The sequence below is a fragment of the Pan paniscus genome, chromosome 5 (assembly GCF_029289425.2).
Source record: "Pan paniscus chromosome 5, NHGRI_mPanPan1-v2.0_pri, whole genome shotgun sequence".
NCBI lineage: Eukaryota > Metazoa > Chordata > Mammalia > Primates > Hominidae > Pan > Pan paniscus.
Window position 1 is genome coordinate 170363461 of NC_073254.2, and position 60948 is coordinate 170424408.

The window sequence follows — 60948 nt, forward strand, 5'->3', positions numbered from 1 at the left end:
AGAGCAACAATGTGCTTTACCTGAAATTCACCTATGAAAACTGTCATTTTAGAGTGTGAGCAATGAGAGGCTGTTACAGAGTCTGAATTTGGGGTGTTGTGATTACTTTTTTTTTTTTGAGACAGAGTTTCACTCTTGTTGCCCAGGCTGGAGTGCAGTGGTGCGATCTTGGCTCACTGCAGCCTCCGCCTCCTGTGTTCAAGTGATTCTCCGGCCTCAGCCTCCCGAGTGGCTGGGATTACAGGCACGCGCCACCACGCCCGGCTCATTTTGTATTTTTAGTAGAGATGGGGTTTCTCCATGTTGATCAGGCTGGTCTTGAACTCCTGACCTCAGGTGATCCGCCTGCCTCGGCCTCCCGAAGTGCTGGGATTATAGGCATGAGCCACCGTGCCCGGCCCTGTTGTGGTTACTTTGAACTTGATGTCACCCATTGAAGCCACCTCTGCATTTCCTTCAGTAGACTTCTGCCGGTGTTCCTAACTCTACAAACTGACTTTTTTTCTTTGGTAATGACATTTCAGCCTTCTGAATGCTGAATATTGCCTTGATTTCTATGGTAACATCCCAGAAGGGAGATCAAACGAATAGGTTCACATCATATCACATAAGCTCCGTGTCAAATCCATGAGAGGAAATGGGTTTGGGCAAGACCAGCACCATCATCAACTTCCTGGCATCCCTGGCACTCCACCTCTCCTCAGCAACGCCCTCCTCCTCTCCTGGGACAACTTTGCTTTTCACATCGCTCAGCTCTTCCTTGCTTTACAGCAGAGTGGTGGTAATTGATGTGAATGTTCTACTAAACAGACAGAAGCGTGAGCCGGAGTCCTCTTAGTTAATAGACAGTTCAGTTCTATCAAGCTTGTTGAAATACTTTGCATTCTGATATACTTTTTAATTTTTTAATTCATTTTATTTATTTTTGAGACAAGATCTCAGCTCTGTCACCCAGGCTGAAGTGCAGTGGTGTGATTTCCACTCACTGCAGTCTCTACCTCCCAGGCTCAAGCAATCCTCCCACCTTAGCCTCCCGTGCGGCTGGGACCACAGGCATGTGTCACCATGCCTGACTAATTTTTTTTTTTTGTAGACATGGGGCTTCACCATGTTGCCCAAGGCTGTTCTTGACCTCCTGGATTCAAGCAATCCTTCCACCTCGGCCTCCCAAAGTGCTGGGATTACAGGCATGAGCCACCTCACCACTGGCTGGACTCCTCCGATTGACTTCTATTCACCAGAATGTTGATGGCTGTGGTTCTCACCCTGTTGTTGTTTGCATGGGAATATTCCCTAGAAAAGAGATAAGGCCTCTCTCCTGCCTTTCTTCCACCCAGATTAAGACTGTGAGATGAAGACAGAAACAGCATCCGCTGAGGCACCTTCTCTTGTGAGTTCTCTGCTGCCAACAGACCTGGGGTGGGCACAGCGCGGGAGGCAGGTGATAAGGGGAAGTGAAAGCATCATTACAGCCGAGAGGCCTTAAAATGGTACAGAAGCCTGGCCTGACGCTGTGAGTCCAAACCTCTGGCTTTACAGGGTTTCTCTGAAATCTGGTCTGAGAATTTAACTTCTTCCTTTCTGGTTGGACCCTTGAAGGTAGCATGATATAAGTAGCACACCAAAGTGTCAAGATTGGGATGAAAGCACATCTTCCTTAGAATAACTTTCTTAAGCACTATTTTAGGTCTCTGTGTCTTAAACCATGGGCTTCTTAGACTTTTGGACGCTATATGTAAGTTGTGACTCTTGAGGGTATATTTGTTTCCTGGGGCTGCCATGACAAAGCACCACAAAGCCAGTGGCTTAAAGAACAGGGATCCTCTCCAAGCTCCAGAGGCCAGAAACCAGACATCAGCTACACTCCCTCTGAACCTCGTAGAGAGAATCTTCCCTTGCCTCTTCTTAGCTGATGGTGTCAGCCGACAATCCTTGGGTGTTCCTTGGCTTGTAGACACATCACTCCAATCTGCCTCCATCATCACAGAGCTGTTTCCCTGTGTCTGATATGAACACCAGACCCATTTCCCTGGGTCTCTTATACAGATACCAGTCATGTTGGATTCAGGGCCCACCCTAATCCAGTATGACTTTATCCCAATTTACCTAATTATTTTGTGTTTCGTTTTGTTTGTTTGTTTTGAGACAAGGTCTTGCTCTGTTGCCCAGGATGGAGTGCAGTGGCGTGATCACAGCTCACTGCAGCCTCAACCTCACAGGCTCAAGTGATCCTCCTGACTCAGCCTCCAAAGTAGCTGAGATTACAGGTGCATGCCATGATGCCCAGCTAATTTTTGTACTACTTTTTGGTAGAGATGAGGTCTCCCTATGTTGCCCAGGCCGATCTCGAACTCCTGGGCTCAAGTGACCCACCCACCTTGGCTTCCCAAAGTGCCAGGCTTAAAGGCGTGAGCTACCCTGCCCAGCCTACTTTACCTAGTTACATCTGTAATGACACTGTTTCAAAATAAGTCGACATTCTGAGGTACTGGGGATTAAGACTTCAGCATATTTTTGGGGGGAACAATTTAACATGTAACAAGAAAGAATACAGAATCCAAGATTTCCTAGACATATGTGTCCAGAGGACTTTTTTTTTAAGTTGAGGGTCTCCCTCTGTTGCCCCAGCTGGAGTGCAGTGGCCCCATCACGGCTCACTGCAGCCTCAACTTCCTGGGCTCAAGCAATCCTCCCACCTCAGCCTCCAAAGTAGCTGCAACTACAGACACACACCTCTACGCCTGGCTAATTTTTTATTTTTTTTTATTTTTTGGAGAAATGGAGTCTGGCTATGTTGCCCAGGCTAGTCTCAAACTCCTGGGCTCCTCCTGCCTCAGCCTCCTAAAGCGCTGGGATTACAGGCATGAGCCATGGCACCAGGCCCAGAGATTGAAGATCAAAGAGAATGGTGTGGAACTACAGACCTGTGGAAGCTATTGGTAGAAGGATGCCCTTGGCTCTCCGAAATCCTTGCTCATAGACTTCTCCAGCTCACCTTAAATATTACTGTCAACATCACTGTCTTGTCGTTCAGGCTGTGACACCTTTATTCTTCCATTTCAATTTCCTAGAGGGCCATGGAGCTTGCCACCCACGAGAGGAACTCCTGCCTTTTGAGTGAGGTTGCACAATTGGCCTGTTCCTTCCAAGCTCATGAACTTGCTCTCTCAAATGGAAACTGGGACCCTCTCTAAGTGTGTGCCTGCCAGCTTGTGGTGGAGTCTGTTTTTTTTTGTTTTGTTTTTTTAAACAAGAGAGAATATTTTGCTTCTGCCAAGATTGACATGGCTTCAAAAGTGCAAACCATCTCACTGCAGCTGCTCTGCACCCTCCTGGACCCTCTAGTTATGCTCTGGTCTTTCCTCTGGTCTTTTTGAGACTGGCCTATGCACTGTTTCACCTGTTCTGTCCCTACTACTTCTTGAGGTGTCTTTGACTCCGCTGACTACTGTAGGACACCACACTCCCTTTGTCCTTGCAGCCTACTCTTTCGTTGTTGTTGTTGTTGAGATGGAGTCTCGCTCTGTCGCCAGACTGGAGTGCAGTGGTGCGATCTCTGCTCACTGCAACCTCTGCTTCCTGGGTTCAAGCAATTCCCCTTCCTTAGCCTCCCGAGTAGCTAGGACTATAGGCACGTGCCACTACGCCCAGCTAATTTTTGAATTTTCAGTAGAGACGGGGTTTCACCATGTTGGCCAGGATGGTCTTGATCTCTTGACCTCGTGATCCGCCTGCCTCAGCCTCCCAAAGTGCTGGGATTACAGGCGTGAGCCACTGCACCCAGCCACAGCCTACTCTTAGTTCCTTCTTAAGTCATCTTTTCCTGGCCTTGGTTACATAATGCAACTTGTACACGCCAGTGTGCCTTCCCAATCAAGACCAGTGTCTTTCAAACTTTTGTTACTAAGATCTACAATAAGAAGTTTGCTTTTATTTTATTATTATTATTTTTTGAGATGGAGTCTCCCTCTGTTGCCCAGGCTGGAGTGCAGTGGTTGATCTTGGCTCACTGCAACCTCCATCTCCCAGGTTCAAGGGATTCTTCTGCCTCAGCCTCCCGAGTAGCTGGGACTATAGGCACACCACCAAGCCTGGCTAATTTTTGTACTTTTAGTAGAGATGAGGTTTCTCCATGTTGGCCAGGCTGGACTCGAACTCCTGACCTCAGATGATCCACTCGCCTCAGCCTCCCAGAGTGCTGGGATTACAGGCATGAGCCACTGTGCCCCACCAAGAAGTTTGCTTTTAATCCTGAAGCAATGCACATAGCCAAGAACATTTTTCACTACAGTAAGAATCATGAAATAGCTTTTACTGTTACAGAATGCCATGCACTCAATTTTCTTTTATAGTCTAGTCCAGCCTATGCTATTTCATTAATAAATGTTTAAGGTCATAAACCATTGTATTTTATTTCACTACCCATGGCTGGGCTGCAACTTGCCTTCTGAGAAACAGTGTAGATGTAGGCAGGAATTTCTTGAATAATCTTCCTGCCTCTACTCTTCTCTCTAATTTATTTGTCCCGGTAGCAAGAGTGATCTTTTGCAAACCTAAATTAGATCAGGTCTCTCCAGTACTTAAACCCTTCAGAGTCTTTCATTCACGTAGCATAAAACCCAAACTCTTTATCATAGCCCACAAGCTCCTATCTAGAAAGGCCCTTTTCCAACTTCATTTTCTACTGCACTCAACCTGAACCACCCCACTCCAGCCTCAGCGGCCTTCTCTGTTCTGCCAATGCCTGCTAATCTTGACCATTGACTCTGATGCTTTTTGCCATTCAGTTCTCAGTCCCAAAGTTGTCTCCTCAGAAAGGCCTTTCCTGATCACCCTAGCCATGTCATATCACTGTTTATCAATTTACCCCTTTTCTGTTCCTCTTAGTACTTACTAGCTCCTGAAAGTATTTACTGGTTTGCTTGCTTGTTTGCTTTCCTGCTGTCCCACTAGGATATAACCTCCACAGGAGGGGACTGTCCTAGACTCTGAGGGGAAGATTATCAACTGCACAGGACTTTATCAGGGAGAATTCTTGGGGTCAACACTGCAGGAGGCAGACGAAGAAGCAGGACTGGGCAGAGGGAGACATTGGGCTGTGATGTCATCACCACAGATGCCACAGCTCAGCCTACAGGGAGTTCTGAAGATAGGATCACCCTTCAGAACTATCTAGATTTGGCTAGAGAGCCAGACCTTTGGATCCCTTGGTGACCAATAATTGGATGTAGAAAGAGGGAGCGATGCTGAGCAAGACCCAGTGTGTCTTCAACTAGGTAAGATCTAGCAGGGATGACAGCTGGACTAGTGAGTGGTGGCTGCACTCCCTGGCTGGAGATGAAGACCCCATCACACCATCAGCCATGAGTTCCAAACCAGCCTTTTCACAACCGTCACCCCAGCAAGGTGGACAGTACCAGTGCTCAGTAGTTGCCTCTGTTTTGGTGGCTGTTGTTCTCCTGAAACTGCCTTTGCAAAGATTATGACAGCGAGATAATCTAGCCTGGCTGTGTCCACCTTACTTCTAGCCTCACAGGCTGGCTGTCCTCATTCATTCCTGGGTGTGGGCCAAGCTAACCTTGGGAAGCATTTAATTTATAGTTTAACTTTGAAACAAGGATGATAATAGTCCCTCCCTAAAACTGACACCTTCCTTCTTCAGGGGCTCAAACCCTGACTAATGAAAGGCCACAAGATTAGGATTATGAGAGGGGCCTGCATTCTGCTAAAATGTAGGCATAGTTTCTATAATTTCTTACTGCTCAGGAGTCATATGGCCAGAGGTCACAGAATTCGTGACTTCCTCAATTGCTCTTAGAGATAATATCACTATTGTAGAATCTAAGATTGGTCTTTTGAGATGTTTTTAAAATTTTTGCATTCTGGCAACTCACCAACCCCATCCAGACCCATGACTCATGTCTCAGCCAGTCCTGTGGCCCCACCAAGAGGCAGACTCAGCATGTGAGGACCATTTCCCACACCCATATGATTTTACCCCCAGCTAATCAGCAGCACCCATTTCCTAGCCCCCTGCCTGCCTGCCAAATTATTCATAAAAACCCTAGCTTCCGAGTTCTTGGGAAGGATGTTGTGGGTAATAAACTCTATCTTCTGCGTGGCTAACCTCATGTTAATTTAACTCTTTCTTTACTGCAATACTGCCATCTCAGTGAATTGGTTTTCTCGGTGCAGCGGGCAGGAAGAACCTGTTGGGCAATTACACTCTGACCTCCCCTCTCCCTTCAGCTTCCTACTTAGGTTCCCATTACCAACCTCAAAGTCACTGTGCTCGGATAACTTGATTCTCTCCTGATGTCTACATCTTCCCTTGAATGGGATCCCATTCCCCTACTGCTCGCCAACTTCTAAAATCAAGCTCAGACTCTCCCACCACCTTCTTTGGGCCACATTCTAGGATTCCTTGCCCCTTACCCAAAGGCCAATAGCTCTTCATTCTCAACAGCCACAGGAGGCCCTCAACCACCCAGTTCCTTGTGCTGCCAGAAGGTGTTGTTGTTGCTCTAAGGGCAAAAGTTGTATAGAGCATTTTGATAAAAATCCAAGTGGCTACTTGAGATTTGCTTTCATTAACATCTCATTGCCTATAATGTTCAATAATGATACTGTGCTTCGGTAATATGATGATGACATTTTTGATGATAGAGCCATATTTTCACAGTCCGTCCATGCTGGGCAGGTCCCTTCTGACATTTGTAATACTGAAGTAAAATGAATAACAGGAATGGGCAAGAAGGGGCTGGCCTCCTATTTTATAGGCAAGGAACATCACTATTGGCCCAGAACTACTTTTGAGTTTTTTGGGGGGAAGGTGGTAATAAAGATATAAAAGATATAAAAGAGCTAAGAAAAATGGGCCTTGTTTTTAAGAAATGTGCAATCTGGTTGATAACTCTTTCTTTTTATATATAATAATAACATTGCTTTCATAAAACTTGTTCTATGCACTTTACACATATTAATTCAGTTACATCTTATGGGCTGGGTACTGTGATTGTTCCATTTTACAGAGGAGAAAACTGAGGCACAAAGGAGTTAAGTAACCTGCTTAAGTTCACGCCACTGGCACGTGGCAAATTCAGGACTGAAACACAGGCAGCTTGACCCAGACCATGCACTACATTACATGATATTATGTTTCTTCACTAATGATTCTAGACCCTTGAACACCAGTAAGGGAGTTTTAATATATTAAATAATATATTTTTTTAACTTTTAAAATGTATAGAAATATTATGTATTGATTTTTGAAAATATGAAAAGTGTTGAACTATATAAATAGGAAAATTGAAAATCAAGTATGACTCAGAGATTACCAGTATTAATATTCTGATCCATGTCCTAAGTTGTTCTATGCACATTTCTAATACTCATATAGTCCTTTAGAATTTAATATTGTGTTATAGGTTTTATATAAAATTTTGAAATGTAAAGTTTTATAGCTAATGTTATTTTCAATTTACTTTTATAATTTCCCATTTATTTCTTCATATTATTAAATATTTCACAAAACAGAATTTTGCTTTTTAATAGTCCACCACAATTTATTTAATCACCTTTTTGGTATTGCTGTTTATTGTTGTTTTCAATTTTGTGCTATTATAAATAGTGCTGAAATGAGCACTTTTATGCAAAAACTTCTTTTGCATTTCAGACTCTTTGAGGTTTATTTCTAAATTTTTTTTTGTTTAAAATTACCTTTCAAATGATATTTAATGAATATTGGCAATTTTCTTTTCACAAAAGCTGTATCAGTTTACATACCCCAGATGTGTACGAAATGAGAAAGACTACTTTATCTCACTCTTGCCAAACTTGACTATTATATTTTAATATAATTCCATGAGTCTAGCTGAGTTGGTATACTGATTAGAGTAATTTAACATGGTATTCTGTTGTTAATTTACATTTCTTTGCTGTTGGGTTTGAACATTTTTTTTCACTAAAAATTGTTGTTTAAGTTTTTTAAGAATAGTAGAGACATGGTCTCACTATGTTACCCAGGCTGGTCTCAAACTCCTGGGCTCAAGCAATCCTCCCACCTCAGCCTCTCTGAGAGCTGAGATGTGCTACGGCTATACCTCTTTTAACAAAGACTCATTGACAAAGACTCTCTCCTTGACCACACTCAAGTCAGCTCCTCAGGGCCCCCTTTTCAACTAAGTCCTGACCTTGGACTCTGCCCTTGGCCTACTTAGTCCAGGTTTAGCAAGAATACTGCTGGGTCAGTTTATCTAAGATTCCCCCTACCCTCAATATCTGACCAAATTCCTCAAACTTCACTCTTGGTTTCTGACCATCTTTGATATCTGATCAAATTCCTCTTCCCCACCCTTGATGTCTTATCACCCTGGCCTGCTTTCAGCAATAATCCCCCTAGCCTTGAGGTATCCTCTTAGTAATTTTCCATCTACTGACCCCTTGCTCTACTCCTTGGCTATAAATCTCCACTTGTTCTTGTTGTATTTGGAGTTGAGCCCAATCTCTCTCCCCTATAGCAAAACCCCCATTGCAATAGTTTCTTGTGTAAGACAAAGTAGCAAACATAAGAAACCTTATTTGTTCATTTCTGCTTGCTCACATAATTTCACAAAACCCCTGCCTCTGTGATGATGTGCAGCTTTGAAGACAAAACAAGATAGAGAACACGGCCTCCCACATCTCTTCCCTGACTCACTGTATTCCTTAAAAGATAAATAACCCTAATCCTTGCCTCTTCCTACATAGGAGATAAAAAGTCTGACAGAGTTAGCGATTGTACCTCTGTAATCTATAACCAAATATGCTCTTACACCCAGACTTTGATGTAGTTCTGTGATAATGTGACTTCTGAGCAAGTCTGATGTGCTTTTGCACACTCTGACACCCTGCCATCTCTATATAAGCAGTGGGTTGAAACACTGTTCTGGGCAGTCTAACAGGAATGCTCCTGGGCTATTGGCCTCAGTCTCTGTCCTCAAGACTTCTGAATAAAACTACTTTAATTCTTTAAAGCTTTGATTTTTTTGTTTGTTTAGGTGACACTTGAATAGTCTTCCTTACCATCCAACAAATTTCAGGATGAATTTTTCTGTAATGTTGTAGACTACTGCAGGAGGACTGCAGATTGATGAACAATTTGGAAGCCTGCTTGGTATTACTTTGTAAAGATGAGTGTTTGCCTACCCTATGACCACACTCTCCCATCTAGGACACTCTTCCCAAGGGGTACCAGGACCACTGCAGCCACCACGTGGGGCAGGAAGTTGGGCACTGTGCAACTTCAGGAAGGTGCCTTTTACATCACAGGTGTCTAGCTGGTATGAGCATGGTGGTGATGCAGGATTTTTCTTGGCCCCTTTGCCGGACTCACAGAAGGGGTGCCCATCTACTCAGCCCACTGTGCTCAGCCCCTTGTGGGTGGGTGCATGTGAGCTAGTGAGTGCAAAATCCAGCCCATGGCTCTGGGCACTGACACAGGAGCAAACTCCGTTCAGGGCTCATGGCCAGACCAGCTGTGTCACCTTGAGGGGAATGCAGCAGCACCCAGGTGAGGGTGCCTGCAACCCTGAGGCCCAAGAGGGGGCATTACAGTGCTCCTTTAATTCTGCCATCCACAGACAGCAGCATGTTAGTAGATCAATTGGCCCCTTGTATCATTGCATGGGGCAGCTGCCCTCCACCAATGAGGGCAAAGGGCCAGTGTGACAGCCTTTCTGGGGACTCGCATTTGGTGTGTCCCGAGCTCCTGTCCAGAGTCCAAGAAGAATGTGGTCACACAGATCATTGAAGGATGGCGAAGGCAGAGAATTTTACTGAGTGATGAAAACAACTCTCAATGGAGAGGGGAGCTAGAGAGGGGACAGGAAGAGTAGTAGATCGTCTTCCCTGAAGTCAGGTTGTCTCTTCCCTGAAGTCAGGTCATCTCCTCCTCTACTGACTGAGTCTGGGGTCTTTATAGCCACAGGATGGGAAGTGTGTGCTGATTGGTTTGTGAGTATACAAAAAAGGTTAAAGCAAAGACACCACCCAAAGGTGCACACAATAGCATAGGAAACCAATTAGGAAAGGGGAGGTATATGCAACATAGGTGACGTGTGGGGATCAATCAGAGGAAAGCATGCCAAACAGGAAGACAAGTTCTCAATCTGGTCCGAGGATTTAACTTGTAGCTTGGTTTTCAGGCTTTAGATTGTCTTTGTTTGGAGCTGGGGTTTCACCAGGGCCCCGCCCCCATCTATCTAGGCATTTGGCTGCCTCCTGCCTTTCTCAGTGGCCTGTCTTGGAGACATATCAAGACTGCTCATGTATGTTGCTTAACCCCTCTGATATGGTTTGGATGTGTGTCCCCTCCATATCTCATGTTGAAATGTGATCCCCAGTGTTAGAGGTGGGGCTTAGCGGGAGGTATTGGATCATGGGGACGGATCCCTCATGAATGGCTTAGCACCATCGCCTTGGTGATGAGTGAGTTCTTTCTCAGTTAGTTCACATGAGATCTGGCTGTTTATGAGTCTGGGACCTCGTCCTTCTTTTTCTTGCTCCTGCTCTCACCACATGACACAGTGGCTCCCCGTCGCCTTCTGCCATGATTGTAAGCTTCCTGAGGCCCTCACCAGAAGCTAAGCAGTTGTTGATGCCATGCTTCTCGTACAGCCTGCAGAACCGTGAGACAATTAAACCTCTTTTATAAATTACCTAGTCTCAGATCTTTCTTTATAGCAACACAAGACAGCCTAATACACTCTTCAGGCTTCGATTTCTTTAATAAAATAAGGACAGTAAGAGTGCCCGCTGCGGGGCTTGAATGGGATTGTTACCACCTTTCCCTCTGCTCCTCAGAGTTCAGATGTAGACTCAGAAGTTAGATGGATCAACCCAAATCACTAGTTTCATTACTGAGAAAACTCAGTTGAAGAATGCAGGTGGATTTGGGGGTAGAATCGGGCTTTCCACTTCTTCCTCCTCACAACTAACACTGTCTTGTTCCATCTTTCTCACCCGCCAATCCCACAACCAATTCTGCTCCAGTAGGCTTACTCCTGGGAGGAACAAATGATTCGTGCATCTGGGCGGGCCTCAAGGAAATAGAGATGGCAGAGGGACGAGAGTCCTGCAGGAGTCCTCTGCGAAGCAGTGAGCAAGGGGAGGTTGAGAGAGAGGCCTGGGAGCCAGTGGACATCTCTTTCTTTCTAGGTGGGAATGTAAGGAGTGAGGGAGGAAAATGCTTCTTGACATCTACCTTGTAGATCTGAAGTGAGTATTAAATGCTGTCAAGTGAGTATCACAGTACCTGACAGAGGAAATGCTTATGAAAACATGAGTTATGATTTTATAATTATCATTACAGTTGGCTAAGCAAAGCCAGCCAGTGTCTCTCTCAGTTGACTTTGCAAATCTCTGTTCTAATCCACTCCAAAATGATTTAAAATTAAGATACAGGCCATCTGATTTTTAAAAATGTTCAGTTCTTATAGTGCATTTCATTATAATAGTGGGTCTATTATATACTTCATTCTTAATTTTTTGGCCAGAATTTCAAGAACAAAAATGCTAGAGTGAGCTTTTTTCCCTTTCTTTCCTTCCTTCTTTTGTATGTTGATTTCTGATTTTAATAAAATTGCTTCTTGTGTTTTATCAGTAACAATGTTGATTGAGTTTAAGATAGATTTTTTAAATTACTGGCTTCTAAAGAAGTTTCTAAAAATCAGAGTGGATGTTAAATATCAGATAACTTCTGGAAATCTTTGGATATTATTATATAATTTAAAAATTTGACCAACAGTTGTGATTTATTACAGGTTGAACATCTCTACTGAAATGCCTCTTACCAGAAATGTTCTGGAATTTTTATTTTTGGGGGTTTTGAAAGATTTGTGTTATAGATGAGCACCCTAATTTGAAAGTCTAAACTCTGATATTCTCCAGTGAGCATTCCCTTTGAGTGCCGTGTTGGGTCAAAAAGTTTCAGATTTTGGAGCATTTTGAATTTTGGATTTTCAAATTGGGGATTCTCAACCTGTAACAGGTCTCTTCTTGTTTAATTATCCTGTATCCTTTGGGTAAATCTCATTTGACTATGGAAAATATATTTTAAACATGCTAATAAATTTAAATGGTCAATTCTTTTTGTAAAATTTATGAGTAGGATTCATAAATGAGACTAATTTTATTTTCTGGTCTGCTATCTTTGTTAACATTTTAAAATAAGATTATACTAATTTTGCTCAATAAATTGGGAAGCTTTTCATGGTTATATATACTCTGAAACTTTTTATTTAGCCTGAGTAATATCTGTTCTTTGAATCTTTAAAAAGTTCACCATCTGAGCTGGGATACTTCTTTTCACATAAAATGATTTGATAATGTTTGTAATTTTTTTAACCATAGTCACTGATTTTTGGTTGGTTTTGGAACTTTGTTTGTTTTAGGGAAATTACTCCAGATTATCTGGGTGGCCTCAGTGTAATCAGGAGAGAGCCCTGCCTCTTAGTTGACACCTCGATTTTGGACTTCCAGCCTCCAGAACTGTGAGAGAATAATACATTTCTGTAGTTTTAAACTATTTGGACTCTGATACTTTGTTACAGCAACCCTGGGAAACTAATATAATCAGCCATCTCCTTAAATGCCAAGCAACAAGTGCCTTTATTGAGAGACACCTTGTAGTCTCAGCTACTAGGGAGGCTGAAGTGGGAGGACTGCTTGAGCCCAAGAGTTTGAGGCTGCAGCGAGCTATGCTTGCACCACTGTACTCCAGCCTGGGTGACAGAACGAGACCCTATCTCTGTCTTAAAAAAAAAACTATCTTGTTTTGTAAAAATTAAGTCTCCATAAGAAGCGAATATACTATTGATAACTCTTACATAATATTGCTCTGGAACATGACATTTTCCTATTAAAACCATTTGTGACTAACAGCACTACAGAGTTTCTATCCTCTTTTCTTGAATGCATGTCATGTTGTTTGTGGTTAAGCTTTTCTATATAAAGGCATTGATTTCAAAAAATCGTATAATATGGTGGTTGGAGAATTACTGTAATTTTTATTTTGTAGGCCCCTACCCAAGACCCAAGCAGCATGTTCAGATATTGTTTGGGTAAGAAAAAGAGACACTTAGAAAACCCCTCAACCTCAAAATTAATGCTTTGATTGGAACAGAGACAGACTCACTTGATGAGTTACGTTCCAGAACCAACTTCAACTTTCTGAGGCCCATATTTTCTTTTGAGCTTTTCTTTTTTTCCTGAGATCTCTTTCTATGAAAAGCCTCTCCCCAAACCCATCATGCCTCCACTTAAATGCTCATCAGGTTGAATAGTACATGAAGCTGGGGAAATCCGAAACCCTTTCCCCAGGGAAAGTAAGGAGTAAGGCAAAGGACGGGAATACGTGATTTGCTTGGAGAAGGTGGGATATAACCTTTAATTCCCACCCCATAGTCCTCCACATTGGGACCATGTCACTTCCACCAACACCAATTTTTTTTTAAAATTTTACTTTAAGTTCTGGGATACATGTGCAGAACATGCAGGTTTGTTACATAGGTATACATGTGCCCTGGTAGTTTGCTCCACCTATCAACCCACCATCTGGGTTTTAAGCCCCACGTGCATTAGGTATTTGTCCTAATGCTCTCCCTCCCCTTGTACCCCACCCACCGACAGGCCCCAGTGTGTGACATTCCCCTCCCTGGGTCCATGTGTTCTCATTGGTCAACTCCCACTTATGAGTGAGAACATGCAGTGTTTGGTTTTCTGTTCCTGTGTTATTTTTCTGATAATGATGGTTTCCAGCTTCCATCCATGTCCCTGCAAAGGACATGAACTCATTCTTTTCCGTGGCGGCATAGTATTACATGGCATCACTGCCAAATTTTATGCAAACAGTTCCTCTTCCCAGTGCCATGGTTTTCTTTCCAAATAAGACCCCTGCTAGCTTTCATTTGAACTGCTGCAATGGTTCTTTGACTCACCTTCCTGCCACAGCTTTTATTGGCCCCTGATTTTGTGACCAGATTATTTTGCCTTAAAATAGTTTTAAAAACATCACTTCCATTCTTTACTGAAGCTTTGAATATCTATTTATTGGGAGTTTATTATGTGCAAGACACTGTACACTTTTCTGTTGTTTTAAACCATAGAGGTTACAATACTCTGCCCCAGCAGTTCCAGCAAACTGATGCCATCAGGCATCTTCTTAAATGCCAAGCAGCCATGCCTTTGTCAAGAGCCATCTTGTTTTCCAAAAATAGTGTCCCAATAATTTATTCTTAGAGGAAAAATAAGAGTGAGAAATCATTACTAGCTCTGATGATTATTTTTTTACTTGCAGAAAAGCAAAACGGTGCTTTATTAAGACACCATGTAAGAACAATTTTCAATAATTGTTTTATCTTTAAGATAATTTGCTTTTCTGGATAATGCAGGGGCTTGGGTTTGGAGAATCTGAATTTGGAATAAAGCAGGGCATGTGAGAAAGAGCCTTTCCTGTAGCCCAGTGGCTCTCAAACTTTAGCCAGCATCAGAATCACTGGAGGGCAGTTAGAACACAGATTGCAGGATCATGGTCCTAGAGTTTCTGATTCAGTAAACCTGGAGTGAGGCCTGGGAACCTGCATTTTATCAAGTTCTCAGGTGCTGCCAATGCTCTAATCCAGGACCATACTCTGAGGACTCCGGCTCTGACTCGCTCACTGCGCCTGGGCCGCGGTAGGTAGTTCTTCATTTACTTTTCTTTTCAGAGCAGTGGAGTTTCTCATAGGATGCCTCATCCTGAGAATTCATTGGGGTAATGTAGATAAAGGATTAATACAGTGCTGGCACATAGTAGGTAATACATGATAAATGTCAGCATTATAAACCCTCTGAGCGATTAGCTATATGATAAATACCCTTGGTGGGTTGATATTAGTGAGGGTAAGGCCAATTAAGTTTTAAAGCATTTGTGAATTCCTTAAGTTTTTCCAGTTTCGCGTTGGAACAGAGATAAGATCATGGAGTACAACACAGGCATATCCTATTTCAAGTCTTCAACTTGAACTTGCTAAATGAGCAGTTGATTTAAATGCTTGACACCAGTTTGCTTGTGTGAATGGATAGAACAGTTAACTCACTCAATGCCCCAAGAATTCTCTTTTGTGGGAAGTTTTTCAAACACATTTGGCTTCTTTGGTGAATACACATGTAGGATATTCGAAAAGCAAAAAGGAAAATGAACACGGGGATCATTAGATTTAACGTCAGCGTTGAGAGTTAAAAATAACCTGTGTGTCTTGGGGAAATGTGTCTTCTAGAATAGTACTATTGAAAATGTGGTCTGCAGATGGGCTTCTGAATATGACCCTTGGTTACCAGTCCCCAAATGAGATAAGAAACATGTACTAGAATGTAAATTCAGGGACACCAACCACATCTCTACACACACTGTTTAGTTCCACTGGCCTTTTTGTGGGGGAGAGGGGACAAGACCTTCCTGAGGAAGGAAGCTGCGTTGATTACATTCTGGCACAAGCTCCTTTCTGGACTGGCACCTTGAGCAGCACTGTCCCAGAAGACAATGAGTTCAAGACTACATAAAAGCTTCAGCTCCTCCGTGGGTCCTGTCCCCTCTTAGCCTAAATCAGGGACTCTGTGTGTGTGCGATTCTATTGTCAGCCCACAGTTTAACAAACAAAGAGAGGCTCTCTAAAAAAAATAATTTTTACTTAAGGATTAGGAAATTGCAAGGTAATACGCATGCCATAATAAGCTATGTTCATATTCAGGGAGGTAAGGGAAAATCATTTCTTTCTTTTATTATTAGTATTTTTAATTTCCAATTTTAATTTTATTATTTTCCCTTACCTCCCCAAATATAAACATAGCTTATTAATGGCATGCATATTCTATTTTGATATAAAATAACTATCTCAAAATTTTGAGATAAGTATCCTTGGCTACAAGGACCAATAATAAGAATGATGCCAATTCGAGATTGGACAGGCGGTTGCTGGGCAGATGTCCTCCCAGAAGTATTTTTTTTGTGTAAGGTTGTGATGACCTTCGTGTGAGATTATGGTTTTTGCAATCTTTTGGGAGAGTTCTGACACCTGCTACAACATGGATGAACCTCGAGGCCATTGTGGTAAGTGAAATAAGCTGGTGACAAAAGGACGAATGCTGTGTAGTTTCACATGATACGAGGTGCCTAGAGTCATCAAATTCACAGAGAGAGAAAGCAGTCTGGAGGTTACCTGGGGCTGGGGGAGGGTGAAAGGGGCTATTTATTTAATGGGTCTCGAGTTTCTGGTTGGTGAAGAAGGTTTGGAAATACTGGTGATGGTTGCACAACATTGTGAATGTAACTGTAATGCCACCAACTGTACCCTTACAAGTGGTTAAGATGATCAACTTAATGCTATATATAGTTTACCACAATAAAAAATACAAAAAGTGCATGTTAATATATACATCTACTAGGTACCCCCCAAAATTTTCAAAATATTTTTAAAAAAAATTTAAGTGCATGCTAGTTGAAAAAAATCAAATTATATATATGTATGTGTGTGTATATATATGTGTATATATGTATATATGTGTATATTATATATATGTATATATATGTGTGTGTGTGTGTATATATATGTGTATGTATATATAAATAGCAAAGGTGAGAGAGGCCTGAGATAGGCAACAACCCTCCTCCCCTTCCCCTAGTCTCCAAAAATGCAAGGGAACAAATATCCCAAGAGACTTGGAAAATACTCCCAAGGGGCATGGAGATTGGTTGATGATGGACCAGCCAGAAGGGCCCTGTGATCTGGGTTTGGAGGTGGTGGGAGGCAGACTATGTCTGGGTGTAGGTGCAGCCTGCACACTGCCTGTTGCCTAAGACCACCAGGACTAGACCCTTCCGTGGGACCCACCAAGATGGGGCCACACCAAGACCCACTTCTCTCTCTCTCAGTACCAGGACACTCTGTGGGCACCCAGGGAAATGGAAGGGCAAGAGACAGAATGATATTTGTCTCTGTATTAAAATAGAAGGGGTAAAATGGTCATTTATTTATTTGTTTATTTGTTACTTATTTGAGACAATGTCTTAGTTCATTCTCACACTGCTATAAAGATACTACCTGAGACTGGGTAATTTATGGGGGGAAGTACAACACTTTTAAACCATCAGATCTCATGAGAGCTCACTCACTATGATGAGAACAGCCTGGGGAAACCGCCCCCATGATCCAATCACCTCCCACCACGTCCCTCCCTGACACAAGGGGATTACAATTTGAGATAAGATTTGGGTGAGGGCACAGAGCCAAACCATATCAGACAGGATCTTGCTCTGTCACTCAGGCTGGAGTGCAGTGGTGCCATCATAGCTCACTGAAGCCTCAAACACTTGAGCTCAAGTGATCCTCACTTAACCTCCCGAGTAGCTATGGGCCACCGTGCCTGGCTAATTTTTTTATTTTTTATTTTGGTAGAGATGAGGTCTTGCTATGTTGACAGGCTGGTCTCAAACTCCTGGCCTCAAGTAATCCTCTTGCCTCGGCCTCCCAAATCACTGGGATTACAGTCATGAGCCACCGTGCCTAGCCAAAATTGTCTTGACAGCAAAATTAAATTTTCTGTCATCAGTGGAAATGAAATGATTAAACCAGACAACCAATCTGAAGTAAATAATGAAACACAACCAGTGTGAAAGTGTTTCATACCGTCTTCCAAAGCATCCATCCGTAGCACACCCTTCCTTTTCCTCAGCTGATGAGAAAAACATATTGGGAAGACAAGTTGACCAGGATGCTTTAGAGCTACTCAGAGTAGAGAGATAGCTGGGCCTTCCACAAGTCAGCAGTGTGGCAACTTACTATGCCCCCAACCACAGCTCTGCTTCTAAGGTAAAACCAAATGGAAACCCTGATATTAGCAGAGGCCTTTACCAATCAAGCTTGGTGGGGACCACAAGGCATTTGCTATCTTGACTTGACCGTGAAAGAGAGGCCTGGCCATGGAGATGGGTTGGATATGGAGAACTAGGGGTCTAGCTCAGGTTAGCATTATGGGAATCCACATCAAGAAGGAGGCAGGGATGGCATCGTGGAAATCCAAGAGCGAGAGTCCTGGGAAGGAAGCACTTCACTGGCCCTGCAGGTGCTTTGGAATATAAAGCAGTGTGGACACCAGAGCTCCAGGGCTGTGTGCCTTCCCTCCTGGCATCACCATGACCTGCCCTGCCCCTCTCTACTACCTGTTCCTGCTACCCTTTGCCTCTTGGTAGCAGCTGCCAATTCTTTTCCTCTATGCTATATGCATTTTAAACCTATTTTCTGTATTTCTCCTAAGCTAAGCTGGAGCCACACGATGCCAAGTACCTGTACCTCTTGCATCTGTGCAAGAAACCTGCACCTCCCACTTTCCATTCCCCAACCAGGCCGGTGTGGCACTGATGGGCTCTGGCCAAGGACTCTGGCTTGCTATGAAGAAGTGAACAACGGGGGAGCCATTCCAGGGGGATACACACAGGGGCTATTTCTGCCCATTTATCTGACACTGACCCTAGGCCTATTTGTACTTCATTTTCTTCATTTGAAAAAATGAGGATACTAATGGGATCTATTGCACAGGGTTGTTGTGAGGCACATATGAGATAATATGTAGAAGTGCTAAGAAGAGAACCTGGTACCACATGGTGTGTGCTAGATGTGTCCCCAATTCTCAACCTGTCACTGTTCCCTCCCCACATTCCATTTAGGGTGAAGAAAGAATTCACCAGCATGACCTAGAAAGACCTGCCTCATCGGGCATTTTGCTACCTCTCTGGCTTCCTGCATCCCCTGTTTATGCCCTCCTGAAATACTCAGCTCCTGTCAATCCTCTCCGTAGGTACCTGTTCCTTCCAAGGCATAGGCCTTTGCCCACACCTGGAACGGAATTAAAAGAAATTTAAAAATGTGTAAGCAAAACTCAATTGTATGTAAGAAAAACCAATTCCCCCTGAGGAAGAGAAAGAGCTGAAATCCTTTAAAAATTGACTGCCTGTTTTTCTGAGGCTAGTGAGCCTTATCTCCCCCTTTCCCAGGCATTCTGAAGACCCTGTTTCTCTAGCTGTGCAGCTGCAAGGTCACTAGACAGATAATCTCAAGTCATAAAACATGCTGTTCCTTGAAAAGTAAGAAATAATGTAATGCATGTCTTAATAGAATAACTGTCTTTGTTTCTCGTTTCTGTAATACATTTCCCCCTGCACAAATCTCCCCCCACCCCACAAAATGCTTAAAAGGTAGCTTGACTCTTTGTTCGGGGCTCAGTCTTTTGGATGTTAATCCAACTGGGTCAGTGCACCTAAATAATTAAATAATTCCTCCTCAACCCATCTCTGATGCCTTAATTATCCTGCTGCACACCATGACCTCTGCCTGGAAGGCTCTCTCCTGCCCCATGACTGATTCCCACTCACAGCTCCAACCTCAACTCAGCCATTCCTTCCTCTGGGAAGCCTCTGATTTCACCAACTCAGCCCAGTCACACTCCAGTCAGCTCCCTAGCAGCTCTTAGGGAAGTTGGAATGTGGCATTAGTATATGAGATTCGATCCGCTTGTCTCTCTGTGGCTCTTGGCTCCATGAGCATGTGCAGCCCCTACTACCCTCCGTTCTATTTCTGGCCCCAAATGCAATGCCTTTTGCATGGATCCCAAAAAATATATTTTGAATGAATGAGTGAATGAGTGAATGAATGAATGAAGGAATGCATGGTCATTTTGCTTTACTTCTCTATCTTGAACCAAGCAATTCAGAGCAAGAATCTTTTCTTTCCCATTGCAAGTCACCAAACATGATGGAAAGCTGCCTTCTGGCATGGTTGTCCTTATGTTTCAGCTCCTCCGGGGCTCTCAGTGGCTTCAGAATCCCCTACAGACTCATTCTGCTGGGCACATGGTCTGAAACCCAAGAGACTCAGGCAATACTCAATTAGCCAGCCAGCTGCTGCACGCCACAGCTGTTAGCATTCCCTTCTGAGATGGGGGTGCCTCCCAGACTTCACCCACTAGTGCACTATAACCAATTCCCACCACCCCATTTTTCCTGGGCTTAATCCTGTTCCTGACACTGTTATGAATTGTGCTTTTGTAGTTACAGGCACCGAGGATCTTTCTGATTCTTCAAAGGTAAGGAGACACATGGGCTGAAACCGAGGCAGGCCTGGGACCTCCTAGGAGCAGAGGCAGTTGCCACCCATGGCCCTCACCTTGTCCTTCCCCTGGGCTGTGAGGCATTGCTGCCTTGCAGGCCTTGCTTCTCTCTGCACATTTGTCTTGCTCTTCTCTTGCTATGGAGTGGTTTCTTTATTCTGTGTTTTTAGTGGGATGTAAAGAGAAGCTGGGCCCCAACACAGGCTCTGCCATTTTCAGCTGCCTGCGTGGGGTTGGATCACATGGACTGGACATGTCCTTCTGACACCCTTTCAGCAGGCACAGGGAGGGCACTTTCCTGTACAAAAGCTGTCGGCATGGCAGGCAGCACCACCAAATTCAATGGTCTGTGGAGGCCAGTGCTTCCATAATAAACTTTGTTTATTATCTTTTGCAGAGTTCTCTGGAGTTAGAGAACCAATATGACATACATCTTAAAAAACAACTGTCTATCACAAAAAGGAGTATTACAATATATGATACAATAAAACCATCAAAATGAGTATTGAAATAAATAACACATATTCAATTTTTTAAATAGATAATATATTTACAACAGCTCAAAATACTTAAATTATGGAATAGTATTCAGTAGAAATTTTCTCACCCTTGTCCCCCATCTATCCAGTTTCCACACTCCCTCCAAAACAAGTAACCACTGTTTTTTTCACTGTTTATTTTGAAATAACATAGACTCACAAGAAATTGCAAAATTAATGAAGAGAATTCCTGATATAACCGCTCTTTAGAGTATGCTCTTCCAGGAAATACATATATAAGTTTGTATAAATGTATCATATTTTCCACTCTGTTTTATTCAAATGGCATCATGTTATACATACGTTTGCACCTTGATGCTAAAGACTGAATATGTCTTGGCAAAATTCATATGTTGGAGCCCTAAGCCCCAGTACAATGGTATTTGGAGGTTGGGCCTTTGGGAGGTGAACAGGTGATGAGAGTGGAGCCCTCATTAATGAGATTAGTGGCCTTATAAGAAAAAAGATGATAGAGATGATCTGTTTCCACCATCCACTGTGTGAGGTTACAGCAAGAAGGTACCTGTTGGCAAACCAGGAGGGGAGCCCTCACCAGGAGCTGATTTGCCAGCACCTTAATTATGGACTTCTCAACCTGCAGAACTATGATAAATAAATGATAAATTTCTTTCTTTCTTTCTTTCTTTCTTTTTCTTCTTCTTCTTCTTTCTTTCTTTTTTTTTTTTTTTTTAGAGGAACTTTCACTCTTGTCACCCAGGCTGGAGTGCAATGGCACAATTTCGGCTCACTGCAACCTCCACCTCCTGGGTGGAGCTATTTTCCTGCCTCAGCCTCCTGAGTAGCTGTGTTTGCAGGCATGTGCCACCAGGCCCAACTAATTTTTGTATTTTTAGTTGAGATGGGGTTTCATCATGTTGGCCAGGCTGGTCTCGAACTCCTGACCTCAAGTGATCTGCCCCCCTCAGCCTCCCAAAGTGCCGGGATTATAGGCATGAGCCACCATACCTGGCCGAGAAATAAATTTATATTGTTTAAGCCACCCGGTCCATAGTATTTTTGTTATTTCAGCCATAACTGACTAAGGCACTTTCTAAAACAGACAGACAAACTAACACATAAAAAGCCCTACTGAAGTAATTATATAATCAAGTTGTCACTTTAATTTTTTGTGTCACTTTTCCTGGATCAAAGTTTTTCTCTGATGCAAAACATGATATTCTCTTTACTCCATATATTGGCTCAGGTATCATAAAAAAAATCAAAACCCTAGGGCTGTTTTCACAAACATGCCATTTAAAATGCATGGTGCCAAACCTCTTTCCTGAACATTTTCTTCCAGCAGATCTGAGTTGGTGTGTGGAAATCTATTTAAAAAAAAACAAAAACAAAAGCAAAAACAAATTCTTCAGGTGATCTAGCTAGATCTAGCACATGCAAGTTCTTACTCAGATTCTGGCAATTGTTGTCTAAGAATATATCGACAGAGTGTATACTTTTAAAAAGTTAATGGACTGGTGTATAACCAAAGCCACAACACCCCACACATGTGACTGTGATCTTTGCTCCTTTGCAAAGTCCTCATAGAGTTGAAGAGTTCTGCACTTTGTTCCTTCCCTGGCACACCTGTGTCTGCATTCCTTCTATCTCCCGGCATTCTCCACTCCTGTCTCTGTGTGTTTAAAAACCGGTGTGGGAAGTGTGCACGCCTGTGACATCAGACTCCAGAGCATGTGTTTCCTGACTCCCATCTTGGTAGCCATTCTCTGCATTTTGGTTGTGTGGATCTTTAAAAATGCCGACAGAAGCATGGAGAAAAAGAAGGGGGAGCCTAGAACCAGGGCCGAAGCTCGCCCCTGGGTGGATGAAGACTTAAAAGACAGCAGTGACCTGCACCAAGCAGAAGAAGGTAAAGACACCAGTTATGCTGCTTAGCTTTGCTGTCGTGTCGTGTTGATGATGAGTGTGAGTCAATGGCAGGGCTTATGGAGAGGAAGAAACACACACAGGCCAGCTTCAACATCAACCTCTATTGTGCTAATGAATCAGTGCTTGGCACAGACAGGTCATCTCTCTCCAGTGATGAGCTTGTCACCTGCTGGGACCAACCCTTTTTTATTTTTGATGCCCAGTGAAAAAGCTGTTGAGAGGCTGAAGTTTTCCCTGGCTCCAATTCTGTTCTGGTTGTTAAAATCTTTCTGCAGGAATTCATCCCAGGCTGGCAGTGGGCAGGGACGAAGAGTCCAGGTTTTGATCAGGAACTTTGAAATCTACCAAGTGGCATCACCTAGGAGGCTGCTACCTTTCCCTGTGCCAGGCCCTGGAAGTGAAAGCCTGGGATGGCCTCTGTCCTCAACAAACTGAATGTCCAGTTCAGCTGCCAAGATGATACACGAGAATCAGAGAGACTAACAAAGAGACAGACCCGGTGGAACTGATTCTAAGCTGTTTAGAGCAGGCCTGGGAGTTTGACGGTGCAGTCAGGGAAAGGACAAACCAGGCTGGGAGGATGAATAGGGTACAAATAGCAAGTGCTGGGAGGCCTGTCAGGCAACAAGGAGCCAAAGGAGCAGCACCTGGAGGCCTGGGGAAGGGGTAAGAGAGGGAGTGGAGAATTGAGGGCGGAGGGAGGGGGTAAGAATGGAAGTAGAGAATTGAGGGCGGGAAGGTTATGGCCACCTTGAGAAGAAGAGGTGATGAAGGAGGCAGGTAGGAAGGGAGAGAGCATGGAGGAAGCTTGAGCCATCTGTGTTTGAGAAGCTTTGTCTGGGATGGGTTCGATTTGGAAGAGGCTCTGTGATCTTCAGCTGGGCTAATGATGCCCCCATCCCCAAACAGAGGCCACCTGGACATGTGAGTGTGTGTGAGTGTGTGTGTGTGAGAGTGTGTGTTTATGAATGTGCATGTGTGAGTGTGCGTGCATATGTGTGTGTGCATGAGAGTGTATGTGTGTGAGTGTGCATGTGAGTGTTCATTAATGTGCATGTGTGACTGTGTGTGCATGAGTGTGTGTCACGAGTGTGTGTGAGTGTGCACGTGTGTGCGCATGAGTGTGTGAGCGTGCATGAGTTTGTGTGTGCATGCATGAGTATGTGTGTGTGCGTGCACATGAGTGTGTTTGTGAGAGTGTGTGCATGAGTGTGTGTCCTAATCTCAGGACCGGGGTGCAGGGTGTCCAGCTGGCTCTCAGTGCTAACAGCCTGTAGTGCTGACTGCACCGCACAGGAGTCTAGCCTCTCAGCAGGGCTGCCTCTTGCTCTCCTACATTGAAAGCTCTTCCACTCAGAACGTCAATTCTACCCAGCGGAGAAGCACTTCCCTTAATCCAGGGAACATCTGCTGTGTAGCTGGGTAATGGTTTGTGCTGGTAAGGATGGCCTGGATGGTGGGGGCAGGTGGGAATGCAGTGGAAGGCGTGGATCAGAGTAAAGTTAATGGAAGAGCAACAGGGTTTGCTAGTAAATTGGATATTGGGAAAAGGAGGAGAGAGGGAGAGTTGGAGACTGGAAGCTATCATAAGTGGGTGAGGGAATGAGGATCCAGCTTAAAGGGGAAGATGTTGAGTTCCATCGAGGACATGTTTGATTTCAGACAACAGTGACACACCTGAGCAGAAAAGGGAGACAGCAGTCTATGTTAGGGGCCCAGGCCACAGATACTGACTGGAGAGTCACCAGTATGGGGAAGATACTTGGAACCTGGAGAAATAATGAATCCACAAAGTGGGCATTGCTAGAGAGAAGGCTGAGGATAGAACTTGAGGGACACATGCGGTTAAGAGGAACTGTGGAAGAAAAATGTACTAGAGAAAGGGAGGAGCTGTGGGAAAGGGGGCTCTGGGATCATAACAGTAACAAGCCCTTATATATTAATAGCTCTTACTGTATGCAATCACAGCCACATATTATGTGTAGTAAATCATTTCATCTTCATGACAGTACAATGAGGTAGGCACTATTAGAATCCCCATATTACAGATAAGGAAATTGAGGCCCCAATAGGGTAAGCTCAGGAAGGTGATTGCAGAGACAGGACCCAAGCCAGCTGTTTGCTGGGCTGCCTCTCCCCTGGGAGAATGACATAGAATGGAGGAGGAAGGAGATAGCCAGCAGGGACCAACATTCTCTGAGAGACCAGAAAGAGTGTGCATCAAGGAAAGGCCACTGGATTTGAAGACCCAAGAGGTTTGAGGACAAGGAGAGCTTGGGCAGGCTGTTGAGGGTCAGGTCCTGAGGCTGGGCCTGGAGGCTGGGAACATAGAGCAGAACTGGAGGGCCTTTCTCTGGCTCTCTGCCTGATCACTTACTTTTGCAAAATGCTTTGCCTCTTCATTCTCTGTTCCCTGCCATCCTCATCCTTGTCTTATCTTTATACAGAGGAATGAACAGGACAGCCTTAGTGTCGTCCTTAGCAGCTGGGACAAAGTCTGACCTGAGTGTGGTGTCCACAGATCTCTTGTATGGGGATTCTAATAGGGCCTACCTCGTTGTATTGTCATGAAGATGAAATGATTCACTCCACATCTCTTATGTTGTTTACATAAGTGGTGCATGCCAAGGTCACACAGGTGACCAGTGAGAACCAATGTTTAAACTCAGGCTTAGCCCCCCAAGTCCCTGCTCTCAGTCACAGGGTGGGTGGACATGATGTACGTGGGGATATTACTCTAGGTCCAGAAGGGATTGAGCAGGAGCTAAATGGAGAAGAGAACGGACTCCTTTACTGAAGACACATGGAGATGGTGTTGTTGACTGCAAATAGATACCAGATTGAAACCATTTTTAATATTAACAAGGTATTAAATGGTAAAATAAGTATTGTAGGCCATTCTAGCATGAGTTAAGGAAAATATGGGTACCCATCCAACCTCCTGCAGCTCTGATTCACAAAGAATTCCTACTGCATGTTCACAGGTCAGAGAATCGGCATGTGTGTGTGTCGGTGGGGTGGGGGTGGTAAGGGGTCATCTTGTGTCCATGCTTATTAGACATGTGTGTGGGTGGGTGGGGTGGGGGTGGTGAGGGGTCATCTTGTGTCCATGCTTATTAGACATGTGTGTGTGGGAGTGTGTTGGGGGGTGGTGAGGGAACATTGTGTGACCATGCTTGTTATACGTGTGTGTGTGTGTGTGGGTGGGTGGGGTGGGGGTGGTGAGGGGTCATCTTGTGTCCATGCTTATTAGACATGTGTGTGTGGGGGTGGGTTGGGGGGTGGTGAGGGAACATTGTGTGACCATGCTTGTTAGACATGTGTGTGTGTGTGTGTGTGGGTGGGGTGGGGGTGGTGAGGGAACATTGTGTGACCATGCTTATTAGATGTAGGGTACAGTCTCCCTTTGCAAACCAGCCAAGGTTGGTGTCCTGTTAATACCTTGTTTGTCTACAGTTAGGGTCCAAGAAAGAAGAGTTGCTGAAGTTTATCTCAAAGAAATAAGTCTCAGATTGTCCCAGTAAAGTGAAATGAAAATCCTACCCACAAATCCTCTAGTTAGGCTCAGATTCATAGAAGTCCGTAGAAATGGGAAAAGAAGAAAAAGATAGGAAACACATCTCATCAAGATGAATCTGTTTTAGTGTTAGTGGGGGATTCTTCTGCACTTAGCTTCACTGGCCATCCAAAAGCTATTATTCTAACTGAAGTCACTAGCTGAATAATAAGTGACCCAACTTGTCCAGTCTTTTCTAAGAAAGGCCTGAGTTAAAATTTTTTATCCAGTGTGAGTAACATCTGAGGACAAAAATGTTCCTACAAACTTGAGAAACAGATTGTTATGTGCCCATAATAACAAGTAGCTTTCAGAACTGGTTCCAAGCCTGAGCAGTGAATCAATGACAACTCATTTCAGAATAAACTTGGCAAGCTAACCAATCAGTGTCAGCCTCATGCTTCTGAAAGCCAGCCAACCAGGGGTGGACTCACTCCAGGGCCAGCTCCTCTGAGTGTCAGAGTCTCAACCAAATGACACTGATCCTACAAATGATGTGTGCCACTTGCAGCTCTGAAAGTCCACCAGTGCCTGAACTTCATGCTCCCCAACCAAGTAGCATACTAGGGCGAGTCTCTGGGGATTAGCAAGAGCCAATTGTTAAATATTTAGGAGTTTTTTGTTAAATCATTAGTGGCTTGAAGTAAGGCCATGGTGTGATTATTTACATCATGGATACTGGCAAGTGCTATGAATCAGTGCTTTCTCCCTTCCACCGCACAAAGAGTTGGCTTACCAGCACACCACTGCCAAAAATTCTATATTAAGTCAGCATTCTACTCTGCTCAGAGAGTCGAGCTTGATCAACATAGTTGTCTTTTACTATGGGAAGCAATGCAATCAGCTTTGTCTTAGACACACCTAGACATTAATACTTTCACATGGCTAATTTAAGAGGTTGGTTTGCTAGACTCCTGTAAGACCTTAAGCTTTTAGAACAAGAGACAGGCAAGTTTAGATGAGAGAAGAGTAGGAAAGGAAAAGGACTTGAATGAAGACATTGTTCTTGAGATCAAGTCTGGGTGGGTTCCTACTAGGGGAAAGTTAGGGTCAGCAGGGGACACTGGGGTACCCAAAGAGATAAAGGGTCTCAGAAGACAAATCCTGTCTTCACTCCACTGCTTTGGAGAGAAAGATGAAAATACCTTTTCCTCTACCCAATCTAGGTTCATGGCTGAGGCCCCTATAACAAAAGACAGAATAACAGAAAAGTATACATGTTTATTTAGCATAAGTTTCATGTGACACAGGAGCCTTCATAGGGAAATGAAGACCCAAAGGAACAGTTAAACCTGTGTGTTTTCATGCTAGGTTTGGCAAAAAGTGAACAGTCGTGGAGACATACAAGAGGCCAGAGGGGCTATGGTCTAACGTGGTCTAATGCCAATAAACTGGGGAAACTTAGTGTATTAGTCTGTTTTCACACTGCTGATAAAGACATACCTGAGACTCGGTAATTTATAAAGAAAAAGATTTAATGGACTCACAGTTCCATATGGCTAGAGATGCCTCACAATCATGGTAGAAGGTGAAAGGCATAGTCTACGTGGTGGCAGGCAAAGAGGGAATGAGAATCAAGCGAAAGGGGCTTCCCCTTATAAAACCATCAGATCTCCTGAGACTTATTCACTACCACAAGAACAGTATGGGAGAAACTGCCCCCATGATTCAATTATCTCCCACTAGGTCCCTCCCAAAACACATGGGAATTATGGGAGCTACAATTCAAGATGAGATTTGGGTGGGGACACAGCCAAACCATATCACTTTGCAATATCTATTTGTTCAGATTCTTCTCTGTGTCCCTAACGTCCTCAGAGATGAGAATGTTCCTTTCCTCTGGGTGGGCACCTCTTACATGGGTGCCATATGACCTGCCTCAGGGGAGGGTCAGAAAATTCTTCCTAGGTTTTATGACCTGCTTCAGGAAAGAAGGGCAGTGGAAGGTCAGAAAGCCCTTTTTGCTCTGAAGTTGGCATGCTTTGGGGTCATATGTTCTGAACCCTATTGGCTTTAGGATAGCGCTGCCCTATTCAAGGTGTCTCTTTCTGGGCACCCTTCAGCCTTCCCAATCCCTACCCACCTCAGTGCTACTAATGAAATAATCCATCTATACAGCAGCCAGATGTCACCTTAATAGTTCTGTTGCTCAACGCACACAGCAAGTCAATATATTGAGACACGAGGTTGCAACAGAGAAAGAGGTTTAATCATAAGGCTGCTGAATGAAGAGACAGGAGGAAACCTTAAATCCATTTCCCTGAGGAGTTTGGAGCTAGGATTTTTTAGAGTTTTGGTGTGGGCCAAAGTGTGGAGGTCACTGATTGGTCAGAGTGCAGGGTGAAGTCATGGGACAGGGAGATGAAGAAACTGTATTCTCATGCTGATTCCACTGCGTTATAGGAGTCTTCAAACTGGTTGGCATCAGCTGTTTCACTGGAATTCGGATCTGAAAAACATTTTAAGTAATTTTTAAATAAAAGCCTTATGATCGTGATGGAGAGATCCTATCTATCTCAAACAAAAGCCTTGAGACTCTCATGTCAGAAATTCTATGCATAGGAAGAGTGGGGATGCAAATGGTCAGTATCTACTAGTGCTATGAGACTTTCAGAACAAGGAAGTGGGTCAAAGCAGCCTGATGAATGCTTGATTATAACTGTACTTCTGTCCATAATTCTTGTTAGCCCTATGAGGATGGCCTCACAGGAAGTGGGATGACTGAGAGGCCCAGGTAGGGAGCACAGCAATGGTGAAGCAGCTGGGAAAGAGGCATTGTCGGGGCAGGTGCTGAGCCCTGAAGTGGCTCCCATCCTCACCTTCAAAATCTGCATCACCCTCCTCCTTAGTAACATTACTCCTCAAGTCTTCCAAAATTGCAAGAAGGGAACAAGGATGATGTGACACAAATTGTCCTTGGTTTCTTGATTAGAAAATAGTGGTCCATTTGCAAAGACTGTGTAGTAGAACTGTAAAAACACTAAAGCAATGTATTTGGAGATGCAACCAGAAAAACACTTCCATGCTAAATGTGAAAAGATAGAAGTGACCTAGAATTACTTGGCTGGCTAAACCTAATTATGGCACAATTAATGGATTCCTTGGCATTAAAGCGATTGTAGGGACCAAGGGACTGATTGCTAGAAAGCTGATAGGGTGTATTACCACTCCCCCTTCACATCTAGTTCGTTCTAACTAAAAGTATACAGTTTGGGCCAAAACTGCTCCTGCTAGTGAAATATGAAAAGAAATTTCTCCTCTGCCCTCTGAAGGTTCACTGAAAATGAACTGACAAGAGACAGATTAATAGAAGGAAAGGCATACAAATTTATTTAACATGTATAAGCACTGGGGAATCGCCAATAACCCAGTGGGGTCCAGATGCTTATATATCCTTCTTCATAGGGGATGAGGGGATGGTGGGAGTGTGTAGGAGTAAATGACTTTCAGGGAAAATGAATGGGTCCAAAGAACAATGCCTTGGGATGAAGTTCCTTGAGCTTATGAGAGGTAGTGGGAAGGCCAGGGGTGGAACTTCACTGTGAACAAAAGTCTTCTCATTATGCAGGTAAAGTTCCCCAGGTTGTCTCTGTCCGCCTGGATTCCTAGGCAAGGGATCTTAAGACAATTACATTTCTTCATCTTCTTCTTTTCTTTTCTTAACAGATAGGGTATTGCTTTGTTGCCCAGGCTGGAGTGCAGTGGCATGATCATAGCTCACTGAAACCTCAAACTCCTGGACTCAAGCTATCCTCCCACCTCAGCCTCTTGAGTAGCTAGGACTACAGGCACACACCACCATGCCGAATTTTTAGACTTTTTGTAAAGACAGGTTCTCTCTATGTTGCCCAGGCTGGTCTCGAACTCCTGGGCTCAAGCAATCCTCCTACCTCAGCCTCCCAAAGTGCTGGGATTACAGGCATGAGCCACTGGGCCCACCCTAATTACATTTCTTTTGGAAAGAAATGTCCCTAGTCAGATAGCGAAATTCCAGAAAGAATCTCTCTCAGTGCTTCGGGAAAAAGGATCAGAGAGACCAGAGACCAGGCAGGTCAGAGGGAGACCTGGAGGTGCTTCTTCAGTTCACCAGGTCAAGTGCCAAGTGTCAGTATTTTAGGGTATTGTTTGCAGACCCCCAGTGCAAAGATACAAGGCAAGTTACTGTTGGTATCAATAGCAAGTTCCAAGTGCGGCAGCACAAGATTTCATTCAAAAAGCAGGCCATAATAGTATACATTTGCTTTGCACTGTGTGGACCTTCGAGCTTGAATCATCCCTAGTGGCTTGACTGCTCTAGAGTGAAGGCAGGAAAACAAAGGGGTTTACACAGCCTGCTCTCTTTCCTCTGGGTGAGGGCCACATTCCTCGGGAGCAGTCAGGAGTTCAAGAGAAGGGGACAAGTGGAAGCTCACTGTGCTCCTAGCCCAGCCCTGCTAGTCTCATTCCCCAGCCATAGTATAGACCTTCTGCCCTGTGAAAGGCTCCAGGAATGGCAGCCCGGCTGTGCACTGCTCCGAGAGTGCACTCAGGACAATCCCATCAGGAGGTGATGAGGATCATTTGTTTGACCATTCCCTAGTCAGGGATAATGGTTAGCACTGATAATGAGGTAACAGTTTGCTTCCTTCTGCTAATTAGGAGAGTCTGCCTTGGACTCTAGAAGCTGTGGAAACTGCCAAGTCATGCATTTAGACTGCTTTTAGTTTTTACAAGTGCTGAATGGGTCTTAAGACTTAGTAACTTACCTTTCAAAGAGTTAAGGAAGCATTTAATGCATTTGCTTATATACCACTTATTAACTACAGAGGCTGCCAGACTTCATCTTAAATGGTGTCAAAAGTATCATTGGTGTTGAAAGTCTTTATTGACACCTTGATAAAGTTCAGAGTTGTCACTGTGATGTTCATGACATTGGCATTTCGCTGGGCCAGGACTGATTGTTAGAAAGTTGATAGATGTTTATTACCACTCCCCCATCACACATACTTTCTTCTAAATAGGCCCAAACTGTCCCTGCTAGAGAAATATAAAAGGAAGTTTCCTCACTAAGAGTTATAAACCAAAAGTAGTGCCTGCTAACGTTGTTATTGGTGTTCCTCAGAAGGTGAATTCTCTACCTGAATTCCACCTGGAGAATGGCCAAGTCCCTCAGGGCGGGTCTTTGACCTTCTTCCACTCTTCCTTTCTTTTTATTTTATTTTATTATTATTATACTTTAAGTTTTAGGGTACATGTGCACAATGTGCAGGTTAGTTACATATGTATACATGTGCCATGCTGGTGCGCTGCACCCATTAACTCGTCATTTAGCATTAGGTATATCTCCTAATGCTATCCCTCCCCGCTCCCCCCACCCCACAACAGTCCCCAGAGTGTGATGTTCCCCTTCCTGTGTCCATGTGTTCTCACTGTTCAATTCCCACCTATAAGTGAGAACATGCGGTGTTTGGTTTTTTGTCCTTGCAATAGTTTACTGAGAATAATGATTTCCAATTTCATCCATGTCCCTACAAAGGACATGAACTCATCATTTTTTATGGCTGCATGGTGTATATGTGCTCACCATCACTGGCCATCAGAGAAATGCAAATCAAAACCACAATGAGATACCATCTCACACCAGTTAGGATGGCAATCATCAAAAAGTCAGGAAACAACAGGTGCTGGAGAGGATGTGGAGAAATAGGAACACTTTTACACTGCTGGTGGGACTGTAAACTAGTTCAACCATTGTGGAAGTCAGTGTGGCGATTCCTCAGGGATCTAGGACTAGAAATACCATTTGACCCAGCCATCCCATTACTGGGTATATACCCAAAGGACTATAAATCATGCTGCTATAAAGACACATGCACACGTATGTTTATTGTGGCACTATTCACAATAGCAAAGACTTGGAACCAACCCAAATGTCCAACAATGATAGACTGGATTAAGAAAATGTGCCACTCTTCCTTTCATTCCTCCTGGTCATGCTCATCGCTTCCAGAGGGCTCCAAATGGGATCTCACCTTCAAAGCTCACACATTTCCTTTTGTACTTGACACCTGCACTTGAATGGCTTGCAGCATCTGGAATCAGGCAGACTGTTGACTCCTGTTCCTCCTTCCTGCCCACTCCCAATAGTTCATCTCTTAGTCCTCCTGGCTCAGTGGATGGTTCCATCATCTAACCAGGCACTAAAGCCAGAAACCTGGCGTTGATTCCTGGTTCCTCCCTCTCTCTCCCAGCCACTCTCAACCACCCATGTTAGCCAGTCTTTCGATTTCTATTTCTAAGGTGTTTTGAGAATCTGCACACCCCTGTCATTCTTTCTGCTTCTCCAAGGGTCCAAGCCAGCATCGTCCCCCAGTCAAGCTATGTCTACAGCATCTGTATGGATCTGCGTTTTTCACATTGTCTCCTAAATATACTTGAATCCCCAGCCTCTTTCTTATTGCTCAAGTTTCACGTTACATGCCATCCCCTTGGGAATCACTTTGTGTCCTCCCTCTTTGTACCATCCCTTCTTATTCTCTGTCACTTCATAGAGAATTAATTGTCCTCATAGGAGTGATTACAGTTTGTAATTCTATGCATACGTACATTTGCTGCTTTGTTTAAATATATAAGGAATAAGGTTATTGTTCCAAAGAGGAAAATTGTTACCTTCAATCCTTTCCCTAAAATGTTACTAATCGGAGAAGATTAAAATTCATATCATAGAGGAAGAGAGTGAAAGTTAAACACCACACCTAGAGCCCAGGCAAACTTTGTCATAAACCATTGTTTGTTCTCAGGTCCCATTCAATTCCCAAAGGGAATTATTGACTATCCATCATCTGATCATTGGGTCCATTCATTCCCCCTGAAATTCATTGCTCCTACACCTCCCATCTCCTCTTCCTCTATAAAGAAGGGTGTATAAGCATTTGGACCCCGTTGGGTTATTGAGTGATCATTCTCTTGCTATTGCCCCATGCTATGCATGTTAGAATAATTTTGTATGGCTTTTTCTCCTATTAATCTGTCTTTTGTGAATTCATTTTCAGTGAATCCTCAGAGAGTGAGGGAGGAAGCTTTCCCTCTTCACCCCTATAGTATAAAAGTCTCATCTGTCTTGTTCACTAATATATATATCAAAGGCTCAATAAAAGCCTTGTTGAATGACTTGTATATTTCCATCTTCCAGGAAGATTTTGAGAACTTTACCAAATGTAATTTGCATTATACATAGTATTTGGTGTTTTGCAAATTACAATTGTAACCTGAAAACTTGTTTTTTCCCAACTAATCATACCCACCAGAGATTTTTATTCCACTGTACCACCATTCTCTCCCTAAAACACCACAACTACCACTACCACTACCACAACAACAACCATTGCAAAATCATTGCTATTGGCAGTTCCTGAGCAGATGTCTAAAAAAAGAAAGTTGTTTAGTTCCACTAATATAAAACAGATCAACTTTAGGACTTGCACTGCTTCTTCATGCTTTGTTCTTTTAGCTAATGTGTAATACTTACATAACCCAAGGGTCAGCTGAGCTCATCCTATTTAGAAAAAAATAAATAAACTAAAAATAAGATTTAAAAAAGGCTGAATCCTCAATCCTACATGCTTTGAGGAGGCCAATTCCCTCTCAAAGATTTGACAATCCCCACAGAACCTGTGTCCATGGAGCCACCTCTGGCTCTGAGGTTCATGCCCAAGGGACCCCCGATTTCCTCTATGTGTTTTCTTCTTCCACCTCACACCAATTTATCTGTGGAAATCAACCTTTGTTTCTGTTTGTTTCTTTGGTCTCTCACTTCCCAACTCCTGACACAGCATGTTAGCATTTGGGGCAGCCCTTCTTCCTTCTAAAGGTCTTTTGAGCCACTGTCATAGGCCTCCCTTTGGGCTCCCCTCCCCAAACTCTGTTCCCCTCACTTGATCATGCTCAGCTCCTCTCCCCCAAAGACTCATGCCTATGCTCTGAAAAAGAGTGGTCCATGGAATCCAGGGACATGGCAGCACAGGAAAATCGTCAGAGGTTTACAATTTTACACTGTCTTCTTCCCTCATCAGCCTGGTGAGGGGATGTGAGCAACAGGAAGTTTATTTTCCACAAATGATGCTACTTTGCTCAAAAGGCAAAAGTACCTATGGCCAGTTTTGTTTACACTTTTAAGTTCTTACTCATTGTATTAAACTCCAAATCTTTCTTGAAAGTATTGATATTTTAAACACGAAACAGAAATTTAAAAATATTGGTTTTGCTATTGTACTTACAGAAATGGTAGCATGGCAAGAAATTCATCTCTAAGGATCTAAGTTTCCACTGTATCTAGACTTTACCTACTTTTGCTGAACGTGAACTTTCACTGCATTGAGAAAATGTCAAGTGTCTTTTCTCCTTTTTTAGAAGTTTTGTTTAAAAGTTCTGAACAGTTGACTTATTCCTGATTCCTCTGGTAATTAATCTCTATGGCCTTCTTCTCATTGAAAAAACTCTTAATTGTGAAATGCACTCACTGAAGAAGTGTATAAAACACAGATGAACAGCTTAACACATAAGTATTAAGCAAAACCTTATACAATTATCACTTAGGTTAAGAAATATACACATCCAACATTTCATAAACACCCATATGTCCTTCCCCAGTCATAACCTCTTCTATTTCCAACAGAAGTAACTTCTATTTTGAATTTTATGAAAATTATTTCTTTGCTTTTCTTCTTAGTTGCATTATTCTTACACAACTAAACATTCCTAAACATTAAAATTATACTGTTTATATTCTTTTGACTTGCTGTTTTATATTTGTAAGGGTCAAATATAATGCTAAGCAGGTTAGGCATGTAACTGAGGCTTATTCATTTTCACTATTGTATAGTATTCTGTTATATGACTATATCACAATTTATTCTACTGTTGAACATTTGGTCTATTTCTAGTTTAGGACTATTATCAACTATTTCTGTAAACATTTTAATACTAGTCTTGTACATATGTGCATGGATTTTTCTGGCATGTGCAAGCAATTGCAGAGTCATGGTGTGAAGGGCCTGATGATGTACCACGCAGATCCCCCCGTGAGGAAGGGCTTGCTGTCTCTATTGCTGCGAGTACTGTCGGCCTCTTGCAGGAATGGCCTCTGCTGTAGATAGCTATCTCTCCCGAGATCCCACCCGTCCCAGGATGGCCCATATCTAATAACTGACTGCAGTGGTCGTATAAAGGTCCAGCAATTATGGCCTAATCTGAGACAACTCTGATGGACAATTTTAGTTTCAAAATAGCCCTTGCTGTGGTTGAGGCCATCTCTCAGCTTGCATTGCAGCTTGGCTTCTTCTGCCCAATCTTGTTTCTTTCCTCTCCCTTCCATAGGTTTTGATCCCAAAGCTACTTCCTATAAACATTCCACACACGACTCAGTCTCAGAGTCAGCTTCTTGGAGAACCTAAGTAGAGACATGTAGGGTATACCTCTATCCAATTTTACTAGACAATACTGAGTTTTAAAATCTCGGATTGGTATTTTTCAACAATTTTGGAAAAATTTCAGCCATTGCCTTTTCAGATATTGCCTCTGGTCCATTTCCTCTCTCTCTTCTCCTTTCAGGACTCCAATTAAATGGTTAGACCTTCTCACTGTATCCTCTGATGTCTTTTACATTCTCACCTATGTTTTCTGTCTTTCTCTTTCCATGCTACATTTTGGATAGGTAAAAAGAAACTATCTTCGTATTGATTCATTTCCTCTTTAGCTGTGCCTACATTGATGTTAAACCTATTAATTGAATGTTTAATTTAGTTTGTTTTCATTTTTGTTTCTAGAGGATCTTTTTAGTTCTTTTTTTCAAATTTGCTGTCACTTTTTTCTGCCAAAGTCATGTGTCTTGTATTTCTTTGGACATAGTGAGCATAGTTGTTTCATGATCTGTGGCTGATAACTCCAGTATCATAAGTCATTGTTGGTCTGTTTCTGATGCCCATAGTTTTTTAATGGTTCTTATTCATAACTTTGTGTTTTCCTAAATACATTGTTATTTTTCATTGTTTGCTAGTCATTCTTTTGGAAAAGTACTTATAAAAACTTTGTGAGGTCTAGGATATTGGTACTTATTTCCAGGGAAAATTCACTTTTGTACTTACATGGTGTGACACTAATACTCTGGGATGACTTTAACCTAAGGTCAAACCCTATGGTTCCCTGGATCACTCAGATGATATTATCTTAGGCTGCAAGCACATATCAGGGCTGGTTTATTTAAAATCCCCCCTTACTATGAGACTGTAGACCTTCAGGGTCCCAGCTTAAAGTGTAGGGGGCTGTCAAGTCTCCGTGGGTAGACTTGGGATTTTGGCTTTTGTCATCATCCTTTATCTCAGATCAACCTTACAGCTGTTTCTTGGTAATTGGAAAATATATAATACTCTGGGCATTTGAATGCTGGTCTACCTCTGTGATACTAACCTTCAGCTAGATTTTGACCGTCATTTCCTACAATAACAGATGAGCATTCCAATGCATACAAGAAAATGTTTTAAAATATATTTTACAAAGGATTTCAGTTGTTTTGTTTTTCTAGCTTGCGGCATTCATAAAAATTCTCTAATTAACCACTACTAAAAGTGGAAATCCTTTAACAGATGCCACAACCACAAATTGCAGCAACTATAACCACAGCTGCATCAGCTAATCAATGAGATCAAAATGGATTTATGGTCGGGTGCAGTGGCTCATGCCTGTAATCCCAGCACTTTGGGAGGCTGAGGTGGGAGGATTGCTTGAGCCCAGGAGTTTGAGGCCCGTGCAACATAATGAGACCAAGTCTCTAAAAAAAAACAAAAACAAAAAAAATTAATATTAAAACAAACCCTCCTCCCAAAAAAACCCTTGAAGTGGATTTGTATCTACTAAAAGAAAAAAGTAACAAGTTATTTTCTTCCATCACACAGCTCAAGGCCTGGGATACACATCATATCAAGCACATATAATTGGGTTTTGGGGAGGTTGTCAATGAGGAAGATATATAACAACATTATATTCAGTTTCCTAAAGACACAGTTTAGGTAGTACAATAATGGTTCAGGTAGGACACAAACACATGCACACACATACATTTTAATGGTTTAAAACATCTTAAATTTGTTATTTTAGGAAAGTGAGTGCTGAGCATTTTCAGCAATATCACAGCAGACTGATGATCTGTTCTTATCTAAGTAGGAGTTGCTTTCTGTGTGATATGGCTTCTCTGCACCCATTCCCATCAGGCTGAAAAATATTAGGGCAGGTTTGTTAAAGACTGAATTATTGTGTAAAAGAACCATCTACTCATTAGATCCCAACAATATTTTCAGTGTTTACTCCATGGGCAGCCTTCTCAGTGAAGCTTGCTTTATGCGATTCAAATTTCACTGAAAAAATTCCAACACATAACAATTCATTCTGATTTGATATACTGAGGTTTACTTTCTGTACTGGCCTCATTTTGGTATATTTTGCCTCCTAGGTTCTAGGAATTGATAAAACTCAGCAACAACCAGAAGCCCAAGACCAGCCTAAGACAAGCAAGGAATATCTATTATTATTATTATATTTTTGCCATCCAAACATTTTCCCCTCAATAATTTTAACTGTTTGAAGACAGCATCTTAGAATTTTTTTCTGTTGAAATCTTTCTAGTTCAGAAGTATGTCTTTTCATGAGCTTAAGTGAAATGAAGAAACAGTATTCAGAAAAGCTGTGAAATTTTGGATATATAACGAAAAATTTTGAGAATATTGGAATGTAGTATCTGGGAATTTGACAATACAGTCTTCAGAACTCTTGTTTGTAGAGACTATCTTGAACTTCACAAAGTTATTTATTGGAAAATCTTCTTCTAAAATAACATAACTGGGTGTGCCCTTGGTGAAGCTTTTAGTGCACTAGACACATCATCCTTCTTATCTTCTGCCATATCTGTGGGCTCATTTTCTTTCTCCTCAGTTTTAGCATTTTTAGCTCCAGTGATTGACCCTTCTGTTGCATCTTCATCTTCTCTAAGATCTTCAACTACTGATAATGAGCTTGCAGAACTTTCTGAACAGGAGGGTAATGGGGAAAACAGAAGAAGTGGCAGAAGCAGGCAGACATAATGAGAAATTTTATGTAATTAAATGTAACAGTTCTTTTCTTATGTTTAATCTTTTTGTGTCTTGTTTAAGAAATCCTTCTCCACTCCAAGGTCGTGAAGACATTCTCTTATATTCTCTTCCAAAAGCTTTAAAAATTAATCTTTCATATTTAGAATTGTGGTGAGAACATCCTATTTGTTCTCAATCACTGATGGAAGGGTTTCAAAGATACATCATTACCATAGCTGGATGTGGTGGGGTTTCTCCCCCCATAGTTAGACTATCAGATTAAGAAAGTTCCTTTCTCCAAATTTACTAAGAGATAAATGTCAAGTTTTACTAAACACCTTTTCTGCATTGTAATGATTTTTGTGGTTTACGTTCTTCAGCTTTTTAATGTGATAAAAAAAAAAAGATTGTTTTTCTAATGTTAAATTAACCTCGTATTCCTGGGATAATTCTAACTTGGCCAAGATGTATTTTTTTTATAAATTGCTGAATTCTGTTATTAATATTTTATTTAGGATTTTTGTACCATGTTTGTGAGGAAGTTGAGCCTGTAGTTTTTTGTTCTCTTAATGCCCTACTTATGTTTGGTATCAAGGTTGTGGTCATTCCATAAAATGAGTTGGAGGGTGTTTACTCTTTTTCTATTATATCTGGACCTAGATTTGCTTTCTCTTTTAGGAAAATCTTTGCTTACTATTTCAGCTTATTTAATAGTCAGCAGACTTTTCAGTTTTTCTATTTTGAAGTTAGTTTTAGCAGGTTATATTTTTAAGAAATTTGTCTATTTTATATAAATTTTCTAATATAGTGGTATAATAAATATTCTCATACTATTTGTTGAATGACAGTAGCATCTGTACTGATGCCTCCTTTTTAATTCCTGATATTTGTTACTTGTGCTTTCTCTTTTCCTTGATCAATCTTGACAGAGGATTGCCAATTTAATCAGTTTCTACAGAGAACTAGCTTTGGTTTTGATGTTTCTCCCTATTGGATGTTTGTTGTTGTTTTCCTTAATATGTCATATTTAATATTTACTTTTTCTACCATCTTTGGTTTTATTTGGGTATTTTTTCTAACTTCTTGAAATTGATTTTTAATTCATTAATTTTTAGAGTTTGTTCCTATCTAATGTATGTATGTATAAGGCTTGGAATCTCCCTCTAAATATAATATGTTAATGTTATTGCATAGATTTTTCAATATGTAATAATTTCATATTTTAATTTTGAAATATTTTCTAATTTTCTTTAAGGTATTTTGTTTGTTTTTTTCAGTTATCTTTTTGTTACTAGTTTAATTGCATTACAGTCAGAGATCATTATCTATTGGGCCATTAAAATATGTTGAGAGTTATTTTCTGGTCCAATAAGTCTGCTTTAAAAAAAATGTGTTCTGTAGTTGTTTGGTGCAGTGTCCTATGTAAGCCTATTTGGTTATCTTTGTCAATTACCTTGTTAAAATCTTCTGTAACCTTACTGATTTTTTTCTTCTGCTTATTCTATCATTACCAAGAGAGATGCATTAAGATCTTTCACTGTGTTGTGGATTTTTACATTTCTTCTTAAAAGTCTGTCTTGAGGTCATGTAATGTAATTGCATACATATTTAAAATTATGTTTTCCCAGTAAATTAAATTGTATTATTATAAACTGACCCTTTTTATTATCAATAATGCTTTTGGCCTTAATTTTTTTTCAACTAGTATAGTTATGTGATGCATGGTATGACTTTCAACCTTTCTATATGCTTATGTTTTAGGTGTATCCCTTATAAACAACATACTTGGACTTAAAATAATCATTGGCCTTTATCGGGAACATTTAGTTCATTTCTATTCAATGCAACTGTTCTTGCCATGGTTAAAAATTCAGTTATTTCTGTGTTCTTCCCGAGGTAAACTTTTTCTCTGGTTGCTTTCAATATTTTTATATTTTATTGTAAAAACTATAGTTTTTAAAAATAACGCTTTGAGTTTACTAGGACTCAGAGTAAAAATGTGCCATTTACGTAGCTTACCTGTAGGCAAGAAGCCTGAAATAACTTGTAGTTTTGCAACTAACGCAGCCCCTGATTTACTTTTATTGTTGTCAAGATCAATTATGAACCTGAAGTTTGGCACCTTCTTTATAATCACATTTTTCCCCTTGTAGCAGCTGTGTTTAATGTCATTAAAAATAGTCAGGTGCAATGGTGCACACCTGTACTCCCAGCTACTCAGGAGGCTGAAGCTGGAGGATCCCTTGAGGCCAGGAGTTTGAGTCCAGCCTGGGCAACATAGCAAGACCCCATTTCTAATTTTAAAAGAAGAGAAAGAAAAAAGTTCTTGTAAAAAAAAAAAAAAAAAGAATTTACCAGCCCTCTTGAATCTGTAGATCTGGTATTTTTCATGGGTTCTGCAAAAATCTCAGATGCTATCTTTTCAAATATTGCCTCCACCATATACTCTTTGAATCAAATGATCAAATGTATATTAGACATTCTCACTCTTCACTCTGCTCTGTTTTTTCTTGCCCTTTCCTCTATATTTTCTATCTTTTTGTCTCTCCTTGCCCAATTCTAAGTGTTTTCTTCTGACTTACCTCCCAGTTCATTAATTTTTCTGTAGCTAGTCTAACCTGCTAGTCAACCATCCTTTTAAGTTCTTAATTCTATTATTTTTCAATTCCAGAAGTTCTCTATTTTTTCAGATTGTTTATATTAGCTTTTATTCTTTATTTTTGCTGTTGTTTTTATTTTTTCTTCTTTTTAATTTTTTTCCTTTTATTCTTTCCTGTACCCTACAGATTTATATAAGCTTGTCTTTTTTCTCTAAATACAGTAATCATAGTTGTTTTATCTTCTGGGTCTGATAATTCCAGTATTTGGAGTCTTTGGGCATCTGACTTTATTTTTTTTAAGTTGATTCTGCTGTTTCTTGTCCAATATGTTTTCTTCTTTATGTGCCTGATTGCATTTGATGGGTTGCTGATGATTGTACTTAAAATTATTTGTATATTGGCATTTTCTTCTGCTAGACAACTGGGGTACTTTCAGGCAGGACAAGTTTATTCCAAGTTCAAGTTTGAGGCAAGACTCATCAAACTGATATAAACCGTTGAGGAATAATTTACTTATGATTGACACTTCCCCTAAGGATGTAGTTTTGGGGTCCTAGCTTATTAGACTTCACATTCTATGTGGGCCTGGGCTTTGATATCTGTCACCCTTAATCCCTGAAGATATACAAATGGAATTCAAATGTGTAGGGATTGGCAAATACAGTAGAGAAAAAAATGTACCTTCTGCACTTATCTACCTGTGTGAGTTCATATTTTCTCTTCACTTTGGCCTGCAAATTTCTTGCTATGTTGTAGGCTCAACGATTTTAAAAAAGACTTTGAAAAATACTTTATTTAGAGATCTGAGTGGTTTTCAACTGACAGGAGATTGTTTCAAATAACCTAGTCCATCATTAACAGAAATGTGAATTCCTCATCTTTTTTTGGTAAAATTTTTCTTTTTCTTGATTTATAATTAGTCTGGAGTTTTTGCTTTCTTTCTTTCTTTCTTTCTTTCTTCCTTCCTTCCTTCTTTCCTTCCTTCCTTCCTTTCTCTTTTTTTTTTTTTTTTTGATGGAGTCTCACTCTGTCACCCAGGCTGGAGTGCAGTGGTGCAATCTCGGCTCACTGCAACTTCTGCCTCCCAGGTTCAAGCGATTCTCATGCCTCAGCCTCCCAAGTAGTTGGGATTACAGGTGTGCACCACAACACCTGGCTAATTTTTGTATTTTTAGTAAAGACGGGGTTTCACCATGTTGACCAGGCTGGTCTCGAACTCCCAACCTCAAGTGATCCGCCTGCCTTGGCCTCCCAAAATGCTGGGATTATAGGCGTAAGCCACCATGCCCGGACTTTTCTTCCTTTTTTTAAAAAGAGACTGGGTCTGTGTCCGTTGCCCAGGCTAGAGTGCAGTGGTGTGATGATAGTTCACTGCAGCCTTGAACTCCTGGGCTCAAGCGATCCTCTCACTTCTGTCTCCAGAGCAGCTGGGAATACACGTGTGAGCCATTGCACCCAGCTGGAGTTTTAAGGATAGTCAAGATCAGTGGTAAGGATTCTGTAAATCTATTCTTTTTTCATTTTATAGTATTTTTTTGAGTTCATAACCTTACACATTTAAGCACTTTATCTCCTTCTCCCCAGTGGTCACCTTATGACCAAGGGATCATTTAGTTTGTTACCTTTCTTGTTCTTATTTGCAGATGCTGATGAATGGCAAGAATCAGAAGAAAAAGTTGAACACATCCCCTTCTCTCATACCCACTATCCCGAGAAGGAAATGGTTAAGAGGTCTCAGGAATTTTATGAACTTCTCAATAAGAGACGGTCAGTCAGGTTCATAAGAAATGAGCAAGTCCCAATGGAAGTCATTGATAATGTCATCAGAACAGCAGGTTTGTAATTGCAGATGGGGTCTTTGGAAATGTTAGTCACCTTACTGGTGTGACTCCAACAATGGAAAAATGTCAAAGTTTAAACATAGCGAATAAAGCCTAGAGTGATATGTTTATCTATAAAGTCTTACCCAAATGCTGAGTGAGTGCCAGAAACACAATGACTTCTACTTTCCACATTTTGACTATTACAAGCTTCTTGGAAGAAGATGTGACAATAGTTCAAAACTTCTGAAATTATTCAGTTCATGATCTTTTAATTAAAAACCAAGATTTCTGATCACATCATTATATTAATATATTGGAGGAGATACACCTTCTTTCTTTCCCTCTCCTTAAAACACACCAGACATACACACACTCGCATACTCACAGTTATATTTGGTTTTTTTTGGAAGCAAATTTCTTATATTACACACCATGATGCTGTAGTACAGTATTCTCATTAACTAGCAAAATTTACTTATGTAAATTTGCACAGTAAACCAAAGCAAGAAAAAACCCATTTTTAATGTAAATTAATATTTCCACTGAGAAAAAAAAAATCAGAGCTACAGAAAATGGGGAGGAGAAATAAGAGAAAGCTCCCTACTTGAGAATCTCCTGTGATTGGAGTCTTATTCTTACATAAACCATATTTAAGTTTATTTGCAAAAATTATCACATGCCCGTTATTAATCTATTGTCCAATGTGAAAGGAAGCAAGAATAAAATACTTTACTTCAGTTAGGAATACAAATACATTAGATTGTTGAGTCCTTAGCCTAACTAACAGCAGTTACTAAATTTAGCCTTTATCTGTATCTGTATTTGTATATGTATATGTACACATATGCTGTTAAGGTAAATTTGACACAACTAAAAACATTAGGGAAAAATTTATTTCTTATGTTTAGAGATACAAATATTTAGTAAACAAATAAAATGGGTACAAAGTTAACTGGAATCACTCTGTGCAGAAATTTGGGCCTCATGTTTAGCCTTTGACTTGCATTTCCCAAGCCAGCTGTGACTTCTAGTGTTGGGAGTGGTGTGTGGCAAGCAAGAACCCCACCAAGAGTCTGCAGCCCTTCCTCCCTCCATAGGTGCTGCTTATTCCATTAAACTATCCAATGGGAAGGAAGGAACAGTTTCTTCTGAAATATCCCACCCATGAGTCACTGTGGTCTCCCCTTGGGAACAGTGGGCCATCTCTAGGGTTGAGGGACGACACCCAGATCAGAAGCTGGCCCCTACTCTCACCAGAATCCCACAGGAATTGAGGCTCCTTGGACAAAGGTGATGCACTGTGAAGCTTTGCCCTGGGACACTGGAACTGATCAAGATGTGGGCTGAGAGTTCCCGAAGTCCCCCTGGGAGTAGAATGACACATGGCCGTGCGTATTGAGTACCCATGTCTAAGAGTTCTCCAACTGGGCCCAGCGTGGTGGTTCACACCTGTAATCCCAGCACTTTGGGAGGCCGAGGCGAGCAGATCACGAGGTCAAGAGATTGAAACCATCCTGGCTAAAATGGTGAAACCCCGTCTCTACTAAATATAGAAAAATTAGCTGGATGTGGTGGCAGGTGCCTGTAGTCCCAGCTACTCGGGAGGCTGAGGCAGGAGAATCGCTTGAACCCGGGAGGTGGAAGTTGCACTGAGCTGAGATTGTGACACTGCACTCCAGCCTGGTGACAGAGTGAGATGCCATCAAAAAAAAAAAAAAAAAAAAGAATTCCCCAACTGTTGTGTGTCCCCAAGGACAAACCTCACAGTGCCACACTCATAGCTTTGATACAGGGACCAAACACTGTATAGCTAAGTTGCCTTTTGAAGAGTGTTTTTAAAACCATCTTACCATGTACATTTTGCCTTCTTCAATAACCTTCACAACTTTATTCTTTTTCAAGAATACTAAAACAAATGACAGTCTGGAGAATTCTGGCTGTCAAAATTTCCCCTGAGTTTCTTTCCTTAGTAGGCATGGTGCAGTTACTTGGGGACATTTTCTCCCATGTAATTAGAGAAGCAGAGGTGAGTTCCCACAACCCTGGAACTACAGAGCTTGATCATTGATCAGTTGGCCTGACGCTGAACAAAACAAACTTGGCAGCAGCATGACAGGGTTCACTGCCAGGCATTTGTTTTCCAGATTATCTAACTTCATTTTGAGCAAGTATGAATTATTTTTGTTTTTATTTTTTTGAGACAGAGTTTCATTCTCGTCACCCAGGCTGGAGTGCAGTGGCACCATCTTAGCTCACTGCAATCTCTGCCTCCAGGGTTCAAACGATTCTCCTGTCTCAGCCTCCCAAGTAGCTGGGATTACAGGCACCCACCACCACACCCGGGTAATTTTTCTATTTTTGGTAGAGACAGGGTTTCACCATGTTGGCCAGGCTGGTTTTGAACTCCTGACCTCAGGTGATCCACCCACCTTGGCCTCCCAAAGTGCTGGGATTATAGGCATGGGCCACTGCCCCTGGCCAAGTATGAATTACTATGTTTATCCTTAAAAAAAAAAAGTTTTTTTAAGAGACAGGATGTCACTCTGTTGCCAGGCTAGAATGCAGTGGTGCAATCATGGCTCACTGCCTCCCGAGCTCAAGCAATCCTCCCACCTCTACCTCCCAAGCAGCTGGGACTATAGGCACACACCAGCACACCCTGCTAGTTAAAAAAAAAAAAAAAAAAAAATCTGCAAAATTTTGTTTGATCCTCCAGCTCCAGCCTCCCAAAGTGCTTGGACTACAGGGATGAGCCTCTCCTTAATTAGCAGTCTCACACTTTCCTGCAGTTTTAATTTCTGATTTTAATGGAATGGGTGACAGGAACAGCTCCGAGTGGGGCTCACACAGAGCCCTGGACCTTCGTGGTTGTGAAGGACCCAGACGTGAAGCACAAGATTCGAAAGATCATTGAGGAGGAAGAGGAGATCAACTACATGAAAAGGATGGGACATCGCTGGGTCACAGACCTCAAGAAACTGAGGTACAAACAGTGGTGGAACTGGGGATGTTTGCCTTGGCCTCTTAAAATAAAATCACCACCACCACCATGTCCTGGCTTTGTTGTAAGCGTGAAAAAGCTTGATTCTATTCTGCCTCTTGGAGGAATTACGGAAGTTAAGTCAGGGCTCACTCCTGTATTGCCATGTGAGCGTTTGGTAAATAGGCTCTGACTCAATTATTTGCTTAGTAAATAATTGAGGAATTACTTCACTTTTCACTCGTCTGGAACATAAAATGGTAAAATTCTTCTCAAGATCTTGCATGAAGCAAATTACATTTTGCTAAAGTGATCAGGTCTTCCAAATGATTTTACTAAGCAGGTTTTAGTTTTAGGACAAGTTTAACACAAGTGTAGTTATCTGTGAGGCCTTAGTAACTTTTTGGCTTCCTCAACTCCAGGAAAGAAGTGGAGGGGAATTCAGTGTAAGTAGTTTCTCTGTGGTCCCTCAACAAATGCAGCCCTCGGGGTCTGCTCCGGGGGCCGAAGCACAGTCCGCGTGCTCTGTGGAGGGAATGGAGACTGTTGGTTCATCGAGTGAGTCAGGAAAGTGGATTACAAGTGGCTCTTCTGTGTTGATATTTCCATGATTTAAAATTCTGATGCTTGGCTTTAAGCCACTTTATGTATTTTAACTATTTTCACCCTTGCAATAACCACAGGGGGTGGGTACACAAGAGTACATTTTATAGAGGAGGTAACAGCTCCAGGGGAGGCCAAGTAGCTTGCCCAGTGGCCAAGACAGTCCAGCTCCAGTGCAGATCTTCTAAAGCGTTACCATTTTCCCTCTTTATAGGGAGAAAAGAAATGATAATGGTCAAATGTGACTAAGCTGGTTGAAGTATGGTTAAGTAGCTTTGAAAGTGTAACATACAGATGTTCATAGCGTAAGAGGAACCATGGAGAAATACACAAGTGAGTTTCGTGTGCTTTGGAACAAGGAAGCATAACCAAGCTAGAAATGAAATGAATGGTGATTGTCTCTTGCTAATGAATGATATAAGATATCCTAAGGTAAAATCCCAATATATGGGATTATATGACTCTCTGTCCTTTGACTATCTGTGCTAGAATAAAACTTCTGCCAAAATGTGTGGGCCAGGGTAATGAAATCAAGAAAGATATTCTGAGCTGGAAAACAAAAATTCAGTTCTGCATTTACACCTTACATGAATGATCTCCCTCTCCCACAGAAGTTCCCTTCCTTTTTTCTATAACTGGGTGAACAGCATTGCCATCTGCCCACCTGTGATTTTGGCTAAACCTCACTGCCATCCTTGCCTTCTCCCTTGCTGAATTTTGACCCAGTGCATGCTGGGTAGTAGGACCTGCCCTTGTATCTTTCAGCATTTCATATGTCTTGCCATACTAGGCACTTATTAAGACATGTTTATGAAATTGAATGATCCTGGTCAGAAAAAGTGGAATGAGACAAAAACAAAAATTCTGCAGCTTTTCAATTTAAATATAAAAGATGAGTAAATATGTTTTTATTTTTATCATAAAGAAGCTAAGGTAGTAAAAGAGAACAAAAAATATGGGCAAATATTATCCTGAATCTCTTTTCTCTTCACAGAACCAACTGGATTAAAGAGTACTTGGATACTGCCCCTATTTTGATTCTCATTTTCAAACAAGTACATGGTTTTGCCACAAATGGCAAGAAAAAAGTCCACTACTACAATGAGATCAGTGTTTCCATCGCTTGTGGCATCCTGCTAGCTGCCCTGCAGGTATGTTGAGACATCAAGGGTTACAGGGTGGCCTTATTAGAACATTTCAGCTGAGTTTTCAATTCAGGGACATTTGGAAATTTTTTTTTAATCTAAAGTAGAATTCCTAAGTGAGGTAACTCTGATGTGAAAACTGACTCTGGAAACCTGGATTGGTGACTATGATGGTTCAGCAAGCTGGGAATTCACTTATAACATCATTTCAAGTTAGAAAAATTGGTGTTGCGTTTGCAGTCATCTGTAACAACATGAAGTTTCAAGGGTTTTGGCAGACACACATGAAGCACTTTGGAGCCTAAAAGTCACAGAGGCTAACTCCCTGGTTACGTTTACTGTTGCTCTCAGAGATGATGGAATGACTAAAAAGCCATGAGAAGGGCTCTTCATAGAGGCCCTTTTCTGAGAAGTTTGCATTGCATGGCATTAGGAAGAAGGTCATGTGCTTTTCAAAAATTCCATCTGCATAGGAAGGAGAGCAATGCTAACATGAAGTGGAGCAGGATTGCTGTATAGTTTTCAAACTATTCATGCATTCACTCAACAGTGCATTCACTCCACAAATATTTTCTGAGCTCCTTTTTGTTTTGTTTTGAGACAGGGTCTCATTGTGTCACTCAGGCTGGAGTGCAGTGGCACCATCACAGCTCACTGCAGCCTTGACCCCCGGGCTTAAGTGATCCTCCCACCTCAGCCTCCTGAATAGCTGGGACTATAGGCAGGCACCACCATGCTAATTTTCGCATTTTTTGTATAGATGGAGTTTTGCCATATTGCCTAGGCTAGTCTCAACTCCTGAGCTCAAGTGATTCACTCTTCTCAGCTTCCCAAAGTACTGGGATTACAGGCGTAAGCCACCATGCCTGGCCTCTGAGCTCCTTCTACGTGGCAGTTCCTGGGAGCCACTGGGGATAGTTGTCTGATGAACTGTATATTCTAGCAGAGACTGGGGGATGGGTAGTGGATAGAGAGAGATGGTAAACCCATAAAATAAATGTAGAAAACAAGATTATAAGAGCAAGTAACCATACTTTTGAGAGACAATGGATTCAAAAAAAAAAAAGAGCTTCTTCACTATCTCAAAGAAAAACATGTATGTTGAATAACACCTCCCAAAATGTAGTCACTGAAATGTGTTTTAGGTTATTGGAAAAATTATCCTGAAGGAGCTGGCATTGATTTCCTTCCTGAACCTGTAAGCAGGTAAATAATGGAATCACCATGCGGCATCAGACTGCGGGGCACCGCCACCTGATTGAGGGTCCTGGAAGAAGCAGCGAAGCCTGCAGCAAGCTCAGCTCACAAGGCCGCCCAGGTGCCTCTGCAGCAGGCAGTCTTTTTCACTTTGCCATTGAGTTTGCTGCCCCCTAGCTTTCATAAGGCATAATCCCGAGAGTAGGTTATGATTAGTGGTGGAGGAAAGAAAAATCTCCATGAAGCCCGCATCTCCAGTATGGTGACTGGGTCCGATAAGCGCGCCATGCGTGTCTTGTAGAGGCAGCTTCCAGAACTTCCTGGTCGGGTTTAGAGGTGGTGATCTGATTGGAAAAGCTGGAGAGGGGCAGGCGGGGAACTGTCTGGAAGCTACTCATTGCTTTTACTTAGATGTTTGTTATTTGGAGGCTTGGGAAGAGGTCGATGGGGTACCCCTTGGCCACTGAGTCCCCTATCAACGGGCATCAGCATCTCACTGGGTGGGGATGCTCTGCTTCCATGGTTGGCTCTGTAGTCATAGGAACTTGCCGTGGTGGTTGTTGTTTAGAATATAATATACAAGCCTTTATTAATATATTAAATACCAAGAGCTAGTAGTAGCTCTGTAATTTTAAAGTAGTGATGAATGTAATGATATTTTAAAATATCTATAACAACTGTAAAATGATATGAAAATAACTGTGGATTTCATTGGTGATAAAGTCATAGATATTGCTAACACTACTGTGGTTTGCTGCCTACATTTATAAAGGAAGAAACTGCTAAATTTCAGTTAGATGTTAGTGAATATGAAAACTTTTTTTTCAAATTCAAGCTCATGGACCTGCTAAATTCAATCCTTGGCCCTTTGGGGGTCTGAGGATTCCAGTTAAAAAAATCCTGACCTATAACAAGACCAAAGTACTCACATTGAGAGAGTGAAAGATAAAATAATAATAGAAGTCAACTTAACATTAATAATATTAATAAGAGGAATTGTTTAATATGGTCTGTGTATTTGCAGGTTTCTACTGCTAGAGACATACAAAATTCAGTATGGAGTAAAAGCTATGTCTTGAAAAGGACCAAGATATAAAATGACACTAAATTAAGGTGTAAATATTTTCTCAAAAAAGTTTAAGACTTGGCCAGGTGCGGTGGCTCACGCCTCTAATCCCAGCACTTTGGGAGGCCAAGGCGGGCGGATCACGAGGTCAGGAGATCGAGACCATCCTGGCTAACATGGTGAAACCCCGCCTCTACTAAAAATACAAAAAATGAGCCAGGCGTGGTGGCGGGCGCCTGTAGTCCCAGCTACTCGGGAGGCTGAGGCAGGAGAATGGCGTGAACCCGGGAGGCGGAGCTTGCAGTGAGCCGAGATCGCGCCACTGCACTCCAGCCTGGGAGACAGAGCGAGACTCCGTCTCAAAAAAGAAAAAAAAAAAAAAAAATTAAGATTTATCCATTGCACGTTCAAATACTATGTGAAGATATGATCAAGGAGAAGAAACGCCGTGATAAAGTAGAGCTAATGACAGAAAGAAGAAATCAGTTAGGTTTTTTGATGCATGTATTCTTGAGAACAGTCTCTCAGGTATTGTGAAATCTTTGTTAATCAAGGTATATGATGAAGTTGTATAAGAGACCTTCAGCAAGAAACTATATTGAGTCACTCTAGATTCATATATGTGCATGTATCTATATATGGGTTCATATATATATGGGTTCATAAATATATATGGGTTCAAATGCCAATATTAGAGTTATTGATAACAAATCATAGATTCCAGGCAGATCACTGGAGTTCAGGAAAGAATATTTAGCAGGAAAATTGGCCAGGTATGGTGGCTCACACTTGTAATCCCAGCACTTTGGGAGGCTGAGACGGGCAGATCACTTAAGCTCAGGAGTTTGAGACAAACCTGGGCAATATGGCAAGACCCCATCTCTACAAATAAATACAAAATATAGCCAGGCATGGTGGTGCATGCCTATAGTCTCAGCTACTTAGCAGGCTGAGGTGGGAGGATGGCTTGAGCCCAGGAGGCAGAGGTTACAGTGAGCCGAGATCATGCCACTGCACTCCAGCCTGGGTGATAGAGCCACACTTTGTCTCAAAAAAAAAAAAAAAAAAACCCGAATATTTATATTTAGTAGGAAAATTATGTTGCATTTGGGCTAGGACACTGCTTTGGTGGACTCTCTTATCATTTGGTTCTTGTACCAGGACACAGACCAACCCCTCAGCTAAAAGGAACTCCCTGGTGTTTTTGCCTTTCCTCTACTGTAGTTGGATTCCTACAGTATTTTTCTGTAAAATAACCATTCCTATTTCTTAAGCATCAATGAAAAATAGTAGTATTTTTCTTCTTCCAGAAGCTTGCCACTGCTTGGTTAAAAGAAGGGAGGGGGTGGGGAGATTGATGGGGGCAGGGAGGTTCACGATGCCATTACTTGAGCTGGCAGCCTCTTTGCTGCCCAACTTCAGGGAAATGATAGGAAGAGCAGGTATAATCAGGACAAGAAGGTCCCCAGGTTAGAGGGAGAGCAGTCATTCTGCCTGCTGACTTTAAAATGCTTTCTTGTCCTCTTATTTTAGAATGCAGGTCTGGTGACTGTCACTACCACTCCTCTCAACTGTGGCCCTCGACTGAGGGTGCTCCTGGGCCGCCCCGCACATGAAAAGCTGCTGATGCTGCTCCCCGTGGGGTACCCCAGCAAGGAGGCCACGGTGCCTGACCTCAAGCGCAAACCTCTGGACCAGATCATGGTGACAGTGTAGGCAGGGCCCCCCAAGGGAGTGGCAGGGAGACGGCGCCCCTGCTTTTCCCTGAGCCTCTCGCCTGCTCCTCTTGGGTCTCTTGGCTGCTCTTTCTCCAGGTGTCAGGTCCCCTCATTGCTCTTCTCAGGTGGCCACACTATGTCAAGAAGCCTCTCCACACTCTGTGGCACTTCCAGTCCCATAAGTCCTGTTTCTTATCCACTTTGGAAATGCATGAACACTTTACAAAGAACATGCCCTGGTTTTTACATTTTAAAAGTTATTCTAGACAATCACTATTGGCTTTTTTCTTTTATTTTTAAAAAACTCACATAGAGGAGACAATCAGAAATTTACCATAGTCCCAAGAATTCAGCTACATGATGACTCGAATTTAAATTTAGATTAATCAAATGGTCTCCTGTTCTCTGATTTCTGGTGGCTTTTAGACACTAATTTTTGAGAACTACTTTTTTTTTTTTTTACCAAACTTCAGGGACACTCTGCTAGTTTTGAATAAGTAACCATCAAAGTTACTAAAACATGGCCAGGCGCAGTGGCTCATGCCTGTAATCCCAGCACTTTGGGAAGCCGAGGTGGGCAGATTGCCTGAGCTCAAGAGTTCGAGACCAGCCTGGCCAACATGGTGAAACCCAATCTCTACTAAAAATACAAAAAATTAGCTGGGCATGCACTTGTAATCCCAGCTACTCAGGAGGCTGAGGCAAGAGAACTGCTTGAATCCGGGAGGTAGAGATTGCAGTGAGTCAAGATGCTGAGATGCCACCACTGCACTCCAGCCTGGGCAACAGAGCGAGAACCTGTCTCAAAAAAAACAAAAACAAAGTTACTAAAATGTCACCTTCACAGAACAGGACAGGGTACCCTTGGGTCGCACGGGCCTGGCTGGCATGTAAACGGTCAGTTGCACTGCCTAGTGGTGTGGTAGATCTGACTTGTAAGCAGTTCATAGAAGCTGCTCAATACTCAAGAATCTTGCAAGACAGTTATTAAACATTCATAGCTTGAAATTGCCCATGGTGGGAGAGTTTACATCACAACCACTACAAATCAGCACTTGCTTTCTTTTTCTTAAAGAGAGCTGCTTACCATACATAGCACCCACAGTGTCTCCCTTCTCTTCTAGCCCACCCCCTGAAACACACTGACCCCTATTCTCCAGATGATAGCACAGCTGTTTGGGACTGATAGGGTCACAGGTGCCAGGTAGGGAATGCTAGATGTAGTCTTCACCCATCACCTTCTGTCGTCCTCCCAGGGGTGTCATATTTACAGAGGCAAACTCTTACAGCTTGGATGATTTCTCATCAAGCAACTCTACTCACCTCTTTGTCCCCTTTCCCTGTGCGTTTCTTCTTCTTGTCCTCATTTTCCTTGAGAAAACTCTCTCTATAAAAAATTTCCATAGAGTATGTGGCTGATAAACAACAGAAATTTGTTTCTCACAGTTCTGGAGGCTGGAAGTCCAAGGTCGGGGTGCCCTCATGGTCAGGTGCTGGTGAGGACCCTGATCTGGGTTGCAGACTGCTGACTTCTCATTGTGTCCTCATGTGGTAGAAAGAGGGTTAGAGCCTCTGGCATGCCTTTTATAAGGGCACTAATCCCATCATGAGGCCCCACCCTTATGACTTCATCACCTCCCAAAGGACCCCCTCCTAATACCATCACATTGGGGGTTAGGGTTTCAACATATGAATTGTGGGGGACACAAATATTCCGTCTATGGCACCTACTTCATAGGGTTTGGCATGCTGCTCGGTACATGGTTAACATTCATAAATGGTGGGGGCCCTTTACTGTGGTAGACACCATTGTCATTGCAAGGCAGCCCTGCTTGGGATTCAGGTGAACAAATGTAACATGGGTGGGTGAGGGACTCCCTCCTCTTCAGAGAAGCCCTCTTGTGGCTCAGGGGCAGCTGCAGGGCCAGATGGAGTTGGCCTGCAGGGAGTCAGCCTTACCCCATCAGAGACCAACTTGAAAGATTTTTTTCTCTGTGTAGTTGATGTTATCAATCTGATCTGCAGCCAGGTTATTTACTTCTGAAGCATTGGAGTTATCGATTGCCATTGCCCCGTGGTTCTCACTCTTTGCAGGCACTCTTTAAATTTTTATTTTAAAAATTATAATGCAAACATCTGGCCATCACCTTAACCAAGTGACAAAGTCCTAGCACACCATTAATGGTAGGATAACTGACATTAAGTGTTCCTGCTGGGATGCATTATGAAGTATTCCTTCCAAAGATGTCAATGGAAACTAATCGAGTCTTACACCTAACTTTCAGTTTACAGTAAATACAGAGGATAAAGAAGTCAATGGCATGGTGGAATAACCAAAATGTGTATCATTCTACAAAAAATAGGCCTGGACTATTTAAGGAGTGAGTGTCACTGTGGGAAGAATAAGAGGGGGACTGTCTTGTCCTTGCTACTCAAAGAGTGGTCCTGGGCCTGTATCATCATTGGGACCACCTGGGCGCTTGTTAGAATCAAAGACTCTCAGGCCTCACTTAGACATCCAGAATCAAAATCTGCGTTTTAACAAGACGCCCAGGTGATCTTCATGCCTGTTAAAGTCTGAGCTCTGTTGCAGATAACCAGAGACCCAACAACCAAAGGCAAAGCGTAAGCCTTGATTGGATTTTGGTTTAGGAAAAATCTCATAGGTATAAAAGACAACTGGGAATGTTGAATGTGGATCTGGTGGTAGGTGATATTGTTAGTGATGTGAGTGATGCCTGCTGAAGTACTGAGAGATGAAGCATCATATTGACAACTTACTCCAGGAAAAAAGAAGGTGTGTGTATATGTGTGTGTTTGGAGAGTGTGAGCGAGAACTAACATGGTAAAATGTTAGGTGGAGCATATACAGTTCTCATTATACTCTTATTTTAAATTTATATTTGAACACAGTCAAATCTGAATGGAAATACATTTAAATAAGCATTTCTTTCAGTCATATAAATAATTTGCCTAAAAATGCCCTCTAAGTCCATCATTAGGTTAAGCGATTTACTGAAGGTGCAGATATCATGCTTATTTCATTGGGTTGTTTTGGAATGTCCCCCACTTGGAGAGTTTGAGGAATGGAAATGAGAATCGGAGGAGAAATAAGGTCAGAGGCTCACATTGCTTGCAGGGAACCGACTGAGTAATCAAGAAGAGGAAGGAAGCCCTTGGAAGGAACGTAAAATCCATTTCAGCCTGCCGCCCCTTGGAATGGAGGGTCTTGTAGGGACCAGAAACACCAGACACTTCTTCTGCCCCAAGCACACCCCACACTAATTTCTGCTGCAGCATCACGATCAGGGCAAATCAGCACAGCCCCCAGCCATCAGTGGTGTCTAGAAAAGTAAAGATAATTTTCCTCCTTCTCTCTGCAGCCCCAAGCTCTTATTAACCTCCTTTTATGTGTTCATTAAATGCAGTCATGTGACAACTGTGTTCAAAGTTAGAAATAGTGGTCTGCGAGGCTTATAGATCCTCTTGCTGTTCTGAGGCCTTAAAACCAAAAAAAAAATGGAATGATTGCATCACTGCGAGGAAGTATACTTAATTAAGAAAGTTGAAAATGGTTTGTGTCTTACTAATAGGACTCACCTGAAGACTCTACTTTGCCAAGAGGGAATTTTTAACTCAAAGCTGTGTTAGCCAGCACGGGGTAGAGCCATGGTCCTCATACTTGCTGGCATCACGCATCTGGTGGTCTGTTAAAGCACAGATTGCTTGGCCGCACCCTCAGGGTGTGTGATTCAGTAGGGCTGGGTGGTGCCCAAATGCTCCAGTTCTAATGTATTCCCAGGTGTTGCTGATGCTGGTGATTGGGTACCACATTTTGAGAACCATGGGGCATTGGCAATCAACAAATGCAATGCTTGTGACTTGACGTGATAAAAGTTCATTTATTGGGCAGGCAAAGTCCTCTGCAGGCCTGGAAACCCTCCGAGACAATTACTTGCATGGGGTAGCCCAGTAATACCGTGGGATGCACCTTCTAGGGCATGGCGGCCTCCTTCCTAGAGGCAGCAGGGGGAGAAAACACTGGAAGAGGTCACCCCAACAATTCCATCCTACCTTGGCCTAGGAGTGACCTCCTCAGTCTCACAACCCTTTGGCTAGAACTAGTCATGTGACCTCACAGGAGGTGGAGCAGTGTCGTCAATGTTATCATCCCCCTGCACCTGCAAGGAAGGAGGCCCAGATGTGTGTAGGTGCTGGATGTCTCTTCCCCAAAACACATAACTCTGAATTTGGAAAATAAAACTGGATATAACAAAAAAGAAAAGGAGGGGAGAAGGAAAGTTGAAGAAATCGGTGAAATCAGAATAGGACAGTGAAAGGCATAAAGATTTTCTTCTGAAACACTAAGATCGGTTGATATTTGTCTAATACAGCTTTAAATAGAGTATCACTTTGGGCCAAAGAAAATTGATACAAACATACATAAAGTGGAACTAAGATTGACTTCTTCCTAGACATCCCTGCCTCTGTCCACAAAATGGAAACTTCCATCAAGAAGTACTGGAGGACAGTTCAGTATTTCTTCTTATTTGCTCCTCCCTATGAAAGGAAGAGTGACTTCTCTGCTGCATGAAATTGGGGGTAAATAGTTATTGCACATTTGCTCAAACCCCAGCAAAGTGCACCCCATTTTAAGCCAAATTTACAAACTGGGGGTGATTCACCTTACAAAGATGATCCACCAATAGGTTTCTCTATTTACTTTATTCTTGCTCTGTCACCCAGGCTAGAATGCAGTGGTGTGATTATAGCTCACTGCAGCCTCCAGCTTCTGGACTCAAGTGATCCTCCCACCTTAGCTTCCCAGGTAGCTGGGATACAGGTGCATGCCACCACACCCAGGCTAGTTTTTCTAAATATTGGAGTTCCCAAAGAGTATTCAAACTGATGTGATGTTTTAAAAGACATTTTGTAAGCATCTTTTAGGAATATCAGTAAGTGGAAGAAAAACACATAGTTATCAGTGGATATTATGCCAGAGAGGCATGAGAAATATAATTTTATTTTGCTAGGTGTCAGCAGAGTGCCCTCTTATAATTTCTGTGAAATGGAAACAAAGGTAACATTGTGTTTTCAATTCACACATATATACAAGTAATGAGAGGTCCAGAAGAAATGTGGCTTCAGCTCTGCTGCTACTGTGCCTCCCTTCTCCTGCCCCACTCAGCCCACAAAAAAGGCTGGACACTCAAAAAACGCTGCGTTTATCTACCTTTTAGAGAGGGTGAATAGCAGAGAACTGGAGGTGGGAATGGTAAGGAACTCCCAGCAGGGTAGTGGAGGGAAAGGGCTGACGCATCTAAGGCTGATGCCAGGTCCGCTCCCTATCTGGGTGGCCTCAGCAAATGACGTCCAGGACATCCAGGGGCAGGCTCAAGGGAGAACAGCCCCCAAAGCTAAGATCCTGCCAAGCTAAATACAGTAGTTCTAATGAAATGTGAGAGGCTATAATCCCATTTGGGAAATTCCTAAAAAGTCACGAGGCAGGGGATTGGTTTATGTTATTATCATGACCTGAGAGTCATGGCTGAGAGCCAAATGTTCAGGATTGAATTCAACAGCATTTAAATGTCTTTAGAGTGGGATGGAAATATGTTAGCAATGCCTGCAGAGTGCCAAGTAAACGCAAAAGCCAATGAGATCATAAAGGAAGTTGTTAGCTAACCTAGGTGGAGTCGCCAACTTCCTTCTACTCTAATAATTAAAAATAAAAATAATACTTGGGAGGTAACTGGAATAAAGGTTCTAAAATCAAAACCCTCTGAAGGGTGAAAACTGGGAGCCTCCTGTTCCCATAGTAACCACGGCACTCAGGGCACTGTCTCCCAGAGCTGGAGCACTGTCTTATGACCCGAGATCCTAAGCAACCTCTGCTCATCTGAGTTATCCACCATATTGTGGGCATGAGTCCTTGACAATAGTAAATAGTACCTCTGTTCCCTTATTGGGTAAATGATTTTCCAACTCTGGGAATGTGTAGAATTCATTATGGAAATAATGCAATAATTCAAATCCATAATATTGATACTTTCATGTTAAGTTTAGGAATAATCTTGTGTATGCTCCTTAAGTGATTTGAATCTTTAAAAAGCTTATGATTCCAATTTGAAATGTGAAATTGATTTTAAGTTTGTGATTTGAAGTTGAAAGGTATAAGAATATTTAACTTAGCTCATGAAAAGTATTAGACTAGATTTACTGTAAATTTAATGTATTAGATTTACAAGAGATGCTTAAATATATGAGAATGTTTTGTCTTAATTGGTTATAACCTTGTCATAGCAATGATTTGAAGTGCTAAAATAGAAAATTAAATATGATAAATTACACAAGAAGTTTAGAATGTTTAAAAGATTTTAATAAACAAAGCCTATAACTAAGACTGATGGTTTAAGGGAGTTTGGCTTATTCAACTTGAGTTAATCAAACATTCATTAAAGCCCCCCTTCCCCAAAGAGATTTATTTATTTGTTTACTAGTTTTATAAATAGGATAATAAAATGTGTGTATGAGGTCAGAATGCTTTTGACAGAAGTAATACAAACAAAAAAACCTCACTATAACCCAAACAAACAAGGGATTATTCTTCCCTCCTAGTGAGAAATCTGGAGGTAGATACTAGATGCTGGTCTATTGCTTCAATGAAGTTAGTGCCAAAGTCCCAGTGGTTCTCTTGGTCTTTCTTCATAACCACCGGATGCTGTTATAGCTTCACCAATCACAACAAGCACAGTGCTTGAAACATAATAGGTGCTCAATAAATATTCAGTACATATTGAATGTGTGCAGAAATATATCTCAATCTAGTCATAAAATTTTAGAATGCAAGATCTGAAAGGGACATGGGAATCTGTGTTTTTAACGTGTTCCAGGTGATTCTGCTGACCAGGTGAGTATGGTAAACGTGGCAAGTATTCTCAAGTGAGCTCATCAGTCCCAGGGCTGTTAGCACCTTCCATCTGCCAGGCCCTCCCTGGTCTAGACCTCCAGCCTTGACCTTGCCCTGAAACTCCAAACTCTTACTCCCAGCTGCTTTCTCTGTCCCTCCACTTAGATGTTAGTAGGCACCACAACCTTTTAATGCTCAAAATACTACTTTTGAGTCCTTTCCACCCCTACTTGGCCCCTCATTTCATACTTTTTGGGATGGAGCCTCAAATCTAGAAATCTTCTGTATTAGTCCATTCTCACACTGCTAATAAAGAATACCTGAGACTGAGTAATTTATAAAGGAAAGAGGTTTAATTGATTCACAGTTCAGCATGGCTGGGGAGGCCTCAGGAAACTTACAATCATGGCAGAAAGAAAAGCAAACATGCCCTTCTTCACATGGTGACAGGAAGCAGAAGAATGACAGCTGAGTGAATGGGGAAACCCCTTATAAAGCCATCAGATCTCATGAGAACTCACTCATTCTCATGAGAATAACATGGGGGAAACTGCCCCCATTATTCAATTATCCCCCATCAGTTCTCTCCCATGACATGTGGGGATTATGGGAACTACAATTCAAGATGAGATTTGGGTGAGGACATAGCCAAACCATATCATCATCTTAAATTTCTGTGATTCTTTTATTCTGCACATCCAAATCCATAAGCAAGTTATACTGACTTTATCTCTGAATATTGACCATGGGAGGGGAACAAGGAGAAGCAGTGTGAACAGGAAGAGCATGCTGCCTGCTGCTGTGAATAATAACATATCTTGCTCTGACCCAGTAGTCTCGTGTCTTCTGTCAGCATCCACACTACTAAGTCAGGCTACCTTGCTATCTTGCGAGGAGGGTAAAATCTTAGGTCCTTTACAATTCACGACCCTTGGCATTAGATGCTCTCTCCACCTGCAATGCTCCTCCCCTAGATACTGTTATGGCTGCTCCCTTCATGTCAGTCATGATTCAGCTCAACCCAGTACCTCTGCTGAGAAACTTTCCTTGACCACCCAATCTCCAGTACCCCCAACCAAACCCCAGTCACTCTCAATCACTTCAGATGTTTATTTTCTTCAGAGCACTTATCATTATTTAATAAATTTTAAAATTTTTATAGGGCAACATTTAAAATATAGACACAAAATCCTAAGAATATTATAATGAAAACTATGTAACCACAACGTAGGTTAAGATACAAAACATTATCAATACAGTTAATACCGCCTATGTATTACTCCCCAATTCCATCCTCTTTCCTCCCTCCACAGAAGAAAGCACTAATCTAATTTGGTCTTATTAATGCCCATGCATGTAAAAAATACTCTTGCCACTAAATAGTATCTAATATTTGTCCATTTTAACTCTACACAGATGGCATTAAACTTTACACATTTTTCTGCAATATTCTTCAGTTATGCTTATGAGATAGTCCATGTTGATATGTGCAGCTCTAGGTCATTCATTTTCACTGCTCTATACCATTGTACGAACATATCGCACATTTTTCATTTTCTTATGAGTCGTCATTTAAATTCTTTTACATTCATTCTTTGTCCTGTGGGAATGTTTAAGAATTTCTCTAGGGTATATACCTAAGAGTAGACTTACTGGGTCAAAGAGAAGTCAAATTTCAGCTTTTCTAGATCTTGCCAAATTGTTCTTCAAAGGTTTTCCCCCTCCCCCTGATTTTTAAAAACTCATTTACTGAGTAACTCCCATAATGCAATCATAAATTCTAAGATGATTTATCAATCATGCTCCCCTCTCTATTCCTGGTGCCAGTAGCTGCTATGTGAATATTTGTTGAATAGATGAAGAAATGTAGGCTAAGAGGGGTGCTGTGACTTGTCTAGAGTCACAAAACTATCTTAGTGACCAAGCAGGATTTGAGCCCAGGCTGCTGACTCCCTAAGAGGAAGTGGTTATTGTAAAGACAATTCCCCAAGCTGTGATTGCAAAGGTCCTGTCTCCAGGAGAAAGTCTTACACAATTTCACACTGAATAACTGGGGCCCTTCACACAGTGCTTGAGCTGGTGTGGGCAGACATGCTCCCAGTGCAGATGGGAGTTGCAGTTCTGGAAGATTCTTCAGCAGATGCAGATTTGAACCTCAGAGTGCAGGAATTGAGTCTCTGTGGTGATGGAGTTGAAGTAGCAGGAGGACCCCAGCAGGGTGGGGAATGGCAGGGTAAGTGGGTCACTCAACTGACCCTCAGAAGTTTTCTGTACAAAGCCCTGAGATCATGTCCACCTTAAATTTAAAAAGCAAAGAAGGAAGCACAAAGAGATCTTCTCTCTAACTCACCCATTGTCCTTGGAGAACAGCCCTGGAGATTGCTTTGAGCAGAGTTGGAAGGCCCCATGGGGACAGCGCAGATACATGCACAAGCTTGGACACTGTTGGTTTGGGGTCTTCAGTTTGTGTTTATTCTAGCCCTTCCTTCTAGCCAATTTGCATTTGGTTTTCATTCCACACTGTCTTGGATCCAGCCTGGAATGTATAAATCACTTAACTAGCAAGCAAGCAGCAGGGCCACCAGAGGATGGAAAAGAAAACCCCCAAAGTGGGTTTGAGGAAGGGCAACTGGATAAAGGCGAAGAGG

The 60948-nt window shown here is 42.1% G+C and overlaps 1 protein-coding gene across 2 annotated transcripts; it reads left to right on the forward strand.

Annotated features, from left to right (window-relative positions):
• The first annotated feature begins 21105 nt into the window (after window positions 1-21105).
• IYD (iodotyrosine deiodinase) lies at window positions 21106-59127 on the forward strand. Of its 2 annotated transcripts, XM_003811509.4 has the most exons (5): window positions 21106-22584; window positions 42502-42693; window positions 45505-45664; window positions 47259-47415; window positions 48555-48711. In XM_003811509.4, exons 1-5 carry the CDS (start codon window positions 22407-22409, stop codon window positions 48609-48611), a joined length of 744 nt encoding a protein of 247 aa, XP_003811557.1. In that variant the 5' UTR covers window positions 21106-22406; the 3' UTR covers window positions 48612-48711. The 2 variants fall into 2 exon arrangements, with proteins under 2 accessions (XP_003811557.1, XP_024785117.3); XM_024929349.5 differs by lacking the exons at window positions 21106-22584; window positions 48555-48711 and adding an exon at window positions 51206-59127 and having other exon boundaries at window positions 40286-42625.
• The last annotated feature ends 1821 nt before the right edge of the window (window positions 59128-60948 follow it).

Bases quoted from the DNA above. Each gene is read 5' to 3' on its own strand.
- IYD (XM_003811509.4), top strand. From the start codon at position 22,407: ATGTGTTTCCTGACTCCCATCTTGGTAGCCATTCTCTGCATTTTGGTT. The intron at 45,665-47,258 runs GTACAAACAGTG...TTCTCTTCACAG, and splicing joins ACAGACCTCAAGAAACTGAG to AACCAACTGGATTAAAGAGT. The intron at 47,416-48,554 runs GTATGTTGAGAC...AATGTGTTTTAG, and splicing joins TCCTGCTAGCTGCCCTGCAG to GTTATTGGAAAAATTATCCT.